The 72,089-nt window shown below is 41.3% G+C and overlaps 1 protein-coding gene and 1 non-coding gene across 5 annotated transcripts; one reads left to right on the forward strand and one right to left on the reverse strand.

Annotated features, from left to right (window-relative positions):
• The first annotated feature begins 7,586 nt into the window (after positions 1 to 7,586).
• Positions 7,587 to 7,692, forward strand: LOC116149149 (U6 spliceosomal RNA). The gene has a single exon (XR_004132773.1). It is a non-coding gene; the product is annotated as a U6 spliceosomal RNA (small nuclear RNA).
• Positions 7,693 to 11,201: 3,509 nt separating this feature from the next.
• KLF3 (KLF transcription factor 3) lies at positions 11,202 to 55,064 on the reverse strand. Of its 4 annotated transcripts, none has more exons than XM_064487487.1 (6): positions 54,741 to 55,064; positions 30,800 to 30,895; positions 23,156 to 23,642; positions 22,338 to 22,488; positions 17,269 to 17,429; positions 11,202 to 15,167 (listed from the first exon to the last, which is right to left on the reverse strand). In XM_064487487.1, the coding sequence occupies exons 2-6, from the start codon at positions 30,854 to 30,856 to the stop codon at positions 14,986 to 14,988; spliced, it is 1,038 nt and encodes a 345-aa protein (XP_064343557.1). In that variant the 5' UTR covers positions 30,857 to 30,895; positions 54,741 to 55,064; the 3' UTR covers positions 11,202 to 14,985. The 4 variants fall into 4 exon arrangements, with proteins under 4 accessions (XP_064343557.1, XP_010978704.1, XP_031291867.1 ...); XM_010980402.3 differs by lacking the exon at positions 54,741 to 55,064 and adding an exon at positions 45,686 to 46,076; XM_031436007.2 differs by lacking the exon at positions 54,741 to 55,064 and adding an exon at positions 36,317 to 36,490.
• Positions 55,065 to 72,089: the final 17,025 nt, after the last annotated feature.

The raw sequence follows: 72,089 nt of genomic DNA on the forward strand, positions 1-72,089 counted from the left end.
GCTGCCAGCCCACCTCTCTTTTCCTACCACCTCTTCCAATAAGGTTGTATTTCTCCCTGAATTTTTTGGCCATTTTCACTTACCCAGATAATCTCTTATTTAATCCTAGTCAACACATCTTCCCAGGTGTTAAATTCTTATAAAATCAGTAGCAGAGATCTTTGCAATGCCCAGCAGGCAAAGTTCTTGTAGGCATATTAAATTTAATCTAATAAAAACTCAAGTGCAACCAATTGTTTCCCTCCATTTTTTATTAGGGAGGAGAGGTCTTGAAAAGAAATGAACCAGATGACGTTTTTTCTCATTTAGAATATTCAGCTCAGCTGTTGGCTCACTATTTTGTTTTTAATAATAAGAGAGTTCTGATCAGGAAGGGTGAAAGATTCCGCTTATTGAAAAAAATATGTGCAATAAACCTAGGCCTGGTTGCACAATCTGACATGAATTTTCAAGGGAGTGCTGGGGAGCCCGCTAATGAATGCACAGCTGGCACATGAGTTACCAGACTGGACATTTTACAAACGTTTTCTAGTCTAATTTTTTTCCAGCATAGAATTGAGTTGCTCATGTTAAGAGTAACGATGACATGCTCTGAGCTGAGGTGTAAGTCATCTTTCTTCCTTCCTTTCTCCCCTTCTACCCTAGTTTCTACTGTCATTCTCCTGTCTCCACTATACACACTTTAAGTTGTGGCCTTAAATATGTCTGTGTTCTTATAAAACATGTTATTTTGTTTTGTATGCATATGTGTGTCTCATTTATATGAATGGCATGTGATATATATATGTATATATGGCTTACATGTGTTCACTGACAGTCCTTGTGTAGATATTGGCAATGTCTTCTTCCATTCTGTTAACTGTTGCTAACTTTGTTGAAAGAAATGAATTTTGGTGCAGTCAAATCCATCAAAATTTTGCCATATGGTTTATACATTTTCAGTCTTGTTCAAGAAATCTCCCTAACATGGACCTCACAACAATGGTCTCCTACATTTTCTTCAGTTAGCATTTAGTTTTTTTTTTCTTTTATTCCAGACATCCATTTTTGTGTATAAGTAGAAAAATCCAGCTTACTTTTCTCCAAATAGTGATTCAGTTCCTTCCCATCATTTCCTAAATAGTTTTTCATCTGTTAATGTGTGGTACTAACTTTCTCACATATCAAGAGCCCATGTATACAAGGATGTATGTCTGACTTGCCTGCTCAGTTCCGCTGGTCTATTTGCCTCTTTCTACTCTAGTGTATTACTGAAAGAAAATCATAGATACCTGGAAACTGAATAAAATACTCACTAAGTAACCTGGGTTAAAAAAATTAAAATTATGCAAACTTTCAGCACATACATGTGTGTGTGCTCAATGGTAAACTCTAATGGGTACCAAAATCAGCCTTTATGATATATTCATAATATATATTCATAATATATGAATAATCTGTATGTATGATGGCTCTGAGAATCCTTCAGCAGCATTAGGTTTGTCCTTCTCTTTAAAGGAGACTTTCCATCATGGAAAATATAAGCCAGCACCAAGAATTGTAAGCACAGATCTCCCAATATTTTGTGTCCATACCTACTGGAACCCAAGGGTGCTTCCATGTTTTCTATGTGTTTAAAAAGAAGATATAATCATCATCCACAGAATCTCCACTCACTCCCCATCCAGCCTGATGGTGCACTGAGCCCAATGCATCTCACCCTGTGGCTCTCTGCCTGGGTGCCAAAATATATGGGACACGATGAAAGCAGACCCTGTATGGAAAAGCGTCACTTTAAATACATTTTAAACACAAATGAACAAGGGAGGTTGAAAGTAAATGTGTTATGCAGTTTTCTCAAGAAATTAAAAAAATAGCAGCAGTGAAAATCCAACAAGAAAGAAGGAAATAAATTAATGGAATCAGATTCTAACAAACCTAACACAAAGCACTCCAGAAGATTAATTAACACAGCATACTTGGCTGTTTGAATGATTGGAATGATAGACTTCTGGAAAGATTGGTCAAGAAAAGAAAAGAGAAGACAGAAATATGCAAAAGGTCACTATAGACATGGAGATGAAAGGAACTGTGTGACACTATTAAGACTCACTGTTTTCAAATAAATACGACAACTTAGATAAATCAGATACATTTCTGGAAAAATATGAAAGGCAAAGATTGGAAGAAGAAGAAATAGCAAATTTAAATAGAGTAATGATTATTTAATAATTATTGAAAACCAAGACCTCCACTGTCCAGGATTTGGCCCAGGCAGTTTTCCAGAGGAATTTTACCAAACTTTCAAGAAACTCTATCTTTTATAAGTTGTTCCAGAAAATTGAAAAAGAGGGAAAGTTGCCAGACTCAGTTGAGGGTCCATACAAAGAGATAGGGCCAGATCATATTAAAAAAAAAAAATAGAACTCTGACCCCCAACATGCAATAATCAGCCCAGGAAAACTAATCCATTAACTATGCTAGCCAACCTAGGAAGCCAACTTACTGCCTCCAGGTCAGACTTGGGGAAAGTCAGATCACTATCTCTAGCAAACGATCCAGGAAGCCAAACAATAACTCTTGTAACAATCAGCCCCAAATAGCCAGAACTTGATTAACAACCCACAGCTTCCCTAATTTTTGTCCCCATTTCCAATTTAAGACCAGCCCAGAGGAAGCCAAATGTGTACCCCTAACCAATCACACAGAATGCCCTACTTCTAGTTGGCCCCCCTACAGCTTCCCCATGTCAACAGCCTCCAGTCAGGGCACACTTGAAGCTTTTCCTTTTTTCCACTGTAAGCCTTTCCCCCTCTTCTGCCTACCTTTGAGTCTTGGCCCAAAAGTAAGTGATGGTGGCTGACTCTCTTGCTATAGCAAGCTCTGAATAACAGCCTTGCCTGTTCTCATCTGGTTGGTCTTCGTTTATTTCCACACAGTTTAGGAAGCAAATGAAACCTTAATCAAGCAATTATAAGCTCATTTCACTTATTGTTGTAGATACAAGATCCTAAATTAAACATCAGCTAACCAAATTTTACATTTTATTAAAACATGCATATTTATATATCCTGTGCACAAGTAGGCTTTACATTAGAAATGCAAGAATGGTTTCACATTAAAGAAATCTATCACTGTGAATTACCGTATTAATGGTCTAAGGGAGAAAACCCATAGAGTATCTAAATAGATGAAGAAAGAACATTTGTTGAAGTTTAACACCTATTTATAATAAAAATACTCAGAAAACCAGAATAAGAAAGGAACCTCTTTGTTTAGATAAAGGTGAGTATACTAAAAATAATGGAAATCATGCTTTATTGGAGAATTTTGGATACATTTCCTTGAAGATAACAATAAGACAAGGATGCCGCTAATACCTACCATGATATTGCAGAATTTAGTCAACATGGTAAGACAGGAGAAAAGCTTATGAAATATAAGGATTGAAGGGGGAAATTAAATAGTTATTACTGCAGTTATTATAATTATCCTTATTTAAAAAACAACTCAGTAGTATTACCAGGAAAGGAATAGAACTAATAGGATAGTTCAGCTTGTTTGCCAGATACAAGATCATTTTATAAAACCAATAGTGTCCCTCTATAACAGCAACTAGGATGTATAACAGAAATAGAGAGATGAGCAGGCCCACTCCAAACATTTGTGGCACCTGGGACAAGAATACAAATGAAGTCCTCATCATATATTTAATATCTAAAATTAAAAGTCAGTGCTGTGCACCAGAAATTGATACAACATTGTAAACTGACTATATTTCAATAAAAAAAAGAAATCAAAGCCACTTAAATTAAGCTATAAAGTAGGGGTACACTTAATGACGTCTATTCGCGAGCTCACCACTTGCTTGTCTCACCACTTGCTTGTCTCACCACATCACCCTCTGAGAGAGGAGACAGTGTTTCTTTCTGCCACCAGGCCACTAGCACATGTCTGGGTCAGGCTTCCTGGGTCAGGCTTCCTGGAAATACATTCAGAGACAGAGATTTGCATGCACATGGTGTAATGCGGAACAACACCTGTAAAACAGAGTGAGACTTACACGAGGGTGCGGGGAACAGGATTGGACCGAGGGAGATGAGAAGCTTCATTTAATTTTTGGAAAACCTAATGGAACATATTAAATGCTTTCATAGAAATGAAACCATTTACAAGTCTAGTATTTCATGTGTATCTAGTTGCTAATGTAAAAATTCAGTATCATACTTCATGCAGGTTATGTCTAACCCTGTTTTTATTGTGTGCTTTTTTTTTTTTTTTGCCCTTTCATTTTCAGCAGTTTGATTATGATGTGTCTGGGTAGAGATTTCTTTGGGTTTATCATTTAGGGGATTCAATCAGCTACTTGAATTTGTAGGGTTTTTTGGGGGAAGGGGGTTGTTTGCCTTTCGACAGATTAGGGGAGTTTTTAGACATTAGTTCTTTAAATATTTTTTTAGCCCTATACTTTCTTCTCTTTGGGGACCCCAATGACACTAACGTTAGCTCTTTTGTTATTCTCCCACAGGTCCCCAAGTCTGTGTTCGTTTCTTTCAATCCATTTTCTCTCTGTTGTTCAGACTGGATAATCTGTATTGATCTGTCTCAGAGTTTACACTTTCCTCTGTGATCTGTTATTGTGCTCAATAGGGAATAGTTTTATTTTGGATATTGTGCTTTTCATTTCTAAATTGCTATTTGATTTTTTTTAATATCTTTTATTCCTTTGCTGAGATTTTCTAGTTTTTCATTTGTTTCCAGAATGTTCATAATTGCTTTTAAGATAATTTTTATAATACTTCCTTTAAAATTTTTGTCAGACAATTCCAACAGTTCTATCCTTAGGTGTTAGTATCCTTTGATTCCTTTTCTCATGCAAGATGAGATTGTTCTGGTTCTTGCCATTTGGATTGTGTCTTAGAAATTCTGTGCATTATGTTAAGAGACTCTGGTTCCTCTTTAAATGTACTATTTTAGCAAGCAGTCAACCCATTTAGATTTAGAACACACATCCTGGCCCACTTTTGTGGGCTGTGGTTTGAATGTTAATTTAACTTTTGAACTTTTGCAGTACCATTCTGGTCTGCCCCACCATGTACTACTGAGAGGCCAGTCTGAAACCTGGGCGGTATTCCACACTGTGGTTCTGTTCTCAAAAGCTTTTGATGTGTTGATTCTGGTCAGTTTAATGCTTGAGCCACTCAGAGATGAACCTGGGACTTCATACCTAGATTTTAAATGTCTCTTTCTTCTTTTCCATCTTCTCCATATTCCTTTCCCAACTCTCGCTGGAAGCAGAAGGGGACGCTGCCTCTTTGCTGCTGAGTGCAGGGTGGGCATTGTCCACAGGGCTCCACCCCACAGTCTCTCACCACCATGCTTGGTGGCAGGAGGAGAAGCCTGATTCTGTACGTTTATTTAGTGTGGAGCAGGATACTCGACAGGGCTCCTCCCCACAGCGGAAAGGGAAGGGGAGCCACTTCTTTGCTTGACATTCACTTAGTGCAGAGTGGGGATGGTGACTGGGTTCCGTCCCAGAGACTCTGCAGCATGGTGGGCAATGGCCAATGGGGGATATTCCAGCTTTTATGGCATTTGCCTGGACCAGGACAGCTGTAGTTAAAAATGTTCCACCTACTTCTTGTCCGTTGTTGAGAGAGAACAGGTTTTTCTTGGTTTGCTGTTTTTGTTATTGGTTGTTTCTTTGTACCTAGTAGTAGTTCCAGGTTGTGGGCTGCTACACCACCAGACCAGGATACATGGCAGGAAATCAAACAAACAAACAAAACACTACCCCAAGGATCTTATTTCTGGGTTGTCCCTCAAGTCCTGAGCTCTCCAGCCAGTCTACCATCTCCTCTCCACCTTTTAGAGTCTACTTACAGTTGCTTTTATGTTTTACTCTAGAGTTCTCAGTTGTAATTAGCAGGAGAAATAGAGTGGAATGGGCTTATTCATAGCTTGAGTGCAACCAGAGGCCCTTTTCTTAGGGCTTTGATTAATCTCATTGTGTCTGTAAATGTACTTATTTTATCGTTTTTTCTGATAATTCCACCATACGACTTCCTCGAGTGTGTCATTTGCAGTGACTGCTGACCCTTGTTTGCAGTGTTTGTTAGTTGGGCATGTGAACTTAAATTAAAGTAGGGCTTTCTCTGTGTCATAGACTAAGGGTATGTTCTTCTAGAAGCATTTTGCATTTTGTTGATGTTCAGGGATTTATGTAGAAGGTCTTGGTTTCAGCTACTACAATCAAATTCTTGTGATATTGGTAAAAAGATGATGCATAGATTAATGAAACACAAAGTCCAGAAACTGACCCATGCATATATGGTTAGCTGACTTTTTTGACAGAGACGCAAAGGCAAATTAATGGAGGAAAAAAATCTCCATTAATCTTTTAAAACATGATGCTGGAACAACTGGACATGTATATTAAAAAAGTGACCTTGACTCATACATCATATACAAAAATTAACCCCAAATGGGTCACAGACCTGAATGTAAAACATAAAACTATAAAACCTCTAGAAGAAAAAATAAGGGAAAAAAATCCTTGTGACCTTGAGTTAGGCAAAGATTTCTTAGAATGCAAAAAGTATGATCCATAAAAGAAAAAAATTGATAAATTAAATTTCATCAAAATTAAACACATCAGCTATTCAAAAGATACTGTTAAAGAGAATGAAAAGACAAGCCACAGACTGGGAGAAAATATTAGCAAAACAGGACTTACACCCAGAATATAGAGTGACTTCTCAAACTCAATAGTAAGAAATCAAATAACCCAATAAAAAGTGGGCAAAATACATGAACAGAAAGTCTTACTCCACCAAAGAAGACATGTGGATAGCAAATAAGCCCATGAAATAGGTTCATCATAAATTATGAGAGAAATACAAATTAAAAGCACAATGAGATACTGTTCAACCTATTAGGATGGATAAAACAAAACAAGACACTTGACAGTACCAAGGACTGACGAGGTTGTGGATTGCCTTGGAACTCTCATACATTGCTGGTGGAAATACAAAACTGGGACAGTGACTCTGGAAAACAGCTTGGCAGTTTGTTGGAGGACTAAACATTTACTGACCACGCAATCTAGCAATCTTACTCTTAAGCATTTGTCCAAGAGAAATGAAAACTGATGCTCACACAAAAACCCGTAGGTGAATATTTGTAGCAGCTTTATTCACAACTGCCTCAAATGCGAAACAATCCAAATACCCTTCACCCAATGAATGTATAAACACAATGTGGTACAATCATATTAAATAATTAAGAGGAATAAACTACTGATACATGTAATGACATGAATGAATCTCAAATACAGGATGCCAAGTGATAGAAGCCAGACTCAAAAAGCTACATTCTTTCTGAAAAAGGCAAAAGTATAGGGAAACAAGTTAGGCCTGGAGGAGGGGGTTGACTGCAGAGGGGCCTGAGAGAGTATTCGGGAGGATGGATTTGTTCTATGTCTTGACTGTAGTGACCACATAACTGTACATGCCTGTCAAAACTCATTGGAATGTACACTAAAAATAATATTTTTTCTTTATGTAAATTATATGTCAATGTACCTAATACTTAAAAAAAGATATTAAGTGCTGGCTTCGGCAGCACATATACTAAAATTGGAACATACAGAGAAGATTAGCATGACCCCTGTGCAGGGATGACATGCAAATTCATGAAGTGCTCCATACTAAAAAAAATGTTAAGTCTCATTTACGGAAATCAGCAACATTTCCTTCTCCTTCACCCCTTAGAAAGTTCTAGCTGTGCAATCATTGAAGAATTAGTAGTATTTTTCTAGTTAAGGGATGGATGGGGCCTGGGATGGTAGGGGAGGGCATCCCAGAGGATGGCTTTGTATGAGCAAAGGCAGGCACATGTGAGTCTCATTTTGAGAGGAGGCACTAAAGTGGCCCGGAGGCACCCAGACTGGAAACCCATGTAATAGTTAAGAGAGCAGGCCCTGGCATTAGACAGCTTGAATTTGAACTTGGCTCTTCCACTGCCTATCTTTGTGACCTTGGGTAAGTTACTTAACCCGACTGTGCTCAATTTCAATCTGTACAAAGAGAATGACAATAATTACATATTTTACAGTTTTGAGAGCTAAACTAATTAAGACTCACAAAGTGCTTTGAATAGTGCTGAGCATACAGTAAGTGCTCAATTAATGTTAGTTGTTATTACCCATTTGCTCCTTCAACATACCTTCCCTTAGTATCACTTTGTGCCTGGCCCTGGACCTTGGACATCTGGAATAGAATCATCTTTGGATGATCTGAGATCTAGTGAGGGAAGGAGACAGATGGGTAAACTGAAAATGCAGAGTGGTAAGTGCTAATAATTGAGGGAAACAGAAGGGTTATGGGGACACAGAAAAAATTAGGGAGAGAATATCTCTATTGAGAGGGTGAGTGGAGTTTCCCCAAGGAAATCCCAAAGAAGCGGTTACATTTAAGTGGGATTTTGAAAGATGAGGATGAGTTGGCCGAGTATCTCCCAGAATAGCTTGTGCAACTATCAGAGTCACAGAGTCTGAAGAGTGTTTGAAGGTTCTTGGGGAAAAAGATAAAGAGAAAAATTTTATGATAATAGATTGAGGCTTTAAAGGGAATAGGGCTGAATTAAGAAGAACCATTTCAGGTGCAATGATGGCCACGGAAGGATTTTAAACAGGTGGATAATAACATGATCAGATCTTTGTTTTAGAAGGATGGTCCTTGTGGCTGATGTGGAGGAGGATGATTGAAGTCAGAGAGTGAGGGGACTTCTGGGATAGTCTAGGAGGCCTGAACTGGAGCAGTGGAATTGTAATGGACATGAGAGGACAAATTCAGGAGAAGTTTCAGAGGTGACCGTTGGATGTGAAGGGGTGAGAAAGGTGCTAGCATCCAAGCTAAGACAAGAACTCAGATTCACCTGTTCTTTCAACCACTATCTAATGTGTGGTTCTGAGGACACAAAGGTGAACAAGTCCCACCCCAACCCACAGGGTTCTCATTCTGATGGAGAAGAGAGTCGTGAACAAATAATTAGAGTGTAATGAGTGAACTCAAGGAGGCAGGGGCAAGTGTGTAGATCAAGAAGTGGGGCCTGAGGATGCTGGGTTGAACATGTGCTGGGGTTTCAGTTTCACTGAGGGATTGCAGGAGCATAGCTGTGAAGGTGTGAGACTGACCGGGAAGCAGTTGGACTTTGCAGCAGGAGATGAAATCTGGAGCAGATCCATAAGCCTTGAAGGTCTTCAAAGGCCTCCTCTCCCAGACAGAGTTCTGTAGAAGCCAAGTCCTTGGGCTGATGAAGTTCTCCAGTGTGATGGTTAATTTTGTCAACTTGACTGGGTGACAGAGTGCCTAGAGTTAACATTATTTCTGGTTGTGCCTGTGAGGGTGTTTCTGGATGAGATTAGCATTTGGATCTGTGCAGTCAGTAAAGTACATGGCCTCCCCAATGTGGGTGGGCATCACCCAGTTCATTGAGGGCCTGCACTGAACACAGAGGTGTAGGAAGGAAGAATTTGCCCCTTTTGCTTCCTGTCTTCATAAGCTGGGACACTGGTCTTCTCCTGCCCTTGGACTTCACACCACTGGTTCCCCTTGGTTCTCAGGCTTTTGGACTAGCCTGATAGTCCACATCACTGGTTTTCCTGGGTCTCCAGCTTGTAAATAGCAGATCATGGGACTTCTCAGCCTCCATCATCATAATCCGTAATCCCATACAAAAAATCTCTTTATATACATACACATGTATCCTATTGGTTCCATTTCTCTGGAGAACCCTGACTGATACACTGAGTCTTGAGAAGGAGGAAACATTGAGTGTGCTCAGTGTAAAAGAGATCCGGTCTAGGAAACTGCAGGTGCAGTTTCTGGCTTCTAGCCTTAGCACGGACTACTCAGGATGCCCGCAGGGAATGCAAAACCAGGGACAGAAAGAGCAGAAACACTCAAAGCAATAAAGATGTCTAGATTTGTTGAGAACCGTCCCCCACCAAAGTAATACATTTGAGAAGAATTCGAAAACAGAGCCTTTCCTTTAAGGCTCACCAGACTTGATATCCTGCCCCCAGCAAGGCTCCTAGTCCCTTCTTCGATCGACAGCATTTAAAATATAGGGCAATGATTGCGTATTTTGTGCATGTGTGTGCTGAACATCCCTCCTTTCTTCAACCATCCCTCAAAGAAGTTTGTTTCTTGTAAAATCTCTATTTGTCACCATTGTGATCCCTCACCCAGGGAGCATCCAACTTTCACGAAGTATTTCCTTAGAAGGCTGGCTCTCATTGTGAACTCAGCAGGTGCCATCTCACCCATATATGAAGTGTGGTGGGAGGATTCCAGCCAATCATCTGGACTCGTCCAAGATGATATATTCCATTAGGATGTTAACAGTCGTGTGTAACATTGAGCTTGCAGTCAACTATCATAGTATAGAAGCAGAGAAGTTAACAGGAGAAAGCTAATGGAGAGAGTACTCTGAAAGCTGAATTCAGCCTCCTCCTCAGCCTACTTCCCCTTAACCTGTGAAGGTGAGTCATGGGACAAGTGCCAGCCAGACATCACTTCATGTTATGCAAAGATGAAGTCTGGCTGGAGGAAGCTGCTGAGACCTAAAAAGCCAGTGTCTCAGCCTCGGTTACATCTAGGGGGAGGGCGGGGGGACATTTGGCCTTTAACAAGAACTCTAAATGCCCACCAGAAACTACTTGTTCCTATGATGCTAAGGATACCGCAGCATCCATGGAGATGGCTGACTGACGGCTTGAAAATGTTTATCCGGAATTACTCTTTAATGGTTACTATCCTATTCCTGATTCCCTACTGCTCAAGCTGTGATTCCTGATCTTTCATTCGAAAATTCAAAATATTACATACAAGGCACTGAAAATACCTTTTGGAAGGAGATAGGGTCATAAACAAAGTATTTCAAGAATGCACTAGTGAGTTTGCAGGTTTATGCTGGGTTGTCTACAAGTTTATGGTTTGTACTTAGAAGACTTCCCGTTATCAGAAAACCAGAGACATAGCTTTAGCGAAGACTGAACTCATACAGTGCATCTTCCAGTTAGATTTGTTTTTCTTTCCCTTCACTAGTGACTGCCTATCCAAGGGTGATTTACGTTGAAATGTCTATAGAGGGCCTCTTACATGTTACATTGCTAAGTTTTGTTCCAAGTGATCACTGCATACATAGTACTCACATGATCACATTTAATATTCTGATGGTTTTATTAACAAGTATATAATACATATATTGCATACTGTATATAGTATATGAGGACTGTACAGTACAAATTTATGTTCACAGTTTGACATGACAAAATGTCATTACTGAATTCCCATTGGACTACAGAGTAGAAACAGAGAAGGTACATTAAACATTCACATCTTTAGTAAGAAAGATTACCAAAATGTTTCAGTATTTGCAAGTATACTAATGCATGCTAAAAACCTTTACCCATTCAGTCTTATTAGCTTATAAAATATATTACACTTTATTAAAAATTTCTGCATAGTTTATACAAGTATTAAAGTACTGTAAATGTAATAATCCTGCTACACTTGCAGGTATGGTTTAAGAGATGCTAAGCAGAAAGATTATTTTGACCCACTAACACTAAATACATAACAGCAAAAAAAAGAAAAAAAAAGTGCTAGTATTTGTAAAACATAATATTGTTGTAGCCCTCGTTTAATGCATGTAAAATGGCTTTGTAAATGTATTAAGTGAATTTGCAATCATTTAGAAATTGTTAACCTTGACCAAGAAGAGACTAAAGACAACTGTGAGCAACTTCATGTGTGACAGCAATTCCTTCAAGATGACAGTGTATTTTCAAACCAATCAAAATATTTTAAAACTTAGATCTGAGATTGTCTTTGAAACAATCTAATCAGGAATGATGTCCAGATAGACAGTTATCAGCAATAGTTTTTCAAATTCCACATTAGTGCAACACTGATAGTGCAGATGGGTGTTTAATAAAATATACACATACGTATATAGTTCCCCTGTAAATCTGTCCCAAGGCTCTTGAAACTTCTGGTATTTAGCATTTCCTTAGTTGAACATAGCTATGCTGCTAACACGTTCTCCAAGCCAGGCGATGTAGAATGTTAATGCCCATTTATGATGTAGATTCGCATTTTAGAACTCTAGAATATAATGAATGCAGATTTTCATTTTTCTGACTTCTTCTCCATGATGACACTTGGATAATAATCAAAGAATTCTATAACAAACAGAATTTACAACACTAACTTCGTGTTACAAATCATTCTCATCAATTTAAAATATTGCAATTAAAATCACCATTGATAGTTAACATGGCTTATTATCAAAACCACACGTTCAAGGGCACCTTATCTTGTATTGGAGGTCTTCCACCATAATAGCTAAAAATTACTAAGAGACTAAATTTCTCAACTATCATAGTAAAATACAAATATATATAAAAAAAGGAAAATTTGTTACAAGCCAATTGGTAACTAAAGTATACAGACCAGCATGGGAACAGAGAATAGCTTCCCTGGTTGCTTTTTTCAGGGTTAAAATGAAATCTTTGTTAACAAACTGTTAGTATCACCTGAGCAAGCTGAATAGTAATGTAATAGTCCTGGCAGGGTCTTGCTTGCTTTTTAGAAAAAAATTTAAATATGCCATAGCAAACACATCAAATTCCATGAGAACCCATGAAGATTTCTATTAGCTGGACTTAGACTCAAAGCTCATTAGTCAAATATCAACTTGACCCTTTCTTGCCACTTTTCCCCACCTTCTAGGTGGGTCAGAACATACATAAACTGGTTACTTCCATTAAAACAAAGAAGCTCTTCTTACTCCAACGTAATTCTTCGGTGCGTTGTGGAAGGACCATTTCAAGCAATAAACACTTTGGCATGAAGGTGGCTAACATTTACAATACAGACAACACCTACGTGCCCAAGAGCCATTTTTTAAATCCCTCAATTCATGTCATAGTTGCAAAAAAAAAAAAAAAAAAAAAAAAAAAAGCGCCTAATAAGGATGTTTTAATATTCTAAACAAATCTTGCAGTGCTTAAAATAGAAAAAAAAATAAAGAAAATAAAAACCAAGTGCCAAGATGACAAATTACTTTGCATTTCTCAACTACATCTCCTCTCAGTTGGTTCCGAGGGGCTGATAAGCGGGGTCTCTGAGGTGTGCAGTCCCTACAACTACCTTTTATTAACACAGCGCCATCAGAGTAAGCTCCCCACGTGGTTTGCAGGCCTCCAGAGTCACTCACGCACCGATGTCTCAGAAACCAGTGACTGTATTCCTCCCAGGTAGGGTTGTGTTGGATCCTGAGTTGTGGCTGGGATCAGTCTTCAGGATTCCATTCTTCTCTCTGCTCCTCCATCCTTTGTCGAGGGATGAAGGTGCGTCTGCTTATACGCACTCACATTTAGACCACTGCCGCCCAATTTCTTCAAATTTAGGACCAATGGCATTTCTACGCATGAATTCTTTTTATTGGCATTGATACTCTGGTGCTCAAAAGCCTGCTTTTGAAAAACTTCCCTCAAATAATGGTGCTATTCATCTTCCACATAAACACGAGTGATTTTCGGTTTGTTCCTCTGACAGGATCCCAGATAATGAAAGGAGATTGCCGGCTCCAACAGGAAACGTTTGGGAATTTCTGAGCTACATATATGAATCCCTGAACTGTGGTTTTCTAGATTTTTCAGAAATCTGTCCCTCAAAGAAAGCTATGTGTGCTTCACAACTATATATTTACAAATAGTGTCACTCAGGTCTTAAATGGAAGGAAACTAATAAAGCATTAGCAGGTATGTGTCATGAACAGAGATGACAGGCAGTCTGGCACCGGACAGCTCACATGAAGAGTTACCGTAGGAGAGCTCTATGATAATTTGATATGGGAATACAATGGCCACTCAACGTTTCCCTGTTTGCAAAAGTGGTGTTAAGCAGGTTGGGGAAGAGGTCACTCATACCCTTACTCAAAAGATTTTTTTTTTTACCATTATTGGGCAAATACTTTTGTGGTGTCCCTACGATCAATGCTTGGCGATCCACATTAAGGACATCGTAAGAATGGAGACGGGTGCGTGGATAACCCCATCAGCACCTGGCTTTGCAGTGGGGTCCCGCACAGCTAAATCTGCATGGAGATCAAAGCTCTAGGAGCGTGCTGCCCAGCTAACCAAATGATGAATTCTCACTGAAAAGCCTTAGCCCAGCAGGAGAGGCTGGCTTCCCCCTTCACCCGCCCTGCTCAGCCCCTGTGCTCCGACTCCATGTTATGCAAGTACAGCATTCATCCCCTCCACGGAGGACATCGCTCACCTAAATCAGCAGCTCTGGCTCACCTCCCAGTGGCGGCAAAGACCTCCTTAGTAGCTGGAGGCACAAAGGAGGGTAAAGGATGTAAATTTAGATGAAGTGCTAAATCCAAGTTGACAAGTTGGATTTGTGCAGGACAATGGAAGAGCTGACTGCACTAGTCTGACATCCTGCTGCTTGGCTGTGGAAGGCTCCACCTTTCTTTTCACCGTGGAGCTGAAGGCCATCGCAGGGCTCAGAGGTCTGGATGTCTCTGGCAAGGACTAGCAGGCTGGATACTGTATTTCTAATACATTTACTTTGACGTTCTTTTGAGGAATACATGGAGAAACCGACAATTGGTTGTTACTTTACATGTTCCCTTGTTCTCATAACATTAAACGTATCTCTAAGAAGGGTTTGCTTAGCATCCCCAGAAAAGGAAAAAAAAAAAAAGTGTTCACATTCTTTAGGTCTGACCCGTGGTAAGGAGAGGGAGGATTAGAGAATATTTACTACTGACCATATGGAAGTTTGAATGATAGAAATTCAGAGATTCAGACCAGCTGAATCCAAATTAAAATGTACATGTAAAAAATGAATTAGATAATGGAAGAGAGGGCAGAGAGAGAGCTGGGTGAGTGGGGAGCCACGCGGAGGCGGGAGACGGACGCATTCACACGAGCATGTGGCGCTTCCTGTGCAGGGCCAGGTGGTCAGAGCGGGAGAAGCTGCGGTCACAGTCTGGACACTGGAAAGGTTTGATTCCAGTGTGTTTTCGGAAATGTCTTGTGAGTTCATCAGACCGAGCAAACTTCCATGTGCATCCTTCCCATGTACATTTGTAGGGTTTTTCTCCTGCAGAAAGAGGAGGAAAAGTGTTTATTTTTTTTTTAAAGCAATAGGATATTAATAACCAAAGACAGTAAATATTTTTGAGCTATAGCTCTTGACAAATGTTATTTCCAAAATATGTTCATACGTTTGTCCCTTATAAACCAGTGCCTTATAAACCACTACGGGACAAACAAAAATTCATTAATTGTCTTAATATTTAATGAGCTCTCTGTCTCCAAAGAGGGGTGGGTGTATATTTCAAGAGTTCTTAAAGCATATTTATGGCACTGAAACCCATTCTGAGGGGCTACCAAATAATTTCAGGTTTGCCCTCAATAGTGGGGATGAATAACTTAGCACCTGGTGATCTGTATTTATTGCTCTCCAAGCCATAAACCTACTTAGTTGCTTAGTTTTATGCCGTGCTATCCATTCAATGAGAAGTCCAATTGGGAAGTTTGAGAGATTTTCTTATTCTTTTCAACAGTTTTCTAAAAACTTGAAGTCTTTGAAATACGTCAGGGATTTCAACATTTTATTTTTTGTTCAGTCAATGATGACAATGCCTAAGTATAAAGCTTTAATTCGGATGCACAGAAAATACAGTAATTCCTCTCCATACTGTGACAAGTCAGGTTTCTATAACCCCCTCCTGTGGGATACTGATCATATCAGGTGCGGAACAGGAGACCCTTGTGGGGAAATCGCTGGGACAGCCAGCATGAAGTTCCTTACAAATAAAAGGGCTGTAAATGAAAGCCCTACATATTTAAATTAATAATAACAGGTAGTGGGCATCACAGATTCATTCCCATTTACTATTCCTTGTTTTCTAGAAACCCTAAAGGATGCCATTCCTTGGCATTTCAATGAGATATTTCAGAATTTAAATGATCTACTTTGCTGCGCAGAGTATAAAAGCTAAGGGTTATTCTTCCTACATCTCTGAATTGTTGTCCAAATAGCCGATGCCTTTCTAGTCTTAGGCTGGACTGTGGTAACAACTTCCACCTCTCAGGTCCCATTCATGCCCTGGGGACGCTTTCATGATTCTATTTGGCACTGCTGCCTGGCTGCTCCTCCAAACACCACCAGCAGCTCTCTGCTTTATAACCCATCAGGAAGCCAAAGAACAGCTGTACTTGGGCTGAACTCCCTCGGCGTCCTCTGCCCCCTCCCCAGGAGGCACTGGAAAGTCTTTACTTCCGCTCTGCCAGACACTTTCTTCCCCTTTTCTCCTCTAAATCCCAGACTCTTCTCTATGTAAGAATGACTCACAAGATGCCAGAAATTCTCCACTGAGTTAAGGAAAATGTACAGAAGCGGAAATTGCTGTTACACTAGAAATTCACATCCAAGAGTGTGAGGTTAGGTCAGATGAGTCCTACCACAAACATTAAGCACCAACACTGACTGCAATTAACCAGGTTGTTGAAAACATTTCTGCACGAATTCCTTAAGATGTTTTGCTACAAAATGTTCACGAGCTCACAGAACAATTTTATGTTTTCTTCACCCATTTAAAAATGTTTATAAGGTCTGGTGGCACAGCTCGCTCTACATTCAACACTGGGCAGGTTGAAAAATACCCTAAAACAAATATGGCAGGCAATCACATAAAAGTTCCCTTAGTCTTAGAAGAGGATAATTATCTCAATTTCTTCACTTTTCTTTCTTTCAGTGACTGTTTTCCATTTGAATTCCATTTCTATAAACTGTTCTGCATAAAGAACTGTTTGTTTTTTTAACCATTGCAAATTTGATAACGTACAACATTTATTAAATGACAGCCCACGGGTAAGGGCACTTCCTCCTCTGTTCCCAGCAGAGGTTCCATGTCCTGCTCTCTCCCTGACTCCAGTGACCACAGAACTGCAAGCAGGTGTGAGGGGCCTTGTGACAGGGATAACCCTGAGTCTAGTCTATTACAAAAACAAATCATGAGCAAAAACTTCACTTCTCACAACTGACAAGAGACATCTGCAGCCAACTACAGTAACTTTCAAGACGCCTGGAAAACTTTCATCATAACAATCTCTGAAAGCCAGAACGCTTGTCTTTAACAGTCCACTACAGTACTTCCAAAGAAAGATGAAGTGAGTCTGGTATATATTTCTAGTACCTGTATGTGTTCTTCTGTGTGCTTTCAAGTGAGAGCTTTTAGTGTACACTTTGTTGCATCCGTCATAATCACATCTGTGTATCCGCCGCTTCCTCTGGGTGTCTGGGGACTCCACAGGTAAAGGTCTCTTCCCGGGCTGCACGATGACTGAAGGGTGATTCCTAGGAAAGCCAATGTCAAATGCAAAATGTTGAGTGAAAGGCTCTTCCTTCCCTTCCGTCTACCAAAAGCATTAACAACACTGGGCAAAAAACAAACAAACAAACAAACCCAACAAAATAAATAAAAACAAATTAGCTGATCAACCCAAGAAGCACTGCTATATTCATTCAACAAACATGGAGTGAGCACCTACCATGAGCCAGGCACTGTGCTTGGCACCGGGACACAAAGATGAATAAAAACAGGGTTCCTGCCCTGGAGGAGCTCACACTCTAGGGGGAGACAGACATGTAGATAAGTAAGGACAGTAAGAAGGGTTAGGTGCCACGCTCGAGGGAGGCGCAAAGTGCTAGGAGAGTCTCTTTCCCTCAATAAAAATTTGCCATCTTGTAGAACTTCGTGCTCCTAGGCGATGCTGAACTCTGTACTATGTTTTCTCACAGGTTGCCCTAGTTTCCATTTATTGTTCTAGGGGAAGATGTACAAGGTCAAATTCCTAAGTCTCAGGCAACCACACTGTAGGATGTAACTGTTTTAGCCTTTATATAATTGGCATTTCATTTGAGTCTTAAAGAGACTCAATTCACATTTGGTTTTCAAATGCTGGCTCTTCCAAGACGTAAAAAAAAGGTGGCACTGCTGTCATCACAAACCCAGACTTTTACTGTCACTAGTATCCCTGCTCCAAGAGGAACTTCAGGCAGTGCTGGCGGCCAGGCGAGGAGGCCCCTCACCCAGGACGCGGGTGGGCTCCAGGCGCAGGGCCCGCTCCCCCACCGGCTGCCTGACGTCCTCCCACTCCCGGCTGCTCTCGCCCAGACTCCACTCCCACACCTGCACACCTTCCCATGATGGATTTGAAATTAAATCACATTAAACATGGTTGCTATGAACTTTCTTTTTCAGGAAATTCTGGTGGAGAGAAAAGGCAGATGGGGAAGAGATGGGAAAAAATTTGTAGTTTTTTCAGGTTTCCTTGCTGGTTGACGTAAGTAATTTAAAAGCTCCAATTCACCCACTTGCTTTCCTAATGCCTAATTACGTGATATACCACAAGTTTATGTAGTTGGCCTCTAACTGTAACCGACTTCTTTTTCTTTTGAATCTAAAATCTAAAGCTCTTAAAATGTTCCAAATAACATATGAATGTTTTGAACAAGTACGTATGGGGGGAAAAAACTGGTGAAAAGAAAAAAAAGAACTTGAGGTAAACAAGCAATCTTGTGAGATAAAAAAGAAAAAAAAAAAGAGATAAAATTTAGCCATAAAAATCAAGAGAGTCCCTGAAATGAAACTTGTTTTTTATCTTGGTAAAAATGTTAAGAAGTACACATGCCGCATCAACAACTTTTTCAGGCACCCTAAGAAGTGACTAGGAAGCGAATAACAAGTGCATTTTATCTTAAGTAACCTTACTTCTCACTTATTATTAGCAAAGAAAACTCAGTTTTGAGTATCACTTTACCTTCCTACCCCATGCTTAGACAGATGATACAAAAGAATAAAAGAGCCAAGTTTAGACACATGGAAAAGTGAGCACGAACTAGTGACGGGGGTGGAGGGGCTGGGGAAGAAAAAGGACTTCAATTATAGAAACGTACAAAGAGCAGAGAAAACACAAGTGAGAGGTTTATGTACAGAGTTTTTATAAAGTCGAATTATTAATCTAAGATCCTTCAACAAAAAGAACAGTTATCAGTTTATTTCTAACTTTCAACTTTAATGCCATCGATTGAAAATGTTTCATCTTCACTAAGAGAACTTGAGGAAATAGAATGCTGAGGGGAAAAAAATAAATGGCTAAAGGTATCTCATGTGCCCCTGGGACACAGAGAGAATCCCACATGACTTTAGAAGTCTCTCCCAGTTATTAGGTTTTATGGGTTGGGAATCTGTTTAATAGTTTCTGGGCAGTAGTTACAATTGCTTTTTCAGTTGCTCATTTTATGAAAATGTTACCCTCAAAAAAGGTACCCAACAAGGCTGTGTGCTCCAGCTTTAAATTCCAGCTCTGCCACTAGATAGCCCCTGTGACCCTTGGCAAGGGGGTCCTCTCTGTAAGATGAGGATGAGAATAAAATGACCTCAGGAGGCTTTGTGAGTAATACATGCAGAGCACTTACAAGAATGTTATCTGTTCCAGATGCAAATCTACTGAAAGGTAGCTGCTAATATTTCAAGGTTCAGAAACCCATTTGCATACTTTGCCCCTGCAGCTGTTTAATTTCATGAGGGTTTTTTTGGGGATGTCCCAACATCAGATCAGGAAATCTCTACTCCAGCCAACATCTCCCTCGAAAGCCAGCATCACTCAAGAGTGGTCAGCAGCCCATCTCTAAAGAGCCGGATGTTGGTACAGGCTGCGGCTGGACATCAGAATCCTGGAATCTCACTCGCCCTTTTTGGTCTCACTGCTCAGTTTTAAGGAGGTTGTTTGGAATCATTACAACCCAGAAGTTAGAACAGCTATTAAATATCAGAGACCTGGTCACTGTTTTGAGTTAAGCTCATCCCTCTTAAGTTTGCTACAATTCACACACACAACTCAATGGGAAAATCTGATCCTCCAGCTTCCTGTTCTAAATATATTTTCACACATGTAAATAGATAACAAAAGAAATCTGATATACATTTGAGTGCCTTTAAAAATAATTCTAAAGCTATAATTCTATGATTAACCAAATGAATTTCAAAGCTGTATGTTAAAGCCCGCCCTCTAAAGGGTTTCCTAAGGCAAATGTGACTGGGGTTGTCTCATCAAAGTGATACCAGAAGCCTGGTTTCCAGGGATTCTTTCCTGGCGAGCTGGCTTCCTATGTGGGCTGCTACTGGGCACACTCCAAGGCATTACTTAATCACATCTGTGAGAGAACTACTTGAAGAGTACATGTCCCAGTTGTGGCTAATCTCGTGAATTTTCTGAGAGGCAAGATGCATTCTTAGGTCAGCATTAGAATAAGCACATTACTCATTAATCATTAAAGGCCATTTAGCTTGAGATCATCAAAAGAACACTGCTTGAAATAAGACAGAAGAAAGACGCAGCATCCTCTTCACAGCAGCACTGAGAGCACAGTTGTTGCCTCCCTGCCGTGTTACACTGCTGTGCATACCCAGACCTTGGAATAACCCCTTTTCAGGCAGTGGGCCCCTCCCTCTGTGGGCAGTTGGCTTTATAGCATCTTTTCCATCACCTGTGCTGGGACAATTACAGGTGCAAGCCAAGTTGACAGTTACCTTGCCAGAGACACCCACCATCCTAAAAAAGAGGTAATTCAGCCCCCAAGATGTGTCCATTCTGGTCGGTCTTTCTGTTTTCCCTTTCACTCAAGTGCAGAGCAGATGCAGTTGGCTAGATGTGGGCTGAACATGGTGGGAAGAACACTCATCTGGGAGCAGATCAGGCCAGGTCCCCTCTGCTGTTAACCGTGAGGTTACAGGCGAGTTATTTCTGTCCTGGCTCATCAGTTCTCTATCTGCTCTGACTCCCACGTGCGTTTTGGGAGAGAGATGGCTCCTTTGAAAACACTTGGAAAAGCTTCCTTTTAGGGGGCAAAAGAGCACTATGCAACTGTGAAGGGCAGTGACGTCCAAGTCCATCAGACTCTCTCCCTGCTGACGTGCTTGGGTAAGAAGATTCATTCTCTTCATCTGTCAGGATGACAACCTCTCCTCCCCCAAATACTGACTATAATTCAGTGCAAATAACAACACACGAGGTATTATGAAGGCATCTACTTGGGTTGAATGTGCATACGACTAAAATATATATGAAGTTCCATAAAACAGCTATTCTAAAACCAGAGAATTCACATTCTGTTGCATAATTAACTGTATAAGGGAGAAGGGTGCAGAGAGTAAAAGAGAAAGGTGAGCAGAAAAGTTGGCGAAAAGGTGCTATGGGGAGCAATATGACGGAAGGGAGGCCGAGGAGACAATAATTGTACTTCCTTTGTGCTAAGAAGCCGGCCATTAAATCCAATGTCAAAAGCACCTTAACACCAGAAAAATAATCACAAATAATAATGCAAATAAAGAGGAAACAGAAGCAGCAAGACTAAATGACAGGCCAAGGTCATACAAACAGCGGAGAGCAGAGCTGGGATCCAAGATGTTGTGTCCAAGGGTCACCTTCGTACCCCCTACAAACACAGCCTCCAGTGAAGTCCCTGGCAGAAGTCAAGGATATCTATAGTGGCAAATCCCATTCATGAAGTTACTTCGCCTGTGTGCGACACCATCACATTATAAACCGCTGTTCAGGTGCGTGGACGCCAACCAACACAGCGTCAGCTTCCTACTGGGGAGCAGTTCTAAAGCAGCTGAACATTCTAGGGCAGACACGACTGACGAGACCGAAGAGTTCTTTAATGCCGAGCTTCTCTGAGCAATATGGTCAACTTTCTGTGCCACAGGACTGGTTCTGGAGGATCTTTCTCGTGCGTGTGGTCAGCCTGAAAACGCTGATTAAAGCCCTTCCCCATCAGATAAACCCTATACTCTATGAGAAGTAACAGGAAGGATGATGTGGGACCCTTTTCAGGATCTAACCTTAAGTGGAGTATCCAGAACACCAACCTCAATCCACGTAGGGATAAGGATGGGAAACTATACACACATAGTCTGGAAGGACGGGAAAAAACAACATAACACTGATTTATGAGGTATAGCGGCAATACCGTGGGTGACCAATTCACTGAAAACGTGATGTAGTTATCTCAATGCTGTGTGTGTCACAGAGCACACTGTTTTTGGAGAGATTCTCCCATCTGGCCCAGCGGCTGCCCCGCACGACAAGGTGGTCCCGGCAGTCCACACCACATCCCGCGCTGGAAGCCCGTGCTTCCATTCCAGGCTCCAAGATGCACACCACTACGCAAATGCCGGGCATACCTCAGGATACTTACTCTTGCAACAATGCTTGCGGGGGGGACACTGAGTTCATTAAGGGGGGTGACATTTCTTCAGGATAATAATCTGTCCTCTGTGGTTCGATCCCAGGTTCTATTTTAATTTTTTTCTGTAATATAGGCTTCTCATATGATTCAATTACAGGTACTAAAAAAATAAAAACAGAAAAGTCACTCTATGTACAGTTCACCAATTTCAGCCTTTAAAAGCTTACTGCACAGCTTCTACCTACTACGCCGTTGTGTGTGTATGTATGTGTCTTTGGCAAAATGACAGCAGAAATGAATCTGCGGGGGATTCTTTTTCTCCTGACCATAATTCTGCTAGCAAGCATTGTATGTAGGAAGCTGGACTTTTAAGACATCAACCCCCGGAGGATTTCTTCCTTATGATTTTTGGTTATCTCCTTTTAACCCCAGTCTTCTGCCTCTGACCAGTCAGTGAACAAGGTGGCTCTTAATAGTCATCACTATGGTTTAACAGTATTTCTTAAATGTCTTTTTGCACCAAGAACCATGCTGGCATTCAATAAAGCAAAATAAAGTCAAAATCTCTTATCCCAAAGTTGACAATTACACAGTGAAACTAACTGTTTCATAGTATTAAACAGACAGCCTGATTCTTGGGAGCTCTTCCAGTATCAACACTTAAAAAAAAAAAAAAAGGAAATGCCTTAGGCAGACTCTAAGTTGACTATTTCCTTAAGAGTTCAACAGCTCTTGGCATCCTTTGCTCCCTCACCCAGACTATCTGGTGAAGACCAGTAAGGACACACAAAGCAGGAGCAGCAGTGTGGGTGAGCAGTGGCGTTTACCTTGCATGCTACTACTGGAATTTTCCATCTCCTCCGACAAGGAGACCATGAGGGGCTGCTGGAGGTGGCTGGTGTACATGAAGGGGACGGGCTGCACCACGACGGGCTGTATGACGGGCAGGATGCCCGGGCTCCGAATCCCGTGCCGGGAGAGCGCCGCGGCCATCACGGGCGGCATGGACAGCGGCACGCTGAAGGGCTGCACGCCCGGCGGTGGTGGCGAGTACTTCTTGACGGGCGGGCTGGGCGAGGGCATGCTCAGCCCGGGCGAGGCTCTCCGGTGTGAGGACTGGAACTTCAGGGAGGACGGAGAGCTCCCAGCCGAGGGCGGTGAACTCCGCTTGTTGACAGTGAGGTCCACCGGCTCCATCTGCATCCCGTGCGACAGGCCTTCCGAGGTCTGGAAGAACTTGTCCGGCAATGGTGTGGAGTAGATGACGCCGTACTTGTTGGGCTTCATCGACTCCATGTAATTAGACGGGTATGACTATTGGCAAAGACAGACAGAAACGTGTCAACAGCCAAGTAAGCACATTTGCTTGAAACACAAATTGAGGTGAACATACACAGCAAGGCTCATTCAGGTATGTGGACTTTGGTAAGTGGTTTGGATTTAGATACACGCTTGACCCTAAAAAATGCTACGACAGCTGGTCTAGTCAAGGTAAGCACTAAGGCTGATGTGTTAACTGTGTCATGAAAAATCTCCAATTCAGTTCTAGGATGATGCCAGTGTTAAGGATGAGGATGACACCTGGAAAGATTCTAAAACAGGTTATGAGACAGAAGGCTTATGGGCCTTTACCACTGGGAGCTGGCATCACGGTTCACCAAGAACTAGCCAAGCCAACTAATCTCGCTGCCTTTCTGATGGGTTTCTTAATTGGCAGGAAGTACTCTCCCTAGCTCTAGTGTCTTCTACCTCAGCAGAAAGACACCGGACACTTCCCACATGCTTGTGTGTACCACAGACAAACAGAGTTGCAAGGCAGTGCCTTTGGTTGGACTTTGGCCACTGACCAATCCATGCCCAGGGTGACCAAGAGTCCTGGTTTACCTGGGACTTTCCTGGCTTTAGCACTAAAAGTCCTACATCCTAGGAAATGGCCCAGACTCAGGCAAACTAGGATGGCCAGCTACCCTACACACCTGTATGTGGGAGGCCACCCACACTAGGGTGTTTACATCCTTGGCCCAACTTGTTCAACGGACTTATTCACAGTTTGAATGGAGCTACAGAGGATGACTTAATTTCCAAACCTGTGGATGACACAGAATTGTAAGAAAGAGCTAATATAATATGACTCAAATAAGGACATGTGATGCTGGAAGCGACTTGCACATAAGGCCCAGCCTTCTCTCCTTGACTCCTTGCTACCCCCTTGTCAAAAGAGGCTGGAGGATAACCTAACAAGATACTGGAGGAGAGACAAAATGGTTTGTTTCCACCCAAGTCTAAGATGTGTTCCACAACTGACCTAATTTATCTTCAAGTACCTTTCTCTCCTATAATATCAGGATAACCTCTCATCTACCAGCTTTGAATATAAATCAATCATAATGTTTGCACACTGTGTCCTTGGCCATGGAATTCACTAAAATTACTTCCATTCCTTAACTAAAACTAAAAAGAAAAGCCCTGTTGTAGAATGCTTTTTGAAAAATTAAATTCAACATAAGCCTTTTTTTTTTTTTACCTGTAGGCATTTTAGAGAAACTGAAATTTTTAGTCATAATATGTCAAGTCTGTCTGCAGAAAATGACCTGTATTTGAATGTTTCACAATCAAAGTGATAAGCAACAAACATACCATGCCTCTCTCTTCCAGCTCTAAAACCCTGTATGGTTCGTGATTCTGAGGCAACATTAGCTCATGATGCACCCAAGAAAACCCACCAACAGGGCCTTATAATTAAACAGCTTGAATGTACTATTAATTTCTGAGCCTCCCAAGCTCCTCCAGTGGCCACTAACATAAGTTACAAATAACTGTGGGATAGCAGTGGTTTTAACTGGGGCTGCTACTGAGACCACACCTTTTCCTCTCCGGGAGAATCTCCATCTGGCTACGCATCAGAATCCCTGGTGCCACTTTTAAAACTCCAGATGCCCGGTTCCTTCTCTGGGCCAACTGAGCACCAGAGTACTGGACAGAGTACTGGAAAGTAAGGGACCAAGCAAACCTTTATCTGGTTCTGACATTAGTTTCTCATCATTAAGATTATGTGTTTTGTTCTTTTGTCCTTTCTTTCTTGATACAGTGTCATCGTAATCTATATAACCACCTGGAACAGTGGTTCCCGCAGTCTGGTGCACATCTCTCTGAGGGTACCCCAGATACTTAGAGACGGTACACAATGAACATACAGCAATTTAAAATACTTACATGTTTATTTAAATGCATAAGAAAAAAACCTATGTTTTTTAACAGTAGTAACAAAGTTCCTTTTTAAAATAATTTTATGTTAAAAAAGCAATTCTAGAAAAAATTGAAAAGAATAGATATACACATGTATCTGTGTAACTGAATCACTTTGCTGTATACTTGAAACTAATACAACACTGTAAATTAACACACTTTAATTTTTTAAAAAAAGGCAAGAAAAATGACTTCCTAAATATTAGAAGTACAGGTGCATGAGGATATGGCAAAACTTGTCAAAGATGGTACTGGATGCCCACCTTCTAAGAGTTTGTGGGGTTAAGACTAAAACTGGACTCAATGAGATGCCTATGTGATGAACTTAACACACACTGTGGTCCTAGGGGGTCCCTTCTCCTCCTTCCTTACATAACAGGTACACTGTCATGGCTTTGATGCTCCCTATCAGGGTGTCTCAAACTTTACTGAGCACACAAATTCACCTGGGGATCTTGTTAAAATGCAGGTTCTGAATTACTGGGGAGTGAGCCAAGGTGCCATAGACCACCTTTGGAACAGCATAGCCCTAAATGACAGAGGTATACAATACAAATATTAATTTTTAGTATAAAAATTTGGTAAACTGTCTAAACACAATTTAAAGGGTGGGAAAAGATTTTTCACTGTTTAAATAATACTGCTTAAAAACAAGGACATGAGGTTATAAAATCAGGAAACACAAACTACATAAATTATGGTTTTTAAAAATAGCTTTGAGTGATGTATCAGAGATCAAATGAGGAAAAGACTATTTCTACCTTTCTTTAGAAGGAGATACACACTGGTACAATGTAAGGTCAGAGGCCCAAAACAGACAGTAATATTAAAATTAAATAATATTAGAATAGGCAAAATCAAAAGAGGCACCAGGCTTACTAACAAAAAATTATAAATTATGTACAATGAGGGTTTAAGGAAGTAATTAATTACAGGAGGAAAAAGAAGATTACTCCTGGCTCTAAAGTTTAACCAGCTTGATATAATTTTCTAAAAGGCAAAAGTTCTGGTAGGAGAAACAAAAACTCCAGGAAATGGGAGGCAGCGTTCATTGTTTCTACTCACTGAAATGTAGCTTCTCCCTTATTTTCAGCCCTAATCTTCAAAGACCTCCCTATGACCTAGATTTTAATGCCAAGTTATTGGCAGCTACATAGGAAGCAAAAATGGGGACATACTTCTACTGCTGTCATTGCTGGATTTTCCTATCTGTGGGGTGAGTTTAAGGAAAGCAGGGATTTAGAACCTGGGAGATTTGCAAATTTAATAACAGTCTCAGGTTTCTCAAGCCATAAAGAACCAGCCACCCACAGAGTTAAGTTCTGTAAACATTATGCCCAGCTCTGCAGAGAGCCTGCCCTCCATCAACGCTCCCTGTCCCCTTGACTGGACATGCGGCTTTTGTAAGGCTCTAGGCAGGGCTAAAAGCAGAGGTCCAAACAACTGAGTACACTATTAACTATTTCCCGTCCGACTGCCTCACCTAAGGGTAAAGAAATGTGGTTCTTCAAACTGGCAAATTTCAGAGCAATGTTTACCAGAACCTTCTATGAGACGTGTTTACTGCAACTGTTTGGGTGGAGCGCATGAGCTACTGCAATCGGCTTGCAACAATCTGGTTCTTCAGTGTAAGGACTGACACGGGGCTTGCTGGGGTGTATGCCTTGGGTGGGTATGCCCTGGTAATAGCTGCTTCCTCTCTGCTCCAGATCATTCCTGTCTTCTAACAAAGCAATGCAAAGTGTGGCTGCACCAGCCTGAAATCAGAAACAGAGGCAAGTCTTCTTGCAGAAAGAGTGGCTCTGGCCACAGACGGGCATCCACGGCCCCCCACGCACACCGTTTACCCGAGGAGCCCTGTTTGCTGGAACAGAGCAGCCTGGAGGCGAGACTCAAGCAAGGGTCTCCCCGCCTCACGACCCCCACTAGGGGTGATAATGGGTTTGCTTTTCCAAAACATCTGTTTTTCTCCAAGGCTATCACCTTATATGAAAGTGAGAATTAAGAGTTTCTTATTTTATTGGGAACAGTTTTGGTGAGTTTTCCATTACAAGCTGGTTCCAGTGGATGGAATGACTGCACGAAACATGGAAGAGTCTCTGTTTCACTATTCATTAATACGAAAAAAATGTGGACATCCGTGACAGGGCCATGGCAAGTCAAAGGAATCTTCAAACCAAGGGTGGGGTTCCAAGTGCAGGAAGGCGCGGTGCATTTATAAACAAACTCTCTGGAAACAGTAAATGTCATGCTCTTCTCTGCAAACAAAAGTAGAAAGCTCTCTTTCTGCCGGGCTCAGAAAAGTTATGAAAAGTTTGTTAGAACAGGGCAGAAGAAGTACTGATTTTTAGTACTTTTCAATCGATAAGATCACAATTTTCACTAAAGAAAAGTAAAAAATACACTTTCTTCAAAAGTAATCTTTCTGTAGGACTAGAATAAGGAAGAGTAATTTAAAAAAGTTTTTCTTTCTCACTTCCTGAATTAAATTCTTTTAATCTTTCAACCTTCTTTGGAAGTGTATTGGTAGAAAGAACTCCTTTACATACATATTTTATATACACCTGCCATTTCATATTTTACAAATTATAATCTCCAATTCTACAAATGAGAAAAAACTGGAGGTTCAGGGAGCTACTGGTGGCTTTGCTGGCGTGGCACTGACAGTAGGAAGCAGAGATCCTCAGCACAGAGGGGAGGGTGTGCTCTGCTCCCAGTTCTTGCAAATTTTAACAGGACAACCCAGAGTCTTACCATTTGCCTCAGGGCACATGGTTTACTACAGGACAGTGTGAAGGCTTACATTTCGTTAGAAAGAAAGACATTTCCTCTCTTTCTCTAAACTATAGCAAAACACCAAACAGGCAGATTGCCTCTGCTCTTCTCTCACCTTATACGAAAAAGGGGAATAAATGAGTCACTATAAAATATTTTTATTCACGTGGAATTAAAACAAAAATCTTCAAATGTCCTACACTGCCTTAACGTTTAGGACAGTGACCTGAATAAATAAAGACTTCAACCTTCAGGCTAAAGGTGGAATTAAAAAGAAAGGAATAAAGGAACAATAAATCAGGTTTTCATACACTCCACCTATGAAGGCAGGAAAGATGAAATTTGAAGATTTAAGAGTGGAAACAAAAGCTTTTCATGTAATTTTGTTATGAAAAATAATCCCAATGCCCTACTACTCCCCCAAATGTTTCAGTTCACTGAGATTTTGCTGAATTAAGAAGAAACTTCATTGTAAGGACTGAAACTATCTTTTGGTGAAATGATCTAATTAAATTCTATAAGCATCAGTTGAAGTTGAAAACTGGAGCATGAAGGAGAAAAAGACCATTAAATTGCAAAAATACTTCTACATATTTTAACTTCATGTATTAATATAAGTTAGAGCGTTACAAGTATAACTATTACTTCAAATTCATTTTATGTCCATTTTTTTTCAGCAAAGTGCATTTCCTTGCCTTAATTGTATCCTGCCAACTTCATTTTAGCTTTAAATTAGGCTCCGGTGCCACATTCTCATGCTTGATTAAAAGCATTGGAAGTATAATGAATAGTAAAATGCATCACTGATGGTTCTGCATCATTTATAAAATTAATCATATTCTTCAGTACTAAAAAACTTCATATTTCAAGGATATAATTAATGGGGAAATTTTATACCTTAATTTTCCTCCAATGTGATTATGTAATAGTTGGGGGAAAGGAGTTGATGACTATGATGACAACATGAGTAACATTAGAAGTCAATTTAGTTTTCTGATTAATAATTCTTATTGTTGTTATTATCATATTCAGACACACGGTTATCCAGTTATCGTGTGAGAATGTAAATGTTATTTCCTTAAAGGTACTCTGACTTAAATTTTCACTGCACACAGTGGTAAACACTTCACTGGCTTAGTAATCTCTATGGCAACTCAGTTCCAAGGGCCTTGGAGTGACCCCGGAGTCTTGTATAAACAGTTTTGGCAGGAACCTCCACAGCCAATGCAGAAGGATGATCTAATTTTTGCAAGCGTGTCATTACCAACCTTCAGATATACAACTCAGGCCAAGTTTTTCCCCCTGTGAGTATTTTCCAAGCCCGCAAAAGAAAAGAGCAAGGCAGAGTTGGGAGCGTGGCTTTGTTATTTCATATTTACTAACCCAGATCCCCTCAAGTCTCAACCACTCCCTGCTTTGAAGTCGGACACCTTTCTGTGGTCCCCCGTGTCCCACCGGCACAGCCGTGATGCATCTACATAAACACCTGGACTAACCACTGGTTCCCTGGTGGCCCAGAAGCAGGTAGAGGGGCCTGGCTCCCGGGAGGGGCTAGCTTAGCACTAAGGTGTTGAAAACGACAGTGAACCTAATTCCCTCCCAGCCAGAACTCTTCCAAGTGAAGCAGGGATTCATTCCACCCTCACACCAAGTTCGTTCTTTTGCTAGCTTCCTCCCAGGTCCCTCTCATACCCTCACAGCTCCATATGGCTGCAGTGATTTTAAGCAAATCATTTTATTCTTAATATATTTTTACATGCAAAAGAACTGAAGAGTTTTTCCCTTCAGGTTTTATCTTTTTGATCAGCCCCGTGAAGGACATCCTGAACACTACATGAGACAAAATGGAATATTTTTTTTCTCCAGTATGAAAAAAAAAAATGACATTCACAAACATGTTTAAAAAACTCTTCTATATAGTCTGGGCGGTGATCTGCAGTAAAAACACCTCTAAGTAAACATGTTCATGATGCAGACTTCTTGTAAGTACATTTGGAAACTGCTTCCTTATCATGATAAACACTGCATACAGGTTTTTTTTTTTTTAATGTCCCTAGACGCATATTAATTTTTAAAAATCAACCTGGCCAACCTTTTTCTTTTCTTCTTTCTTCTTTTTTTGCCAAAACCAATAATCCTGAGAGCTCAAATTAAAAAACTGGTAACTGAGAGGTTTTTGTAAATTGACTTCTATTATGACTAGATTCGCCTGTGGTTCAAGTTCTACGCTGATCATCTCTGGGGCGTGGGGAGGGCGCTTAAGGAAACACGAATCCCATTACATGGGGTACAGTCACTAGGAGGGTGTTTACCCCACTTACTACCAGAGGCTTTCAGAAAAGTTTGCCCACCAAATGCCTGTCAAGTAACTTTAAGGAATAATGCCACCACAGTAAGGTAATTGACAATTGGAATGAATAAGGAGAGACGTTCAGTTTTGGAAAACTTACCACCGAGACAGGGTCCATGGCCTCTTGCTTGACAGGGACGGGGTCAAACATGAGCATTCTCTTAGTTATGCTTTCTAGGGTGCTCTGGTGATTGGCCTAGGAAACAAAACAAGGTGTCCGCCTAAATCCCAAGGGTACTTTCAATATAAACCAGTAAAAATAAAATATAATATTCCTCACCCCCCCCCAACTCCTTCCTCTCCTCTGCCCCCGGAATGGCTGGAATTTGCTTCCTGTACCTATGAAAGATGCCATTTTATGTAACGAAAGCCAGACCCCATGGTCATAACCAGGTGAGCACCAACTAGCGTTTCTAACTCAAATACACAAACCATGACATTCTGTAACAATGGGGACAGCCTCTTCTGAGCAGTGAAGCTTGCTTACAATTACCATGCATCTCAACAGAAGTTCACACCATATATGAATGTTAAACACCTTTCCTTGTCTCCTTATGTTCATAACAGAAAAATCAGAAAGAAACAAGACAGGCAAAAAGACAACCTAGAACCGACCACTATGAATATCCTTTTTTAAAAAAAAAATCCCTCCAAACTCTTTTTCATATGGATTATAGTATGTATACTGTATAGTAACCATAACATCACTTGGCAATTTACTGGGAAAATGTTTCTTTCTCATTAAGTTTGGTTGTATACCATCAAATTCAAGGTGCCACTGTGTGAACAAATTAGACTTAAAAAAATTCCTTTCATTGGGCATTTAGGTTGCTTCTAAATTTTCACCACTGCAGACAGCAATGAGCATCTTTATACTTACACCTTCCCACACATTCTTAATTAATTTTTAGGGTAAATTTTATGAAAGGGTGAATGAGAAGCCATGTACATTTTTCCAGAGCATCTGCTGTATCATCCAAAGATACTCTGTTATTTCCATCAATAAAATAGAACCTGCTTCCCAACATTTCTACCAGCAATGTGCATTACCATTTAAAAAATTAAAAATTTTGCCAATTTGTTAGCATCAAAATTGATACTATTCCTATATTGACTTAATTACTGAAGCCGAATCTTTTTTTGAAAATACCATTTACATTTCTTCTTTTGAGAAACGCCCACCCCCCTCACCAATTTCTTATTAGCACTTTTTACACAGGAAGACTATTAGCTTGTATTCACTCTAATTTCTCCTAAGGAAATAAGCCAATCTTTAACCTAAAGTAAATACAATGTCCATCTTGATCCTGTTTGGTCTCTCTCTTCTTTCATTATGTGTGAGCCCTCTTCTGTGTTTTGTACTAGTCCACTTCTAGTGCTAAAATACATTAACTGCTTCCTCACAAGGAAAATAACCAGTCTGCTCGCCATTTCACAGGTTATAGAATCACTGCCCATGCACCACCCAGATCTTCAGCAACCTGCTCCAGGCACTTTCTATCTGTTTGATTGAAGTGCTCAGCACTTTGGTTAAAGGTGAAGTCTACAGATCACTTTGGTTTGGGTGGAAAAGTGAACAAGATCTAGATTGGGTTCTACCTGAAAAAGCTGCAGAGGCCCCTGGTTCTAGATCACTTCCTGCGTCTCAGTATTTAAACTCCGCATCGCCCCTGCCATGACAACAATCCTGTAGTTAGTGGTGTCCCTGCTCTATGCGTTCAACTAAGACATCTTCACACACAATGACAGAAGTAATACTGTGTCGTTCTTGTGCATCGCTGCTTTGCTGAAGGCTGTCTTGGGTCTCATGACAACACGTGAATGTCATCATGAACTCAACATAAGGCCATGACTTCAAAATTATACTTGCCACATCACAGGACGTATTATAATCTGCGGACACAATCTGATGACAGGCTGCTCAAATCAATGGTGCTGCCACCCTCTTCTGTATAGCAGCAAGAACAAACCCCACAGCCAGTGAAAAATGGATGATTTCATAATGAAGGATGAAAACCCCTTTTGTGTCTTGAGATCTATTATTAACCAGTTCCCAGCCTAGCAGCTGTACAGATGGATAGGGTTCTAAGAATTGCTGTCCAGGGCCCCACAGCGGGCCGTAAACAAAGGATGTGAGATCGCCTGCTTATATCAATGAGGTCAGATAATTCAGCAGCCTCGACCCTGGCTGGCCATCCTCCTCCAAGCCTTTTAAATTTAATTTACTCTTACAGATTTCATTCAGTCGGCTTGTCAGGATCTTGATGCAAATCCTTCTAAATAAAAGCACTCATATTCTCAGGAGTGTAAGGAAAAAGACCTGGTCTGGAGATCAAGCAGATCTCATTTACCTTCAAGGTTTTCGGAAATCAAACGAGATTAAAAATAAACAAGCAAAATCCTTTTCCCCTCGAAATCACTTATATCAATGAATATGCACAAAATATTCAAATCTACATGCTATACATACTGCACTAAACTTGTTGGTCCCTGATTTCTGGAACAATGTCAGGTATTTATCTGCCTCTTTGCTAAAATACTGAGCCTTAGAGGTCAATCCCCTCTCTCCTCAAAAAAAAAATTTAGGTTAAATTCAGTTTAAAAGGTAAGAGCTGCCTACACCCCGTATGGGATCTCATACAGGCCTTGCCACTTGAAGACTGCATCGCGGCAACAGCTCCTTAGCATCGCCACACCTCACCGTACCTGGGACCCTTTACCACCAGCAGGAGCAGCTCCGTGCAGGAAGATGATGGGCTCTGTGGCTCATTTTGGTTTAAATTCTAACCCTACCATTTAGCTCATAAAGCCTTCAATGACCTTTTTGATGCCTATAGCAATGAGTTCTGACTCCTTTTAGAAACGAATTACACATTAACTTGCTATATAGTTCGTGTCATTTTAAGACATTACTTAAATCACTTTTATTCTTTAATTTTTCTGTTTTATCTAAGTTGCAGGAAATGAATGCTTTGAAAGACGTGCAATCATAAGAGAAAAAAATAGTCTAATATAAAGCATCCCTTCTAACAAAACCTTTTTCATTTTTATCAAAAATAAAATTGTAAAGGTGTATTTATTTGTTCAGGACTGTACCTCAAAGAGTAACTCAATCACTGATGAAGGACTATTCTCACATGGAAGTATTTCAGCTAATAAATGAAGAAGTAATAACAGAATTCAGAACACTTGATTTTTTTTTTTGTATTTGACCACGATTTTTTTTTTAATTGAAGTACCATCAGTTACAATGTGTCAGTTTCTGGTGTATAGCACAATGCCCCAGTCACACATATACATACATATATTCATTTAGAACACTTCATTTTGAAACTCCTAACTAAATAATGCATCACTGGACAATAAAAAGTCCTTGTAAAATTCAAAACCCAATTTAGGAAACCCAATTTAGGAAGAGAATCACTATGAACAGAACCAAACTCACTGTCCATTCACAAGCTTAAACAGCACTTCGTCCCCAATTTGATAGCTTCTAAAATGACTGATCATACTTTTAGGGATTATTATAGTATGTGGAACAAGAAGGCTGTGGAAAAAAAATACACCCTAACCTTTAACAAGAGCTTCTTGGGAGAGGTGGGGGAGGGGGGTGAGTGCAGCTTTATACACACCTATTGCCCATTTTAAAATTCATTAAATCTATGATTAAAACTTTTAATAAAAATGAGAGAGGGACGTTAAGCTAGAGGGAAACCCAAATTAGGAAGAGAATCAAATGCATTAACACAAATCAGGCTGTTATTTGCAGAAAACGTCCAGATTCTGTACCTGTGTCTACCTCTGAATAGACCACTTTTCCCACCAGCACTGATCTTGTCTTTGGGTTCTGTTCTAGAATCAGAAAAGTATGACTGCAATGTTTCCAAAATGCCTCCCATATAACTGAGAAGTAACTCACACACTGGAAGAACTGGCGTTCCTAAACCTAGTGGCTTTTGTCATACATGGGCAACTCAGTGCTAAGGGGATATTACCATCACGTTAAAAGAATGCTAAGTAAACTACAAATGCTATAGAAAATTAATTATTGCACAATACTGATCGCAATCCTAAGTAGAACCAGTAGGTGGCGCACTAAAACAGGAATAAAGACGAGGACCCAGGCAGTAAACTGAGTTGCCAATGCCAGGGTCTTTAAACCTAGTGGGTTGTAGCTAAGCTCAGGAATTCTGTTAACCATCTTATGTGGGTATCACACAGATGAGGAGGCCCCCAAATGTGATTCTGTTTTTTCTTACAACTATTTTCCAATCATTAACACATTTACATCTTAGTTATGTTTCAGTAGCATTCAGTAACATTCTAAACTAATCAACCCAAGGATAACACAACCACACTGTAAAGAGAAAAACGGAGCCACACTGGTATTAAAAAAACAAAAACAAAAACAAAACAAAACACAATTCATCAAAGTGTTGAAAAGCAAAAAAATATGAACATCACCATTGCCAAAACAATTTTCCATCCCTGGAGCAGACTTCATCTTCCCCAACTGTGTTATTTTGCTGGGAAGGGCCAATACAACAGAATTTTCCTCCAAAAGGAAGAAACAGATTTCCCTTGACACTCTCTCCACTTATACTTCTGACTTTTCAGATGTCTTTTGACATATGAGGATCAGATTTTTGCTAAGATGCACAACCGTGTGCTTATGTCTTAAAAAGCTTTGGTGAATCATTTACATGACGTTTCATACGCGATACTGTTCGGCCTCACACTGTCCTATTCAGCCCTCCACGAGGCCTACTCCACAGCTGCTTCATGAGGGTACAAAGGAGCTGCAGAGCTTAGAAATACACACGGGCCTTCATGTAAGAGGAGGTTATGATGTGGCCAGCCTCCTTTGAAAGTAGTTTGTCTTGAAGCTACAGCATTCTGTTTTATTACAGAAACCTTATAAATGATGGCCCCTTCCTGAAGAAGCATGACAAAGAGACAGACAGACAGAGGTGTATGGTGCGGGTTGAGGAGACAGTGTGTGTATCTGAAGCAAAGTTTCTGGGTGATGTATCAGGATTTGCTTCAGACATTTTCCCTTCTCATCTCTCTTTTATTGCACTTTGCATATCTTTCTTTCCTCAGCTCCTCAAAGGGCCGCTGCATTCTTCTCCCACAGCCCAGCCGGACCCTAAGGCTCCAGACTACCTGCCTCCCTCCTGCACATCTTTATTTCCTAGCTGACCTCAGCCAGGTGTAAGGAGAAAATCAGGATGATTAAACCAACACACCTGTAAGCGCCCTTTTCAACTCTCCCAAGTGTCTGGATGTTAAACGGGGGGAGAATGTTGCCACCCCCCCCATCCCTTATTTCCCCAAGGAAATTCAGGGAGAAAATTTTAAAAAATAAAAATAAAAATCTGTGTGTGTGTGTGTAGTTCTTGGTCAGAAGGAGGGCCAGGGCAGGAAGGCAACATCCCTGCAGCTCAACTTCCTTTCCAAAAGAAACTTTTCTTCACTTCTGTACCCAAACTCTTCCAAGAGTTGAATATTTAATGGCAGTTGCCTAGGCCAGAAATACAAAGGGCCGGGCAACAGATGTAAGTAGGCATTTCTAAGTGGGAGCCTCCTTTTAGAAGAGCCAAATGCTGGCACCTACCTGGAAGAGCGTAGCGTTTTCATGTCACTCAGTGACGATCTTCTCCTACCCCAGTCTTCTATTGTTGGTTTGAGGGAGAAAATTCCAGGGAGCATTTCTAAGTCTTTGCACCCCTCATAAATTAGTTATTTTGCATCAAAATGTTTTGTAAATGGGAAAGAAGTTAATTATTTAGTTTCAGATTAAATATAATGATCCATGAGCAAACAATCCGCCCTCTCTCCTCTCCTGCCTAACAAGCCACCCAATTTTACTTTCCTGCCTCCACCCATCTGCTCCACCCTATGGAGACTTGCCAAGGCAGTCCAACTTGTCCAAACAGGACATGGCTTCAGATAAGATTCTGCCCACACCCTGTACTTCGGGAAGACCAAGTGAAGCAATTGATTTTGCATGTAAATAAGGACAGGTGCAAAGGTAACCACCAAGCAAACTCCCTCCACATTTCCAGACAGGGGCCCAGCAAAGCAGGGGTGGGGGGAGGGGAACCCAAACCCATACCCATTAGCTAACCTCTCAAGTTCACTGCCACCTGGTGAGTGGCATTCCACATTTTTCTTAAAGAAATCTTAGCAAACACTAATGATCTCCCCTACTAAGGTTACTCATTTTCCTCCTTCACCCTGTCTTGACAACTTTGTATTTGAGTTTTAAGGGCCAGTAACCCCCAACCAATTGAAAATTACCCCTCCTGTGTAACCCCGCTGCATACATGTCTTACAAGGCCGGCCTCAGCCCTCACGAGTCTCTTCCGTGGAGCGTTATATAATCAAATCCAGAAGGGCTGCGCGGGGCCACGCCTCATCTGCCTCCCCGCCGGGCGCCCTATCGCTGCAGACCCACCCCACTCCGCCCTAAGGGGCCTCCACCCATGGGGCCGCACCCTGCAGGGAGTGGGAGGCTGGGAGGGACCCACTGGCTCTGGTCAGCCGCCAGTTCCTGGAAATTCCAGCCTGAGCAGGAGCAGAGATGGCTGGAACCTTAAAAATAACCAGAAAGAAGTGGTGGTTGTGTTTCCCGCAGCCCCTGAGGATGCCCCACTAACAGGGCCTCTTGCCGAGCCACAGAACCTCTGGATAGGACTGCCCTCCCCCTCAAAAGTCAACAAACAGAAAAGCATTTTGAGCCACCGCTGTGTAAGGAAAACGAATCCAAAATATCCCAAACCCAAGTCCCCCTCTCCACTCTTGCTCCTGTCCTGAAAAGGCTGCCCCCACCTTGTTTTGCCTTGTTTTCTGGTCACTTGCCATGGCAACCTAGAGGTCATCTTTTAAGTCTTCCTCGCCAACTTTTCTCTCCATTTCTACTGTTGCCACAGGTGTGGCCAGACCCTCAGTGCCTCAAGCCTGTTACTGGGGTCTCCCCTCCACTGGTCTCCCCAAGCCTGTCCCGTGGCCCCTCCGATCCATCCTGACCCTTTTGCCACCTGCAGTCCTCGAAGTCCTCTTCTCAGCTAGCCTTTCCCAAGCTCCCAAACCTCCCTCCGATGGGGCCCCAAGGGCTTGCAGAGTGGGCTCAAGCGCCTGGGCGCAGCACCCCTTCGCTACCAGCTGCCCCTGCTCCAGCAGGCACCCTCCACGCTGGCGGCCCTGGGTCCCCCTCCCACCCTCCATGCCTTTGTTCATTTTTGGCCCAGATGCTGGGCAACCGGCGTGGAATGCCCGTCCCCTTCCGGCTTATCTAAATCCTCCTAATTCTTCAAAGACCAGCTCAAGGCCCTCCCCACTCTCTGCAGCCAGCTGACTGCTCCCTGGTCGTTCTGAGGCTGCCCTTCTTACCTAGATAGGCTAGGCTTTTAACTTTCTCAAAGGTCGGCCCCGCTGGAGTGAAGGGCAGGGGTACCTTACACCTACTTAGAGAAGCTCCCTCCCACTTCCCAAAGGAGATCAGGCGTGTTCACGAAGGTTGTTTTTGTCAGGCATAAAGATCAAATACAAAAGCACTTGGGGCCCAGGAGTTCTAGTCACTTCCTTTTCCCTTAGAATGCACTTGAAATCTCCCTGAAACAAGTAATAGGGGTGAGGGGGCCTAACCTAAAGGAAACCTATTAAACCAAACTTCCTCAGAATAAGGTATTGCTCCTAACCTTAACCTTGCCTGTTCCGCGTTCTCCAGAGACCTTATCAAGCATCATCCTCAAAGAGGATTTTTTTTTTTTTTTACCTACCCAGAGAGCTCTTCTGAACAATCTAGTATCAAGGTCCCTACTGTTTTAAGACCTAAAAAAAAAAAGCAAAGAGAGAAGAAGCAGCTATTTCAAGAAGAAGAAGAAGATGTGTGTGTGTGTGTGTGCATGACAAACACTATTTCTTTTTTAAAGGCTACTTCTCTTGACCAAGGAAAGCCAGGGGCTCAGTGATGTTCAGGTTTCCTGATCATCACTACTTTCATGACTGGCAATCTCTGGGCGCTATTCTTTACATGGACTGTGTCATTTCACGCCTATGAAATGGGGAGGTACTACTTTCCTATTTAACTGATGAGATGATGAGAACACTGAAACAGAGGTAAAGCAATCTGTCCAAGAGCACACAGCTGTTAAAGCTGTAGAGCTGGGATTCGAACCCAAAGGAGTCTGACTTCAAGGCTGGTGGTGAACTTGGCACTCCACTCTACTACCTGCCCCTGCAGAGGACAATACTCCGCAACAGCGGGATAGAGATTTCTGCAGACAGATCTGTCCAGGGAGGACTGGGGCTGGGGCAGTGGATTTACAACAGTGGCGATCTCAATTCCTCCCCACTGGCCCCAGCTTCTCCCCCTCCCCCAGGGCACGCTTGGACACAATATCAAAAGACACATTCTGAAGGCCCCCAAATTAGGCTATTATTGTTCCTAGCCAATGCACCTGCAACTGGTCCATAAAACTGCTCAGAAAAAACTGGCAGCTTTACCCAAGTAAATACGGAAATCCTCATAATAACTGTACAAAGGTGGAAGGGTCAGGTCCTCATCCCCATTTTAGAAATGAGGAAATGGAGGAACAGAGGTGAAATGACTCGCCCAAATTCGAAGAGCTGGTTGGAGCTGCAGCCAAGAACAGAAGTGCGTCAGCCTGCAGACCTAGGGCTCTTTCTGTTCTGCTTAACACCGTGCCATGGGACCTGCTTTTAAGTAAAACTGTCTTATACGTGGGTTGCTCCCCCAGTGCCAAGGGTGTGGGACGTGTGTGGGGCCATACTGCCCAAGGGAGGTGGTGCCATGGGGAGGTTCCAGCGGACAATTAAGATTTCAAAATGACTTTTCAGGTTGGATCACCCTGGACCTCCTCCATCATGTGGCATAACTAAGCATAATGACTGCACGCAATCTGAGATGAGCGCTAATGAGTAGGTGCTCAATAAATACTTGTGAGATGAACAAATGAATGGATGTCAAACTACCCTTCTCACCTGCTAGGATAAAACAAAAGGCAGGGGCCTCGGAGTGACTGTATGGCAGGTGTTGCACCAGGAAAATTAGTGCAGCTAGCCTGAAAATCATATTCTAAAACCTGAAACACAAAGCAACTGTGAAAAGTTTGCTCGGGAGGCTTGGGAGACAAAACTCCCTTGTTTGGAGAACTAAGTGGAACAGGAACTCGAACTTACTAATGAACATGGTTTTAGGGTGCAAAGCTCTGTAAGGTACCCAGGTATAAAGTACAAGAAGAGATAAAGGAGTGGATTTCAGGGATTAGATTCAGAATGGTAGTTGGGAGAATGAAGAGCGAGTGGGCCAAAGGAGAAAGGACCCACACTTGATCACGGGTCGCTCTCCAGGGTAGAATGCGCTGCCTCCAAGTCCACTGGATTCGCTTCTCTCTAGATTTGGCCAGACTCCATTGATCTGGATTGAGACTAGCTCCAGGCCATCCCTGGAGATCCCCAGGCCTCCGGAGATGGGAAACCATCTTGGGCACGTTCCAAGCTAAGGTGGGCTCTTCAGAGTCCTCCTGGAAGGGGACTGTTTCAGAAAGCACCCCCTTCCTGGAAGAGGGAAAGAGCTAGACCCAGGGTTACACAGATGCACGGGCTGAAGGGCCACTTAACTTACTCCATTCGGCCTCTAGCTTCCCTTAATAATGAGATGGGGGAAATGATAATGTATTCTGCCTGCCAACACAATGGAATAAGTTTCAAATAGCTCCAGCAACCTGCTTTGCTAGAGAAAGAACTTTACTCTGAGTGTTAAACACTCTGATCGACAGATACAAAATATACTGACAATTTTTTTTTCTGTTCCACTGAACTATGATGACATTCCACAAAATGCACAGAGCCAATTAAAAGGCTATATATATTTTTTTGCTTAGGGAGACAACAGTACCAGTTCTGGTTCAGAAACTGTCTATAGCATTGTGTCTTTTATTACTACTAAATTTCAAGGAAGGAGAGTTGGTGGGGGGGGCACGGGTAGGGGGAGCAGGGCTACCTCCTTTAGACAATGCTCTCCCTTATCAGGGCAGACTGCTGTCTGGTTTCCTGTCTCGAGCTCTGGCATTACTGCTTCAGAGGAGAGACGGGGTCTAAGAAAGGGACAGATCAGCCTTGAAAATGAGAATGCTAAAAGCCACCATAATCTTTCCTTTCCAACTCACTCAAGATGAATTTTGACTGGAATATTAGCAAACCAGATATCTGGGTGTGAAAACAGAGAGTAAGAAATACCCCCTAAGAAAACTGTTCATTTTACAGAAAAAAAAAAAATGTTGATTTGGACACATTAAGAAGGCAAATATCTAAAGGGGGGATGGAGATAAAATTATATTGAACTAGGAAAAATGATTTACATGGTTAAGAGATGAAAACTATTGTCCCCATCCCCTTTTTGTAATTATAGTAACTATCAGACTGGTACATTTTTCTCCAAGTGTTTAGCTTACATTTAAAAGATTGCAGAATTTTTTTCTGATAGAATATATTAGATTCTAATCATCTCTATTAACCACCTCCCTCTCCCCAAAAATGGGGAGGAAAAAATGATTTGGGGTAAGCAGAATAAAGACCAAAGATCCAAATCTAGTTGGATTATTAACAACTTTGGAACTAAAACAAAAAACCTTGCTTTAGTTTGGGTTACTTATGAATTTGCTTTAAAGGCCTCTTGTCCTACCAGCAGCTTTATATTATTTTAAGTTTGCTTCCTGCAAAGAAGAAGAAAAAAAAAATCATACTGAAACTTTCCAAAACTCCTATCTTTTTTCATGGAAGGTTATCAATATCTTACTATTTAACCCTAGTAGCTTTCTTAATAGCATGCTATTATGATGTTATTGATATTAATATGTAATAGTAATTAACATATAGTAATAACTAATATAATACTCTTTTATCCATAAAGAAAAAATGTGGTGGGACGAGACGTTAAGCCAAAGCACTGTTATTATCAATTTTGGGAAGAACAGGGTCTGACATGCTCACTTCAGCAACTCTTCCAACTGACTCCACTTCAGGGGACACTGCAGTTAATTCCTTTAGATTTTAGAGAAAATCCCCAAATAAAAAGTTCAAAAAAAGAAACTTGCCACAAGTTTTCTTTTCCAACAATTTCTTAAAACTTAACTGCTGGAGAACCAACAGAAAAGTAATTTGTTAAAGGCTTTAAATAGTTAACCCAGAAATTTGCTAATCACAACTGACAGAACATACCCAAAGGGGCGGGGAAGTGAGGATTATGAGAAAGTTGTTATTGTAAAACAATAAAAATAAGAGCATTCTCCTGTTTTCAAAATATAAGACTAAAAATTTTCCAACTACCATTAAATGAACTTATTTCCAGTTCTCCTTTTTTTTTTTTTTTTGAGGTTTTATTCTTAAAACTGTTTGGAAATCAGATGGAGAATACAGTAAAAATCTTTTTCCTTAAAAAAAAAAATCTAGTATTTAAATCTTTGTCCTTAAAAAGAAATAATCCTGGAATGCTCTTAATATATCTCATATTTTGCTTCAATACAAGATTTCTTCCTTAAAACATAAGCAAGACTTTCAAGTCAGCCCATGCTGCCAAGAACTGCCTGAGTTCTCCATCCCACGAAGCCTCCTGTGCCTTCCGGGTCCTGTGTTAAATGCCACATCTTTCAGATAACGCAAGGTCTTCTAAACTCTAAGGTGGTAACCCCATCCTAAAATTGACAGTTTAGGGCAAAATGATTATCTCAAAACACTCAACCCATCTCAAAACAAGAATGAAAAACAAACAAACAAAAAAACCTTCTTCAGATTTCTAGTCAACATGCACACACATTTCTTAAAATTGCAAGTTGGCAATGATGAACTAAAAAAGGTAGAAGTATTTTATTCACCCATATAAATACACTGGAGCAAGGGTGTATAAAAGAAGGTTAACTGACTTCTCATTATGACATAACACAGGCATCTTAAGCAATCACAAGTGTGTAGAGACATGATAACTCCCTGGGTGGGGATAGGGAGTTGAGGGACAGGGATCATGGCCTGGTCTGGGCTACTGATCTACCAGAAAACAGCCTGAAACAGGAAAGAGCACACATATGCCACTTGGAATGTATGACGCAAACCCCAGCCTTGAAACAAAGAACAGGAAACAGCTCTGCTGGCTGTGCTGGAGAGAAAGCACAGAGAAACATTTAGCCGGCCCTCCCTGACCCTATATTCATGAGCAGCTGGAGTTTTTTAAGACAACAACAGGGGGGTGGAGGTGTTTGTTCTATGGGTGTGAATAATAACACCAGCTTTATACAGGGGATCTGCCCTATTTACAAATAGGTGCTTCCACATACAGTAAACATCATAAGTGAACATGTGATTTTATCATATTCAAGCAGCATAGACCTTCCTAATTAACACCAGCCTCCCTACCGATTTCTTTTGTCTCTTTCTCCCCCATCCCAATGTCTGGTCTCTAGCCATGATCAAACTCTGGGTTAGGGTGATGATTACTGTTCAGCCTTAGAGCATCAGGAGGCAAATGAAGAGAGCGCTCTGCTGCTGAGAATCTAGAAGACACTGGGGTCATCCCACATAACTGAAACGGGACCAACTGTAACCACAGAACTAAATTCCAAGACAAAGAGTATGGGACGTCTAGAGTCACCCCAAATGTCCAGTCTTTTTCAGCTGCATAATTACAAACCTATTTGCACACAGCTGCACATCTGTTCTACATGCACACACATCTACATTTTTTGAGAATGTGATTCTGTTCCTGACATTTCATTTAATCCAAAATTGTTATACAACCTGTACAATAGAGTATCAATTTTTCTAAGATATCCTAAAATATCTATTTTCCTTTAGGTATTTTTTAAGGCAGTAAAATACACTCATAATCCTTTCCCCACTATTGCTCTTTATTTTGTTAGGTAGGACTATTTAACTCAGGTTTCCATTAGCAGAGATTGTACAGACAGAATGACAGGTAAAAAAGAAAAGAAAAGAAAAGAAAAGAAAAGAAAAGAAAAGAAAAGAAAAGAAAAGAAAAGAAAAGAAAGGCATCACTGTGTCCATAGCGACCAGAAGATTAGGTTTTAATTTAGAAACTTTGCTGTGAAAAAAACAATAGCTTTCTCCAAAGCTATGTTGCCATATTTCACATCTGACAAGGTTCTGTGGTCGAAGTAGCTACTTTTCTTTGTTATTTTCCCACTAGGATATATGTACGTGCATTCTCCTTCATGCAAGCAGAATGCTCCTTACAGTCTGTCTTCATTGAACTCACCCATTTATACTTCTTTCTTCTAACAGTTCTGCAGCAAACCCCACTGCCGGTAGAAATTGAGATATCACCTTCTCTGAGGAGTTTAAATTAATCAAACATCTCATTTCAGCTTTCTGTTAACAGAATAAGGTCAACTCACATACTCCATGTTTCAAGCCACAAGAAACTCTTTCATCCACCCTTCCTTTTAAAAATACTAACTCGCAAAATTTTGGAGATGCTAATGCTATCAGATTGTTTTTTCCCCCTAAAAGCAAGTCTTCTCTTGGACTAGGCAGATTATCATCCAGATGCATGTCTATTAAAAAAAATTCTCCTCAAATTCATAACTAAAGCACTCAGAAAAAGACAGCACACAATTGTTCTGTGGAATAACCTGTAACGAACAACTGCCCTATTCCCCACTTGATTTTGCTTCATAATTACAGATACTAAATCTAAATGAAGTCAGAATACCACTTCATACTTTTCTCCGTATACCAGACTCTTGTGAGAATATAATCAATATTTAAAGTGTCTTGGGTGACATTAATGGAAAAATACATTGAGTTGGTTAAAAAATTCAGTAAAATGTTTATCTTAGTGAAATACAAGAAGGAGAGCAATTACTAATTTCCGTTTAACCTGCCTCAGGAAAAAAAATAAGTCCTTTTCAGCGTTCTTCATCTAGTGTTATTGTATATTGCTGTAAAATTTAAAGTCAAATAGAGTGTTCTCCCTGCTATTTGCCAAAGAAGTAGCTATGACAATTCCAGGTACTATATGCCATCTCCGAGAAAGTCACTCGGAAAGGTAGATCCTAGGTCCCGAGGGCCTGGGTCCAGGGATCCATGTCCCTCGGTCCCCACCCCGCTCGGGTCCCTAACACTGCAGGCAGTCGCCTAAGGCGTTCTCCGCCTCCAGCCACGCTGCAATTCTCGCTCCAGACACTGCAGCAGGTTCTCTCCGTGCCCCCGAGGAGGACTCTCCAAACCCCGCCAGCTCCTTCTCCTGCCCCCGGGGATCCAGACGCCCTGCCTGCTCCTGGCCTCCAGGACCAAGAACTGGATGCTGCCTCCACTCCCAGTTGCCCCAAGTTTCTTCCCAGAAGGCCCGCGAGGTTGCTCCAAGTTTGCTTGGGCGGCGGGTGAGCGACAGCGCGCCCCGTTCGAGGAGGGGGGCGGCGGGGGGCGCCGGCGGAGGGCGGGGAGGAGGAGGGCGCGGGGGGTGGGGGACCAGGAGGGGGAGGAGCAGGAGCGCGCGGCCTCGGCGCTACCTTTCTCCAAACAACGTTGCCACACGCGGAGAGCTCTGAGATTTCTGGGCTTTGGAGGGAATCGCAAGCGGGCGGGCGGGTGGCGGTCAGGGGACCACACAGGTGAGCCCCCGCCCGCGTCCTATCCCGGGCCGCGGCGGGCGCCGCCGGCCTGGCTTCCCCGCGCCCGCGGAGCCGCACGGTGACTCTCCCCAATCCCACACTTTCCACCGCTGAACCCAAGGCCCCCCTCCCCCTCTCCTCTTCTCCACCCCCACCCCCCGGCTCCGAGGAGCTGTTGCACTTTCCCAAGCCCACGGGCGCCCCAACCTCCCCGCTGCACCCCCAACCCATTTACTGCGCGCCCCCACCGTGGAAAAAAAGGGAAATCCGACGAGCCAACAAGGGGGGCAACAAGACTTGAGGCGAGAAGGAAAGGTGAGGGAGAGGGGACTTACTTTTCGAGGCGCGGTGCTGACCGCTGCAGGCAAGAAATAAAGGCCCGGATCCGGGCTGCCTGGAACCCCGCGGATGCAGTGGTGTCAGCGCTCCGGTCCGGGTGGCGTTGGCGGTGGCGGCCGCAGGGGACGGGAACGGGCGCGCGTGCGGCTCGGCTCGGCGGGCGCTCGCGCTGCGCTCCGGCTCGGGCCCCGGCTCCGCGCGGCTCCGCTCCTGGCTCCCCTCTGGCTCCTGGCACCAACTCCGGGCAGTCACATGACGCCGGCGCCGCTCGCTCTGCGAGCCTCCCGGGGCTGGCGGGGTAAGTAGAGGCTGGGACCCGGGGTGGGAGGGTCAGGGAGGGGAGAGGGAGCCGCCGCGGCCGCCCGGGCTGGGCGGGTCCCCACCCACTTGGGTGGAGGCAGCCGCCGGAGGGGTCGGCCGAGTCACTCGCGCAAACACGCACCCCGCCCTGAGCCCTTCCCCCGCCACCCCCGCCTCCCGCGCCGCCTCCGCCCCGCCCCGCCCAGTCACCCGGGGACGGCCTGACAGACACTCATTATTCCCCGGAGCCGGGCGCCGCCCCGCCGGCCCAACCTGTCCCGCGAGGCGCGGTGCGGCCGTGGGGCTGGGCGTGCGCGGCGCGGCCCCCGCCCCGGAGCCCCCGCCCATCGCCCCCCGCTCTGCCCCGGAGTCCCCACCCGCTACCCCTCCCGGCGCCCTCCGCCCTCCGCCCGGGAGCCCTCGGCCCCGCCTGGCCCGGACCCGCCGCCGCCGCCGCCCGAGCCCGGGGGGAAGGAAGGGCGGCGCTGGCCGCTCGGGGCGTCACAGGGCTGCAGCCCGCTGCGCCGCTTCCAAAACACACAGCCGGGCTCGCGGGCGAGCTGGGGCGGGGGACCCGGGCCGGCCGGGGCCATCAATCAGCCGACTCCGGCGGGAAGGGCGGCTCCGGGCGCGGCGGGAAGGGCTGGGCCCCGCGGCCAGCGCGGCCCCTCCTGGGCCCAGTGCAGACAACTCTTAAAGAAAAAGCAGAAAAGGCACCGCTGGGGCAGGAGTGGGTGGACCCGGGCGAATTCGGGAGAGAAAGAAAAGCGGGGTAGGGGGATGACAGCTGGGGGGACAAACCCTAAAATGGTCCCGAGTTTCCAAGGCCATTCGCCATCCTGTAGCGCTCTTTCTTTGTGCCCCGAGGCCCCCTTGTCGCCCGCCCCAGGTGGGGATGGCCTGGCCGGTGGCTCACCCGCCTCCCGGGACTTTTCTTTGAAGGCCAGGAGGCCCCCGAGCAAACTTCCCACGGGCCGGGCCGCCGCTGGAGCGGCAAGGCGACCAGGAGCAGCTGCATCTGCTCAGCCCGGCCGGCCGGAAAACTTGGCAAACTTCGGTCGGGATCCTCCCGCCCGGAGGGAGAACTCGGGGCGAGCTGAGGGCTCGGCCTAGCGACCTCTTCGTTTCGTGTCGCTTCCCTGGGACCAAGCGCGAGCGTCCTCGGTGGCCGTCACAGCTCTCAGAGCCGGGAGGAAACTCGCTTTTTGCCCCATCCAGGCCCCTGGGAGGACTTTGTATAGCTTGGTACCCGAGTTTAATGCTTTTTGAATTTCTTTTTACAGTATTAATGTAATAAAGAATGCAATAAAAAGAACAAAGGACAAATTGGTTCAATTGTTTTAGTCCTGTGTAATGTTGGAAAACGCCCCTGCTTCAGTCTATAGCTTGTTATTGCTTCAAGATGTTTTAAAGGCCCTTTAAGTTCACCATCCTCACTTTGGTGCTTCGTCCAGGCATGGTACTACTTAAAACGAAGAGATATAGTATATTCCGAGCCCCTTCATGTCACTCAGTATTGTAAAATTAGTACCGGGTAACCTCAAGTCGTGAAATTGCTTATTGTGAAACATGCATATATACATAAAAGACCACGTGGAGAACACCCAGACCTGACTCCACCACTTCATGTGCCATCTTAGGTCTCACAAGATTAATCTTTAAAATGATATAAAGGGATGGAGATTTTTTTGAATGAATAAAGACGGGTGCGAGGGAAAAAGTTGGGTTCGTGTCAGTTACTAATTGCAACTCATTGATCACTGACACCATTAAATGTTTGATTGGATGCCTTAGATTTGTATTCACGGAAAAAACATTAGCGATGACTGATGGAATTGTTTTGCATTTCGGTGCCTGGCTCATACTGGGGGCTCAAAAAATAACAGGCTTCACTCAAGGGACATAGAGTGATGAAGCACATAAATTACGGGTTTTTTTTTTTTTTAAATTTTCATGTGGGTGTGGACCCAAAGGAGAAGAGTGAAGTAGGTCTCTGTGAGAAAAGTGTGATTCCAGATAAGTAGGGAGTGGCTTTGATAACGAACGGGTGGGGGAGGGAAGAGAAAAGTCATAAAAGAGGTTAATTAATAAACATGCTCTGTTCAGTGCCCTGTGGGAGGCAGCTCAAACACAACTTGTACAGAAAGGACTTCATCCAATAAAGGACACCACCATCCCTCTGGGAGCCTAAAGCAGAACTGCCTTAAGTCATCCTTAGCTCCTCCCCCTCTATGGCTGGCCACAGTCCTGTCATTCACTGAATCCTGGACCTCCTCAATCACCACCCACTCCTTGGCTGCCATCCTGGTCCAGCCTATTGCCACAATGTCTCGTTGGTCAGCCTGTTTGCAGTGTGGCTGAAGTGTGGGTAAGGGGTTGGAGCAAAAGATTAAGAATGCGTTTTCTAAAATGCAAACCTCAAAAACACGTCAAACTCTTCAATGACTTCTCTCCAGATAAAGTGCAAGATTTTACCAGCACCTCCCCTCCCCTCTCCCAGTGTGGACCTGGTCTCCACCTATCCTTATAGACACATCACTCACTGTTTTCCTCTCCCACTCTTTCCTCCAGCAACACTGAGCTGCTTTTCTTTACCCACCTCTGGCCCTTTGCACGTGCTCATTTTTCTAGGTGGACTAGCCTCCTCGCCTTCTCCCCCACTCCTGACCTCTGCTTTCATTTCCTTTAAATGGTGACATAAATGACATTTTCAACAAAATATATCTTCTCTTACCACCATCCCTCACCTCATTTTTTGGAAGAGTGGAGGCCTCCTTCTTGGTGCTCTGATAACACCCATGCTTCACCTCTTGTAACACTTTTTATTCTTTCTTGTGATTGACTATTTAACTCTATGGCACTGAAATAGAAACTCTGCGAAGTCAGGGAACTTATCTTTTTAGCAAAATTGCATCCCTATGGTACAGGTGTTCAATGAATATTTGTAAAATGAATAAATGTGAGCTATGAATTGAGAAGAAGTCATTCAAGCTAAAAGGATGCAAGGAGGCTTCAGGGTGGTAAGTGGCCGTGAACTGTACCTTTGAAATAGTGAAGAGGAGGGAAGTTCCCCTAACTGTTTTTAAACAGTAGAGTGAGATAGTGAAAGTGGTGCCTAGATCTTCCTTTTTATTCCTAACCCTAGCACAGAGCCTGGTATAGGCTTAGGTACTGCATAAATCCATAAATCCTGGTAAATGAAGTATCTCGAGCTTGGTCCTTGTGGTAGCTGCTGCACTCTTGTTCTCTGAGGACAGCAGGCCAGACTGGTTTTGGTTTGGGGCAGCATGTGCTCAGGGAAGGATTCCCCTCCCTGGCCTCAGCATTGTTGCTCCTAACCAGTCATTGCAGTCCCGGTCTCTTTTGCTGGTGACTGGTTGGAGAGTAGATGTGTGACCTGGTTCTGGCCAGGGGGACATGGAGGGAAGGGTGATGGGGCTTATTGGAGATACTTTTCTTCCTGATGAAAGGAAACTCTTTTAAGGGTAAGCCCCCAAACCTGCTTTAGAAGTTATGTGAAGGTGTGATGCTTGAAGCTATGGCAACCATCTTGTAGTCATGAGGGAAAAGCAAGGTTTCAGATTTCCTACCAGATAGCTCTTTTTCCAACATTTGCTTTTAGCTCAAATATTACCTCTTCAGGGATGACTTCCTTGAGCACACAATCTAAAATATCCCTCCCTTCTCCATTCAACATCTAGTCATCCTTGTTCTTTTTTTTCTTTTTTTATCATTTTCCCCCATTAGAACCTGGGCTCTGTGAGAGCAGGAACATTGTCTTCACTCCTGTTTCCCAAGCTAGAACAGTGTCTGGCAGATATAAGATGTTCCAAAAGTACTTTATTAATGGATGACAACTAAACAGTAACACTATGTTGAGACTGATTCAGAGCCTAGTGGACACAAGCCGCTACCAACTCCACTTTCTCTTTCAGGGCTTCTATCAGTTATTTCCCTTTCAGACAATCTCTTTCTGATACACAAATACATACTCTTGAGATTCCTCTTTCCTCCTCCACTCTCTTTCAGAGCTTTTCCAATCTCTCCTTCAGAAAATTTCTCCTTCTTATGTGATCATGGACCAAGTTACGGAGGAAGAAGACTATCATGTGCTCATGAAATTATTAGCAATGCAGACACATCTATATTAAAGGATAACAAAGCCATATGGGGTTTTTTTCCCCTTCTTTTTTTTCTTTCAGCTTTATTGAGATATTATTGAGCTATAATATATGTAAGTTTAAGGTGTACAATATGATGATTAAATACACATGTATATTGCAAAATGGTAACTACAATAAAGGTAAACACCTCTATCTCTTTACATAATTACCTTTTTTTCCCTCGGTAATAGTAACATTTAAGATCTACTTTTAACAACTTTCAAGTATATAATACTGTTTGTTTATTACTGTAGATTAGATCCCCAGACCTTATTCATCTTATAGCTGGAAGTCTGTATCCTTTGATCAAGATCTCCTCATTTCCCCCACCTCCCAGCTCCAGGCAGCCACCATTCTGCTGTTCCTATGAGTTTGGCTTTTTCAGATTTCACACGTAAGTGAGATCATACAGTATTTGTCTTTCTCTGTCTGACTTATTTCACTTAGCACAATGCGTTTGAAGTCCCTCCATGTTATTGCAAAAGGCAGGATTTCCTTCTTTTTTAGTGGCTGAATAATATTCCAATGTGTGTGTGTGTTTCACATTTCTTTACCTGTTCATCCATTGATGGACATGTGGATTGTTTCCATACCTTGCCTATTGTAAATAATGCTGCAATCAACTGGGAACATAAATATCTCTTGAGATGGTGATTCATTTCCTTTGGATACATACCTAGAAATGAGATTGCTGAATAATACGGTCGTTCTGTCTTTAGTTTTTTGAGAAACCTCCACACTGTTCTCCATAGTGGTTGCACCAATTTACATTCCCACCAACAGCGCACAAGGGTTCCCTTTTCTCCACCTCCTCACCAACACTATTTCTTGTCTTTTTGATAATAGCTATTTAACAGGTGTGAGGTGATATATCAATGTGATTTTAATTTGCATTTCCCTGATAGTGATGTTGAGCACTTTTTCCATGTACTAGTTGGCCATTTGGATATCCTCTTTGGAAATGTATTTATTCAAGTACTTTGCCCATTTTTAAAATCATTTTTGTTTGTTGGTTTTTGTTTTTTTTTGCTATTGAGTTGTATCAGTTCCTTATATATTTTAGATACTAAGCCCTTCTCAAACAGATTATTTGCAAATATTTTCTCCCCTTCCATAGGTTGCTTTTCCATTTTGCTGATCATTTCCATTGCTGTGCAGAAGCTTTTTAGTTTGATGTAATCCCACTTGTTAATTTTTTCTTTTGTTGCTTGTGCTTTTGGTGTTATAGCCAAAAAATCATTACCAAGACCAGTGTCAAGGAGCTTTTTCCTCACGTTTTCTTCTAGTAGTTATACATTTTTTAGGTCTTACATATAAGTCTCTGAATTATTTAGTGTTAACTTTTGGGGTGGTGTAAAATAGGGGTCCAGTCTACTCTTTTGTGTGTAAATATCCAGTTTTTCTAATACCATTTTTATTAAAGAGACTACCCTTTCCCCACTGAGTATTCTTGACTCCTTTGTCAAAACTTACTTGACTATATATGTGTGGATTTATTTCTGGGCTTTCAATTCTGTTCCATTGTTCTATGTGTCTGTTTTAATGCCAGTACCGTGCTGTTTTGATTGCTATAGCTTTGTAATATAGTTTGAAATCGAGGATTGCGATGCCTCCAACTTTGTTCTTTCTTAGAATTACAAAGCCATATATTTTGAAGTAAAATTACAAATTCTAGACTAAAGGCCACTCATCTCAAAAGCATTACAAAGGGTCCAGAGATTCTCTTTAGTATCTCTACAAGTTTTCATCTATATTATCTCTCTATCCATCCATCCATCCATCCATCCATCCATCCATCCATCCATCTAACCACCCAAATTAGGACTGCCAGGAAGTACTGAGGTTGAGTTAGGTGACCAAGAATTGTAATAAAGGTGAAACTGGAAATGTGTCCTGCACCCCTACCCTAGGAGCTCTCAACATTTCTAAAGCAGAAGGACAACTGGAATTGTTCTGGATTATGTTTGGCAGAACAATGCAATTGAAGGATTGTGGTACAAAAATAGTTGAAACATTGGATCTTGGAATCTAAGTTAGAGAGCTGAAACCGAAAGAGACTCTAGAAATCTGGCTGAAGGATCAGTGAACTGGACATTTCAAATAGGCTGAAGAGTGAGTGTGTTGGGAATAATGTAGTGAATGACCTGGACGGTTAGGAGGTGAGTAGCCAGAGAGTGAGGATATGGGAGCTTAACATTTACAGGCGACACAGTCCCAAGGTTAGCATGGTTCAGGGTGTGCCTATGGGAGTGGGAGACTAGAAGTGGGGTGAAAACAAGGAGACGAAGAAATAGAATGAATGGGGTATTAAACATGGTACCATGTGGATCCTGAAATTACTCAGAACTGTAGCCAAACTTGAGAATCAAGAGTAAGACCTAGGTCTTCTGGCCACATCTTCCATCCTGGAGAAAGAATCTCTAAGAAACTGGTGAATGACAGCAACTCGGAGAGAATGATTAGATATACCCTCCTTTTCTATAGTTAAAATCTGCTTTTGTTGAATCATGATTATTCAAATTAAAAATAACCACTTGTATTTAGTTGTTTTTATTGGTTATTTTACCAGTGAAATATATCAATAGTTTTATTTTCTACTTTTTATTGCAAATATAGTATTTCTGCTTCATGGAGGGTTCAACTTGGCTTTGGGGAACTTTTTAGGGATCTTAAACATTATTTTTAGTATCATTTGAAAGGGAAATGAATTATAATTTCAAAATCAATGACCTACACATATAAAGATGTAGACTGTAACTTATTTCTAAGCTGGGGACGACCTAGATTTATCCAGTGCTGGGAGGCAAGGAATAGAGAAGGGGAGACCCACAAAGTAAGATAAAGAACTTCCCAGTTTTCATCCTGTTTTGGATTGAGGCTTACTCTAGATTTCCAACCCTTTCCTCTATGTTATGGAAAATTTATTGGCATTTAAATCCCTGCATTTAAGTCAGTTCGTTAAATATTGGTTGAACATTTACTATAGATCTGGGATGGGTGTAGGAACACGAGAAACAGTATATGATCCCTGTGTTTAAGGCAATGAGAGAACATATGTAATTGCTTAATTATTACACAATGCGGAATATAGTGAGTAAAACTTAGAAAAGAACCACGATATGAGGGTTAAAAGGACAAACAGGTAAACTGATTTATTCGAAAGCTATGAGTATTCTTGTGGGGTTTAGGCTTCATCTTCAAGGCGCTTACAGATTTTGCAAAATAAATCACATCAGCCAGGAAATCCCCAAAAATCTTTGTAGAGGAGGTTATACAGTGCTAGAACTTCACTGCTGGAGGGAGAGGGGACTCCACTCTGCATTTCAGAGTCTGCAGAGGGCCCCGGAGCCCAGGGTCCTCAGGAGTGGTGGAAGGCAGGCTAGGGAAGTTCAGCTGAGGCCATGCCTTGGGGAAAATACGACACTGAGGAGCTGTAACTTTTTCCAGCAGACGCTGGGAAACTATGGAAGGCTTCTGAACAAGTGAGTTGCATGGTAGCATATAAAATGACATTAAATGTAACTAATAGAAAGTTCCAGTAGTGCAGGACAGGAGGCAGGAACTATGGTGCGTGTACCATGGGGAGAAATACATATATACATGTATATATACATACATCATCTCTCTCAATACACACACACACACACACACTCACACACTCACACTCACACTCACCCAATTTCCCCCTGCATAACTAAGCCAGCAAAGAGGTGGTGTGTGAATTATGCTCTAGGACAGTGGCCTTGCTGCCTTCCTTTTTCTGCCCATTCCAAGTATGTTGCATGCTGACACCCAAACCCTGCTGTGTGACATGGGATGCGTCTCCCTCCCTGCGAAAGCCCAGTTGCACCGGTTTCCCTGGTACTCGCTGGGGAGGAAGACTTCAGCTTTTCATTCCTTAACTTCCCAACCTAGCAAGCCTGTCCACACTCATGAATGCTCTACAAGTTTTGCTGATGTGTCTAGAAAAAACAACTAGCATATGGTTGGATCATATGAACTGGAAAGAATTCTTCCTTGCCCTTATAATTCAAAAAGAGTGGCTAACAGCAGACAATACTAAAGTCATAATAATGTCGTATGAAAGTGATAAGAGTGAGGGTGTTTTTTTTTTTTCCTTTTTGATGCTCTTTGGTGGTTTTTTCTTTAGTGGGCATATATTACTTTTGTAATAAGCATTTTTTTTTAAAATAGCTAAGAAATAAATGTGTACGTTGTGTGTAATTAAATGTAGGACCTCAAGCATAGTTTTACAAGGTGGCCTCAGAGGTGTGGTTCTGCGCCTGTGAGTTCTGGGGGGATAGGAAGGAAGGGGGTCTAGGAGGTGAGATCAAGGGTGTGGGTGACCATCTCCTTGGTTGACTCTGGAGTTTTAACTGCTGCTTGAAGAGCTGGATCTGTGCAGGTTCTTGGAACTGAAATTCCTCCTCAAAATAACATGTATTTACTTTAAAAGCCACTCCAAAGAGAAAAAGTTAAAAAAAAACAAAGCAAAACCAGAAAACCTAGCGCACTGGACTGAATAGAGCTGAAGTTCCTATTTCTCAAGAGATAGAAATATGCTTCCTGGAGCACAAGGTCCACTCACCCTCTCCCCGTGGTCTTTCGCCAGGATCTGTTGATTCAACGGGAAACAGAAGTGTCAGCAGTTGTACTGGATGTGAATTTGGGGAAGATTAGCTTCCCTCCCCATGCACCACCAATACCGGGGGGCTGTGTCATCCCAGCCAGCTGGTCTGTCTTCTCTCAGGTTTCTTGAAGCTACATTTGTTTGTCTCTTATTGTTCTTAAAGTTTTCTGGGTAACTATAAGCAACAGACCTTGTTAGTTCCTCTTGAGATTGCCCACTACTCCCCACCCTTATTTCTCACCTCCTGGCATCCTGTTTGTCTCCCTGACTCTGTCCCCCGCCCCATCCCCACCCCCACTCAGCTACCAGCCCTTTTAGCCATGTTTTTCTTCCCTTGGTTAGTTGCTTTTAAATCTGTTTTCATAAGTGTTCTCATACCAAAGGAGACACGCCATACGTTCAATTTTTAATCCACTGATTTGTGCTTTCTTCGATTGTGAATACCTCTAAATTATGTCCAGGTCTCCCTCCACCCCTTTCCTTGAAGGCACTGTATTTCCCAGGAGGGGATAAAAGGAAATATGGGGAAATTTGAACTATGTACAGGGCTTTTGGGGTGCTTTTTGCCTATTTAAGGTTATGTGGTTATGATAAGGACAAAATGGATCTACAGTGTACACTGTGTTTATGCTCCAATCAGTATAATCTTTAGTTTATTACATTTTACAGAATATTTTAGCCAGCCAACAGTTTTACATGAACTGTTTAGACTTATTTCAATTTTGTTCATTATTGTTGCAAATGGATCTCATAGTTATTGAATGTTATGGATTCTAGCACCTCAAGTTTAGCAGGTTTATGTGAAATATCTTTTAAAGTTTTGGAAGATCATCATAAAAGAAATTGTCAGTACCACTGGACATAGAATTCTGCCTAGCACTCACAATATCTTCATAGGAGAGGGAATTCACTTTCTAAAAAAAGGAGGGAAACACTTTGAAACTCACTGAATACAATTTTTGCTATACAATAATTTATCTAATCAATTTCCTTTTCGGTGCTGAAGAAAGATGAAGATTCAAAAGAAAGAGAAATTGATGATGGTGACATGTTAAACTAATTTCTTTTAATACTTTATGAATGTCTGAAAAGTGAAGATTTCTCCCGAATTCACACAATTTTCTCTCCTTTCTTATATGTTTGCTTATTTGGCAAAATTTTTCAAATATAATTCACTATCTTTCACTTAGTCCTGAGAAGATGAGGGCATCTTAAAGAAGGTCTCAAGATTCAGGAGGTGACAGGAATGGTCTTGATGAGGATTTATTTACCATGTTTCAGGAGAGATACTGTTGTTAGAATCTCAGTTTGCTTTCCCTCACCAAGTATCTCAAGGCATTCCCTGTTCTGCTGCTTTTGAAAGTACTTTTCCAAAATCCGGTCCTCAGGACTTTGTGCTTTTGATTAGATGGTTGTGCTAGCAAGTGAGCAGTGCCATTTGGATGACAAAATGTATCATATTTCTTAATGTATTTCCCTTTACTTTCTTCTGTACTTCAAACGAAAGTACATTAGATCATTTAGGACATTTAGATCCTTTAAAAAAATGTTCATTTAATCTAGACCATTTGATCCACATGACCCAACAATGCCTGATGCCCTCCCTAACAACACTGTGGATGATGTTATTTCAATTCTAGGTAGTGATCTTTCTATTCCATAGTCTTTAGAAATTAGAAAAGGAAGGCAACGTTTCTTTAGCTCATTTGAAAGAAAACCTTTCCTGTATCATTATTTTTTTTAAATTATAATTCAAAATTTCTTTTTGAATCTAAAAAAGAAATCTTCCAAGACTTTTAAAAATTGCTTTTCTATGGTAGAATTACCTCCTCTCTCAACTCCCCCTGCAGTTTATATTTCTAGTTAGCTTGAACTCCAGTACTTGTTTGTAAGCTAATTTGGGTAAGAGCTTCATCTTTTTTATAGTTCCTGTTTCAACTCTTTATACTTGATAGACAATTCTATTTTATTCCAAGAACTAATTTCCTTGACCAAATAAATGACTTTTTTTGATTTGAGTTTATTCATCTATAAAAAGATTCTGTGCTCTGATTTATATGGTATTGATTTGTATTTTTACACTTTATACCTTATTGCTTTAGTATCTCTGAATTATATTCCTGAAAATATAAGCTTTACTCAAAATAGTGTTATTAAAGTCTAATTTCCAAGAAAAATATTATAATTAAACATTATATTTAGACTATTATAATTAAAATTTTATTCAAAATGTTCTCCATAAGAATGGAGAGAAAGTTAGACTGTGGATTAAATGAGGGACACTGATTAATATAGTCAAAGACTGCAACGTTCATGCTTACGTGTGAGGTAAGACTTTCCTTTCTCCAATTATCTTTATCATCATTGCTTGGATCCAATTAAATGAAAAAAATATAACAATAAGATTTTTTAAAGGTCATATGAAGATGAGATCAAGTGGTGAGAAAACAAGTGGAGGAATATCACACTCATTTTTCCTAAAGGTTTTGCATTATATACGCTGGGTCATGTTTCATATCAAGGAAATAAGAAAAATTATAGTTAAAAAAAAGTAATTAATTCTATGTGGTATTTCTTATGCCTGTGATTGCATAAACACACTGCAGCTATTTGCCAAGCCCACAGAGGCAGAGATCAAATGTTATTTCCACATCCTGCTGCTGATTTGGTTACCTGAGGTAAGTGTCCAATCAAAAAAACAGCCAGAGGAAAGAATAGTAAGAATCCTTGGAAAGGAAACACCCAGCATTAATTCAAACAGACATTATACAAAAATACGGCTGGTGCATGTTTATTAGACTGATGTTAATGGTGACATTAACAGCGCCGCCGCTCTGTAACTGCAGTTCTCCATTTCCCACGTTCAGTGGGGCTTGTGCCCAAGTTGCTAAAGAGACTTGGATTTGCCAGTGCCTTCTCTGGCTCTTGTACTGTCAGGGCTGCCGTTGGGTGTGAGTGCTGACTCTGCTGTTTTCCAACCATTTAATGAAAAATCTATTATATTTGCTGGTCCCCTACTTAGATAAGGGTAGAATTAAGTAATTACAAGGTCTCTCTCCTCAATTCAAAATGGAAACCAGACAGATATCTTCATGCAAAGATAACTGATGGTATGAGCAAGTAGATGATATATATATTTTTAAAGTAGTCCAGATGAAGAGTGGTATCACTTTGGCTTCAGAGGGTCATGGAAGGCTTCCTGTGGGAGGAGGGATTTGAGCTGAGCCTGGTGTATCTGGAAGGGATACACAGACCACTGTGGTTCCCGCAAATGGACCCTGCGGACGACTCAGGGAAAAAGAGGTTGGAAAAGGAAGTGAGAGCTGTATGGACGGTGCTTCAGTTTAGGCCAAGAGTTGGGGACATCAAACAGTTGGCAACTTACTGTACCAAAGCTGGATTTTCCAAGACCAGCTTGAATTTCATGACATTTGCCCTTTTCTTTTTTTTTTTTTTTTCATTTGCCATTTTCAATTAAGGTGATTGTTTAGTGTGATTTAATATTTAAAGCTTTACAATGCTTATATAAATATACTTACATAACTTTTTTTTTCTGACTATGTCCTGATTTGGTATTTGGGAAATAGAGTCATTTATTCAGTCTTCAAATATCAGACTATGTCCTGCTTTGGTATTTGGGAAATAGATCATTATTCAGTCTTCAAACATCGGCCTGAAGATCTTGTGCTAAGTACAGGACTGCACAGTTAAATAGTTCAACAATTATTTATTAGGTGCTTCCTATGTGTCAGGCTCTATTCTAAATACTCAGGGTACATCACTGAACAAAAAGAAAAATTTCTGTCCTCGGGGAGCTTTTATTCCAGTGGTAGATAAATTTGCTAAAACTGCCGCAGACTGAGTGTCTTAAACAATAGAAATTTATTTTCTCACATATCTGGAGGCTAGAAGTCTGAGATCAAGTGGTCAGCAGAACTGGTTCCTTGTTAGGTCCATGAGGGCAGCATTTGTTCCGGATCTCGGTCCTTGGCTTGTAGATGGTCTCTCCCTATGTCTACATATTGTCTTCCCTCTGTACTTTTCTGTGTCCAAATTTCCTCTTCTTATATGGACACCAGTCATGTTGGATTAGGGCCCACACTAATCCTCATTTTAACTTAATTACTTTACTAACGACCCTGTCTCCAAATATTGTCATACTCGGTGGTACCGGAGGTTAGGACTTCAACATACGGATTTGGCTGGTGGGGTGGGCACAGGACACTCTTCGGCACATAACAAGTAGGCACTGATGACAGAGCAGTGAATGAAGCCTAGAACTCAGGTGGTCCTGGTGGCAGTGTGCCAGGCACTGTACCAGGCATGCGGTGTGCATCACTGCGTTTCGTGCTGTAACCAGCCCGTGAAGTATAGCTATCCCCACCTTGCAGTGAGGGAACTCTGAAGGCAGACCACAGTAGTTTGTATGGGGGTTTACTTTCATGATACTGTATTTAATGTTTTCACTGGATTGAAACCTTGGAAGTGGAAAGTGAGCCATGGCTAAATGTGTAGGGCATAGATTTATGGCTAGTTCAGATTTAGAACTGACCAATTTCTGAATGTTAGTATAGATAATGGAAGGGGTTTTTGTTTTTGTTTTTGTTTTTGTTTTTGTCTTTTTTTTTTAACATTAGGCTCTAAAAATAAAACCAAAGAAAAGAGTAATCTTTGATAATTAAGTATCTTTTTTTCTCTGCAGATAGTTCAATACATTATATTATGTAATAACATATATATAATGATATGTTATTATAAGTAAACATCTATAGATTATATTATATAATAAAATTATTTATAAATTATGTAACTATCTAGTATATAACTCTTTCCTTTTATATAGCAATGATCATTTTCCTTTTGATTATCTAGATTCAAATAAAGTTACAGGTCCTTTCTAACCTGTACCCTTGATTTAGCCCCAGACCAGCAAACCTGCCTTGGCCCTGCCTCTAGGGAGGGAATCCTCTTTATAGTATCTGTTTTGCCTGTTGATCCAACCATGCTGATCCTCTGGTGGACAGACTGAGATTCAGCAAACATTACAGAGGACCAACCATCACGTGGCAGGCCATTTCACATAAACCCATGCTCCCCATAAATATGGAAAACCAAAGGGAAATATAGTGCGTTTTTAATGAGCATCCATTTTATTCAATTATTTTAGGAGAAAAATGTTACATAAATTACCAGTGAATAATTTAAAATATAATTTAAATACTGAAACAATATACATGTATAGTGTGGTATAAAACGCAAACTTTGTGTAAACTTTCAAGATGAAACCTATTTCAAAAAAGTTGCTTTTGTTCTGAGTGTGCCTTTAGTTCAACAGAGATGTGAACCACACCCCCTCCCCCCTTCCTGAGGGGTTCTTGAGAGAAAACCTTTGAGAAGTTCTGAACACTATACCCATTCAAGCTTCATAGTAACCACGTGAGGTGTACTGTCCTCATTTAAGAGATCAGAAAACAGAAGCTTGGATAAATTATCTTGCCCTAGTTAAGACAACAAGTAAACAGCAGAGGCAGGTGTTAAACTCAGACTTCCTAACTCCAGTTGCAGGGCATTTCATATTGTACTGTGGCCACTCCTTGGATGAATAGGCCTTAATCCTCAGGAGGCCTCCCAGCTCTGCATCCCCCATGTCCCAACCTCATTCATTCATAGATTCATGCACTTATTTGTGCATTTAATCAACAAATATTTATTGGCAGCTTAACATGTGCCAGGCTTTATGCTGGGCCCTAAAGACACAATGGTCAGTGAAAAGAGGCACAGTTTTTTTCCCTCAGGGAGCCTATAGTCTAGTGGGAGAACAGGCATTAAACAAATAATCATCAAAAATTTTTGTTTATAAACTGTGTTAGGTATTACAAAGGGGAAAAGAGTGTCATGAGAGGAGAAACAGGTGAAATAATTTAGATTGATCATCAGAAAAGACTTCTTTAAGAAAGTGACCTTTAATCTGAGGTTTAAACATGATTTCTTTAGAGGAAAACTTATTTGTACTTAAAATAGTTGCAAATTCCCATCCTGCAAAACCCATCCCTACAATTCCCTGTCCTCCATCATTCCTTCTTTGTCTGCAACTAGATCGAATTCTCACCCTCAGCCATCACATTTATCCTTTTCTATTATAGTCTTCTGACCATCCATCCGTCCATTCATTCATCAATTTATCATTCATCCATCCAGCCTTCACTGAACATCTGTCTACCGTGACCCCTGGCACTACTGTACCCCTGATCCTTTACTTTTCCATCTTCTCTCTCTCTACCTTTTTCTCCTTTGACTGCTTTAACCTACCCACGCCCCCACTTCTGATTCTTGACTCTCCTGTTTTTGATCCACATTGTCAGTATTATACCCTTCCCAGTCCTTTCTGTCACTCCCTTCCCCTTTGACTAAACTATCATTTCTCATCCTATTTTCAACAAATGGATTCTTTCCCCACATTTTTCTGAAATTTTTTTCTAATCAAGTACAAGAAAATTCGTGAGTTTTGTGTGTGTGATCAACACAGTGACACAAAGCAAAGCTTCTGTCCTCAGGGTGTTCGCACCTAGAGGAAACAGATACTAAAATAAAGAGGCAGTGGGGCGCAGCAAGTGGTATAAGATGGGAGGTATGCCGCTGAGGATGTAATTTCATCCCTTAATAAAGAAATGCGGCTAATATAAAACAAACCTCTTTTTTCATCTGTATATCTGTGTGCATCTATCACCTATCTGTATTTTGGATCAGTTCTTTCTTTTAACTGTAACTCCTGGAGGTGGTCAGTTCTATTTGTTTATAGCATCTGGAACTCATGGTCATCACTTCCTAAACTTTTAAAAGAGGCACATCCTCTTTAATGTGTTTGTTTTACCTCTTATACAGATGCTGAAATGAATTCAGAAATGCACAGCCCAAGGTTAACCTGCTTTCAGGGTCTCTTATAAAGTCATCTCTGTCCTTTCTGTCATAAACTGGGCATGAGAAATCCAGGTCAGCAACAGTATAGTTATCATGAAACTACTTAAGCAAACCTACCAGGAAAGGCTTCACACTTACCCCTCTATTTCTGTACAAGTCAGTTAAATCTAACAAATGTCCTTTGGAAAGTCTGAAGAGCTAGAGTACACTATCTAGAAAATTCTACCTATCAAGAAAGGATAAGTAGAGGGGATTTCCCCTTCAAGCATGGTGTAGTAACAAGGACCAGACTTAACTGCCCACTATAAATACTTAGAAAGTTGGATAAAATATGAAACAATGGCTTTCAGATGTTGGACAACAGTCTGCATAGGACTGTGATCCTTGAGAGAAGAGAAACAAAGTGAGCTTGATAATTGCCCTGGCTTTCTGCCTGGAAACAATTTCTAGACTGCAGATCTAAACAGATCCTGGCAGCCTTGCTGAGTTGATGAGATGGAGGTTGGAGTTTGGGGAGGCTGAGGTGGCTAGAAGTAGTGGGGCAGAATTCTGGGAAGGACAGAGCTATGCAGAGAGCCCCAGAAATGAGTAATATAAGGATCTCTTGTGTTTCAGCTGAAATACCATGACACAAATGTATAGAATGATAGTCCACAGGGCTGGGCAGAAAAGACTGGTGAGTTGTAAGCTAAATAAATCCCAGGGCACACATGAAGTGAGAAAATGTTTGGAGTTGACTAGCCAAAGAGGTGAGTCCCTGTTCATCCTTGGAACATTCAATGGAGACCCTGAAGTAATCATACACTAGTAATGAGTCTGAACTATCCTTGTAGTGAAAGATCCTCTAGACAAGGGATTGGAAACATTTTCTTAAATTTACAGAGAGCAAATATCTTTGGCTTATGGGTCATATGGCCTCTACCGTAACTACTCAATTTTGTCATTATAGTGTGAAGGCAGCCATAGACAATACATAATTGAATGGGTGTGGCTGTGCTCCAATAAAACTTTACTAACAAAAACAGGTGGCCAATGCGGGCTGTAGTTTGACCTCTGCTCTAGACCAGCACTGACCAGTAGAAATATAATGCAATGTATATTTCCTACTGTATAGCACAGGGAACAACATTCAGTAATAACCTGTAATGAATGAGAATATGAAAAAGAATATATATATTTATGTATAACTGAATCATTATGCTGTACATCAGAAACTAACACAACATTGTAAATCAATTAAACTTCAATTAAAAAAAAAAAGAAGTATAATGCAAGCCATATATGTAATTTTAGATGTCTGTTAACCATAGTAAAAAAGTAAAAAAAAAAGGTAAAATTAATTTCAATAATATACTTTTACTTGACCCAGTATATCCCAAATATTATCAATTCAACATGTAATCAATATAAAAGTTATTAATGAGAACATCATGTTAAATCTTCAAAATCTGTTGTGTATTTTATACCTACAGCACATCTTAATTCAGATTAGTCATATTTCAATAGCCACATAGTGATTGATTACCACATTGGATAGCACAACTCCAGCCTCTCTCTAGTTAAGTTTAAAAACAGGTCTTGAAGGAATCAAACTGATAACTTTACCACTCACCAAAACAAAATCCAATACTCTTTAAAAGAAGACAACACAATGCAGACAATTGTCTGCATTGAATAAAAAATTACTAGACATGACAAAAAGTGGGCAAAAAATATACATAACAAGGAGAATAAGTAGTTAAGAGGAACAAATGTAGAAATGACAAGATAATAGAATTAGCAGACAAGGGTGTTAAAATACTTTATTATTATAAATAAGTATTTAAAGGAAAACATTAAAAGAATCAGAAGAAAAACAAAAAATAAAAAAGAACCAAATGAAACATCTAGAGGTGAAAAATTTAATATCTGAACTGAAGATTTTACAAGATAGGATTAGCAGCAGGTTAGACACTGCAGAAGAAAAGATTAGTAAACCTGTAAACATAGCAATTGACTTGATCCAAGATGAACCACAGAGAAAAAAAGACTGAAAAAAAAAAGCAAAAGAGGCTCAGTGATCTGTGGGATAATATAAAATGATCTACCATAAATGGGGAAAGAAAGATGGGACAGAAAAAAAAATTGGAAAAAATAATGGCTCAAACACTTTAAGATTTGATGAAAACTATATTTCATAAATACAAAAGCTTAAAAGCTCATTAAAAAAATAAGAAATTAAGGTACATAATAGTCAAATTGCTGAAAACCAGTGTTGAAAAGAACCTTAAAGGCAGTTAGAGAAAAATACACATTACACGCAGAACAGGCATAAGAATGACAATAGACTTCACCTCAGAAACTTTGCCAGAAGACAATGAAATAACATCTTTAGAGGGCTAAAAGTAAAAAGTCAACTTAGAATTCCATATCCAATGAAAATGTCCTTCAAAAACAAAAGTGAAATAAAAACTTTATCAGACAAATAAAACTTGAGGGGATTTGTTGCCAGCAGATATATACTACAAGAAGTGTTAAAGAAAATTATTCAGGCTAAAGCAAAATGATGCCAGATGCAAACTTGGGAGTACAATGTGCCAAAAATGCTAAACATGTGGACAAATAAACAAGATTTTGTTTCTTCAAAAATTTCTTTAAAAAGGAATTCCAATGCATAAAGAAAAAAATTATAATATATTTTGAGATTTATCAGATATATAGAAATAAAATGCATAACAACAGTTTGAAGGGCAGGGTTGGGGAGATGGCAGTCTACAGTTCTAAGAGTTTTACATAATACATGAAGTGGTATAATATTATTTGAACACGTATCATGAGTTAAAAACACATTATAACGTATTCAGCAATCACTAAGTTTAATAAAATTAAGAACTGTGCTATATATAAATGGAATATTAAAACTCAATTAATTCAAAAGAGATCTAAAATCAATAATCTAAGATTGTACCTTAAAAAGAAAGAAAAGAAGAATAAATTAAACCTGAAGAAAACAGACGAGAGAAAATAAAGATATAAGCAGAAATTAATGACATATAAAACAAAAATACTAAAGTCAATAAAGCCAAAAACTGGTTGGAAACTTTCAACGAAAAGTATAAACCTCTAATTAGACTCATTAAGAGAAAAAAAAAAAAAGACACAAATTGTCAATTTCAGGAATGAAAGTGAGATGTGTTACAGATGCTACAGATGATGATAATGATAATATATGATAATAAAATGAATATATGAATGATAATACGGAGATAAATTCAACAACTTAGCTGAATGGGCAATATCCTTAGAAGACAGAATTTACCAAATATGACTGAAGAAGAAGTAGAAAACCTGAATAGCCCTACATCTAGTAAAGAAATTAAATGTGTAAATTAAAATTTTCTCACAAAGAAAACTTTAGGCCCACATGGCTTCCCTTGTGAATTCTATCAAATGTTTAAGATAGAAACCAATGTGTCACAAACTCTTTCAGAAAATAGGAGGATGGAATACTTCCCAACTCATTTCAAGAGGCCAGCATCACCTTGATATGAAAATCTCATGGTAACATTACAAGAGAGAAAAAAAGAAAAGTAAGTAGAGACCAATATGCCTCATGAAAAAAAAAAAGCCACAAAAATCCTCAGCAAAATACTAGCAAATTGAGTCTAGCAATCTCTTAAAGAAATAATGCATCATGACCAAAGAGGTAGGGATTTTTTCAGGAATGTAAAAAAGTCTAGAGGAATACCACTGAAGGTGGGGGTGTAAGTCAATGGGAAGTAAAGATAAAAAGGGAACATCATGAGCTCCAATAGTCTTGATTTCCATTCTTATTTATAGCAGCTGACGTTTCTGAGCATTGACCACATTCCAGGAAGCATGTTCAGAGTTGTATGTAAATTCTCTTGTTTAATTTTTGCAAGAACCCTTTGAGGTAGTTACCATGATTGTAGGCATTTATAAATAAGTAAACTAAAGCACAGAGAAACTGAAAAGCTGCCCACAATCCCATGGCTATTAAGATGTGGACCTGTGCGGTCTGTCTCCAGATCCTGCTCTCTTTGCTAATGTACACGCTACCCAGAACTGCTCATTTCTGTGCTTTTGCCTAGCAAGGCTTATTTCATCACTCCTGAACATTCATCTGCTTTTTCAGTCCATAATTAAGAATCGCCGTCTGAGCCAAAATATTAAGGAGTTCAAATGCAAAATAGTTCTGAAATTAAAGTATGTCTATCAAATTATAGAACTTGTAATACTAGAGTGGGAGATGTGCTGTGACTCCTTCCTGAATTTGTACATGCCTACAAATGCTGCCATCTCCAAGAAGTGGAAAAATACTTTTCCTCACGTGTAGAACAAAATGCCTTTTCTTTACCCCCGTAGACCTGGACTTCAATGATGGCACTACGACTTGATGGCATCCGAACCTGGGCAAGCTCTTTAAGCCCTGAGGGCTTTAATTCTCAGATTTGTAAAATGGAATGGTTCTGCTTCCCGCACGGGATAGTCTGAGGATCAGGAAGGCATCCTGATCTCTTCTTGTCTCTGCATCTCCATTGCTTTTTCTCCTCCATGATGCTTCCTTCTGGAAAAGCCTTTTTCAAAATTTTTTGACCACAGTCCATAATAATAAATAACGTTACTTTGAAAACCAGTAGACATGCTACACGTACGTATATATAATAAAAATGATCACCTAGTTTATTTTACAGACTAGGAAAGTTAATTACTTTTGGAAGTAACTGTGCTGAGCCAACAGGAATAAACCAGGCTGTTCTAGGAAAATTGGGCCACATGTCACAAAACCAGTTAACTTTACTTATTTTGAGGCATTCTGTTATTTTATCATGTATTCTAGTTAATTTTAAAAAATGCTTTTCAGCACGGCATTGTAAATCAACTCTACTTCAATGAAAAGAAAAATGCTTTTCAGGTCTATTAAATAGATTTTGTAACCCACGTATGAGCCCCTACTCAAGCACTTTGATTCGCTGTAGAGAATAACTTATCTGACCATTCCAATATTCCTGGATCCAAAAGTGCTAAAGATTAGCATACTCAAATTTGGAGAATCTCTGGAGAACCCAGGTGTGGGACGAGATCCATTCTAATTGCCATAGCCACACTCATTCCAACTCTCTTTCTGTTCTTTCATTCATTATCCATTCTTTCATTCTGTCATTTATCAGATATTTGGATTACCTTTCATATTACCAAGTGCTGGAAATAGTCAGATCCTGGGCGCGGGGACATGGTCCACGCTCTTAAGGAACTCAGATGTTGGAGGTGGGCTGACGACGCCTGCGTGGACAAATCATTGCGGGAGAGAGAGAGATGGGTGGTATAGTGTAGGGATGACCAAAAGGTCGTAGGAACATGGAAGACAGACCTACCAACTTTGCCAGGGAGGAGGAGAGGGTTCGGAGGAAAGGAGTAACATTTAAACGTATGAAGTTCTTGAGGAAGACAGCGAAGCCCTAAGGGTGAGAGGAGTTGCTGCTGTCTGGCGGCCACGCCCTCCATGCGGCTCCCCTAGGCGAACACAGTACCCGGTTGATCTGCAGCTGTATCTGTTTCCCTTGTGTTTCTCAAATGTATTTTAATCTTCATGAAAATACTCACACCCCCTCTATTTTGGTCTCCCCAACCTATTTTTTTAAACACACAGTGAATCGGTGTTAGCTCCCCCTTCTCCTTCTCTTCCGATCCAATTCACCCGCCTTTATTTTTCTTCACATTTTTCACCTTCTAAATATACTATATAATTTCCTTGTCCATTATGTTTACTATCTGTTTCTTCCTCCTAGAACGTAAGCTCAGGAAGGCGGAGATTTGGTCTATTTTGTTCACTGTGATATTCCCCATGCCCCCCGCCCCCAGCTTCTGGAAAAGTGCCTAGTACCTACACAATTGGTCCCTGATAAACAATGGGAAAGACCTAAAAGAGCCAATTTCTGTATCCAGGACAGAATTAGTATCTGCTCAGATCTGAAGGAAAATGTATAGGAAAATAAAAAGCCTACAAGGGACCATCGATAATAGCATCCTGTTCCTCCCTCCCTTCAATAGTGTTTATTGATCACTCGCTCTGTTGTCAGCCCTGCTCTGAGCACTGGGATTTCAGAGAAGAACAGAACAGACCCTATTTCTGTCTTTTTGGAGCTCACCTGCCAGAGGGAAGCAGATGTTAATGAACTACACAATTGCCAATTTGGGATAAGTGCTAAGAAAAAAAGTAAAGGGTGCTATGAAAGCATGAAACAGCAGCGCATGACTTGCTTGGCCTGGGAGATCAGGGAAGTTATTTTTAAGCTGAGTAGAAGTTCAGTGAGAGAGGAGTGGGAGAGAGGGCTTTCCAGCAGAAGAAACAGAGTAACAAAGGTCACAGAGTGGGAAAGAGAGTGCCTGCGTCTTCCAGGAGAGGCCCCAGAGCCCGAGGGAGGGAGGAGGGGCTTAGCACAGGAGAAGAGGTAGATGAGTGGACCAGGTAGATCCAGGTGGGTACAGACGTTAAGGGGTTGGCTTTTCAGCCCAAGAGAAAAGGGGAGCTGTGAGCAGGTGGTAAACTGGGGAATGCTGAAATGAAAAGATGGTGCAGGCTAATATGCCGACAGGGGATTAGAAAGGATGGCAGGATAAGGGGAGGCAAGTTGGGAAGGTGCTGCAGTGGTGAGAGCGAGAGGGTTGGAGTGGAAATGAAAAGTCATGGGTAGATTAGAGAAATATTTATGAGATAAAATTGAAGTCAATGGCTTTTTCATAGTTTCAAATAAATAGGTTAAAACTTGTACGTATAAGGTTTTTGAATGTTTCTGTGAACCAAAATATAAATAAAGAAGCAATTGAGTGGTTTGTCAGCAATCTCTGTGATATGTATACAAATATTCCTAAGAAGTGTGCCCAAACTACAACGAGTTAGTAGCCCCAGTGTGGCTGGGGCTGCGGAGCCTTCAAGGGAGGGATATTTCAGTGACATCCCATTGTGCTGGGGAACAAGTCCAAACTCCTTAACTTAGCACTGCAGGTTCTCCTTGATTTGGCCCCTTGCCTGCCGCCACAATGTCTTCAGCTGTCCTCCAACTCATAGTCTCTGCCCTCAACTGGAACTCACCAGGACATGGGGTTCCTGGGATTCTCTGTGGTTTCTGATACACGTTCGCTTTCCCAGGTTGTTCATTTGCCTGCAATGTCATCCTCAGCTGCTTAACATTTGTCCTGTCCATCAAGACTCAGATTAAACGTCACCTTCTCCAGAAGATCTGGCCCACTAGGCTTCTCCACCCTTACTCCCCAGCAGTGCAGGGTGCTGCTAAGAGCCCCATGTCCCGCGGCATACCTCCCATCTTATACCACTTGCTGCGCCCCACTGCCTCTTTATTTTAGTATCTGTTTCCTCTAGGTGCGAACACCCTGAGGCCAGAAGCTTTGCTTTGTGTCACTGTGTCCCCATTGCATAGCCCAGTGTCTGGTCACAGGAGGCCCCCACTAAATGGCTGTTGGATGGTAAAATGCCCACACCCCTTTGATGAGATCCCCAAAGAAATATGAGAGACCGAATTTTTAAATTTCTTGCAAATTACTTTTTTACACAGAGCCTAAATTGAAATTTGGAATCATAAAACCACAGCATTTTCTAACTGGAAAGGATTTAGGAGTTATCTAGAGGAGTTGTTTTCAATCCAGTCAGTAGACGAGGGCAAGTTTTCACACTCCAAGGTAAAATGAGAAAAATATGAGCAATGGTACACATCTTTTAAAAAGAATCAGGTTAAGTGCATTCAGTTTAAGTGATACATTCTTATTCTGAGATGTCTCCCTCTTATTTTAAGGTTATGTATGAATTATGAGCCAGTAGTTTTTTTTTTAAGTTTAATTATTTTATTAAATCAAAGATTTTGGAGACTTCAGTATTTGTGTCTTTCCCTTCAGAACTAAGACCCAGAGAGGTTGTGACTTTGCCCATGGCCAAACTAAGAAATAAACATTTTAGTCTGGTGTCCTTCTGCTGTTGTGTGTAATGCAATTGTGTTTATTTTAAAATCTTATAGGTATATTTGGTGTGATTGGTTTTCCATTCAGCATTTTAAATTCAGAAATGAGGCAATCAGTTAACATATTTGTTGTATTACAATCTGACCAGGCTTGCTCTCTGAGAAGTATCTAGAGCCATATGACATTGCTGTCAGTGTTTGGTGAGGTTTTAAGAAATATCAGAGTCCTTAAAAAATATGAAAATGAATATATGTGTATATATGTTTGACTGGGACATTGTGCTGTACACCAGAAATTGACACATTGTAATTGACTGTACTTCAATAAAAAATAAAAATAAAAAAAGAAATACAGACTTATAGACTCCAGTAGTTCTTCCTAGCAGTTGTTCTACTTTTAACTAATTAATTAGTTGTTCAATGTCTGATTCTTTTTCTAGAAGGTAAGCGACATGAGGGCAGGAACCCTGTCTCCGCTCCCCATCCCGCTTTCCCCAGTACTGAGCTCAGTGTATATGCAGGAAGGATTTAATAAATATTAGTTGAGTAAATGCATGCATGGTCTTTAAAAAACCCCTTTACTTTTTTACCTTATCTAACAGCTCCTATGGCTGCTGTAGTCCTTGCCCCCCACCTGGCCCCGCCTTCTTCCAGCTGCTGCTTCAAGCCATTTTTAGAACAGGAGAGGACCCGGTTCACCAGACTGGAGGTGATGCTTGTTGGCGACTTCTGCAGCGGGAGGGGCGGCCCACCCAGCGTCCACCGCGAGCTTCAAAAGGTGGGACCTAGGCTTAAGCCCTGTTTCGCGGTGGTTAGGATCGGTGTTTGCACCTCCCTTCCTAACTGCTCCTATGCTCTAGACAGCTGTGTGACCAAAGCCAAGCATCTGTTTCACAGTCTGCAGTAACACAGGGCTGTTGCCTTTTTAGATGACTGATTTGGACAACAGTGTGACTGTGGGAACCCCAGCTCTCTCATCAACAAGGTATACATCCCTCTTTATTTTGTGCAACACACTGGGCTTTGCCTCAAGAGAGCTGGGCGAAGGCAGGCATTTTTGTCTGTTTTGTTGGCTGCTCTGCCTCCATCCCGCAGGACAGTGATTGCATGCCCACTCTGTGGACACTCTGTAGCTATTTGTTGAAGAGTGAATGAATGAGGAAATATCCTCATAGCTGGTGAATGTCATCTTGCGGGTTTTCTTTTTATATAAACATTTTTTTATTGAGTTATAGTCATTTTACAATGTTGTGCATCTTGTGCTTGATGTGCCATTTTGACTATATTTCACCCAGTCAGGAACTTGAAATGTGTGCTGTTTCTGAAGAGGGCAACCTTTTGCTCATCCTCCCCCCACCCCTTTCTAAATTCCAGTTCCAATACTCTGCTGCACAGCCCTCAACTGGGTACCAAAGCTCCACTTTCCTTTACAGAACTGGACAAACCATGTGTGTCATGTGTGTGCGAGTGAGGATGTTGTTACAAATTTTCCAAATCTTCTGATCAACCCACAGACTTTACAATATAGCTAATTCACTCTTTTCTTCACTCCTTTTGTTTGTTTGTTTTTTGTAAAATGCTGTGCTTTCAAATCAATATTTTCCATAAGAATACTGATTTTTCCTAAATTTTTCTGAATTCCTGTAATTCAGAAATCAGAGAACAAATGGTGATAATATATGCTAAAATTAAAATTAGTCTGCCTCTTTTGATAAACAAGAGCTTTGTCACTTCCCCATTCTTGTCTGTCAGGAAGCTCAGAACTTAGATTTATGCCCACTTGTGCTACCTATTCTTACCCTCAACTTTCTGAAATGGGAATTTAATCTCTGTTTCCCTTCATTACTTTGTCCTTTTAAACTTTAAAAAATATATATGGCATTATGCTTTGTTGAAAGTAGTTTCAAATTCTTTCTGGTAGATGGAAAATTATAACTAATAAGGAAAAAAAATCTCCCTAATTATTCACAGGTGCTTTTTCAAAGCCTGCCTTCCGTGGTGCTATCGTGCCTCCTTCTAACACACTGGATATCAACCCTCTTCCTGAGCCTGATTTCCCCAGTATCACAGGCACTGGGAAATAGGCGTCTTATGCGCGAATATTAGAGTGTGGCAGAACTGGATTTTTGTTACAATGCCACGAACTAGTGGAGTGACCTTGGACTGGTCACTTAACGTCAGTTTCTCTTCTATACATTGGATATAAAATCACATGCTATATCGATAATTGGTGTCCACTTTTTTAGTTTGTTTGTTTTTTGGTGGGGAGGTAATTAGGTTTGTTTGTTTGTTTGTTTATGGAGGTACTGAGGAATTGAACCCAGGACCTTGTGCATGCTAAGCATGCACTCTACCACTGAGCTCTACCTAGCCCCCCCCCAATATGGAATATATTTTGAAAACATTACAGTTGTCT

This window comes from Camelus dromedarius, chromosome 1 (assembly GCF_036321535.1).
Source record: "Camelus dromedarius isolate mCamDro1 chromosome 1, mCamDro1.pat, whole genome shotgun sequence".
Taxonomy (NCBI): domain Eukaryota; kingdom Metazoa; phylum Chordata; class Mammalia; order Artiodactyla; family Camelidae; genus Camelus; species Camelus dromedarius.

What these genes read in the sequence shown, in the direction of transcription:
- KLF3 (XM_064487487.1), bottom strand. Translation starts at nt 30,856, where the DNA reads ATGCTCATGTTTGACCCCGTCCCTGTCAAGCAAGAGGCCATGGACCCT. An exon ending in CCGCAAGCATTGTTGCAAGA is followed by an intron (nt 17,430 to 22,337) that starts GTAAGTATCCTG and finishes TGGCTTTCCTAG; the next exon opens with GAATCACCCTTCAGTCATCG. An exon ending in ACACAGAAGAACACATACAG is followed by an intron (nt 15,168 to 17,268) that starts GTACTAGAAATA and finishes CTCTTTCTGCAG; the next exon opens with GAGAAAAACCCTACAAATGT.